Here is a 72,089-nt window from a genome sequence, read left to right on the forward strand (position 1 = left end):
AACACTTTAGCTGTACTGAGTTGCATTATAGCTTTTCTTTTTAATATACAGACATGCATTACTGCTGTCCATAATTGTCTGCATTGTGCTAGGCATGTTATGGTTACTGATGGTCATCTGACCATCTGATGCTGTTGGCATTGTCTCGAGCAGCATTTCTTAACCTTGGCAACTTTCAGATGGGTGGACTTGAACTCCCAGAATTCCCCAGCCAGCATGGCTGGCTGGGGAATTCTGGGAGTTGAAGTCCGCCCGTCTGAAAGTTGCCAAGATTGAGAAAAACTGATCTTGAGCAAAGCAAATCAACCAATGACAGGTTCCTAAGAACAAACAGCCCCCGTAATCTATAATGATGAGGCCAAGAAATCCTCAGCGATCCTTAGAGAAGCCATTTGAAGGAATGTCCAGCTCAAGTTCCCTTTCAGGAAGGAAAGGAAGCCACGGCTGAAGACAAGGGGCTTGGAAAGTGCTTGTTAATTGTTAGGCTATAGCAAAAGTGTAAGCAGCACATTTAAACAACAGTCCTTATTTCTGGATGTGTTGACTGTAGAGAAAAATTATCTTGCCTATTTTTCTCATTGAAATGGATGGGTTGGGGTTTTTTTTCTTCTTTTCAAATTTTATTTCAGAGTAGAAAAGATTTCCAAGGTATCCAGATGAGTACAGTAGTGGTTTTTTGGATTTCGTTATTAGGTGGCCGTGAAGCATTTGTGAACGTCCTGTCTTTCATTCTACATTCATTATACTCATCAGTAGCCCATGGCCTCTCTGGCTTCAGTTATACACTAAGAAAAGACATTAAGAAATAACTCTGTTAGTTCCCCCTACCCCCCCCCCAAAAAAATAATAATGGGAAATTCAGGCAGCCAGAGAGGCTTCAGCGTGATGGAAAGACGTGTAACAGAAAATGCCATCAATAGTGATAGCATGCTCTTTGTCACCTGCCACAATAAAGTGAGTTCAAAGACACCATCAAATGGAGTATTTGACATGTATCTTGTAACATTTAATAGAAATTCTTCTGAGGAGAACAGAGGCCTCTTTTGCAGAAGAAAAGTTTGAAAAATTAGATGGTGGATATTGCCACAGCATTATATTCGGTGATGGTGTGAATATGGAACACGGGATCAGAAGCTTTCAAGTTCCAAAGACTGCAGGGATCAAACTGAAAAAGCACATTTAAGCAATTGCTCCTTTCCTGTCTCCTCTCTTTGCTCCCCCCCACCACCCCCACCACATACAAGCCAACAAGTGTTTTTTATTCCTTCCTGTGGGATATAAACTACTACTTTGTCCTTGGGAAACCTGTTGGAGACCCACGTTTGCCCCCCTCACTCATGCCACAGAGTCCTCATTAGCCATCTGCAATATACAAGTCATTTTCCTGCACACATCCCACCCATCATCTTAACAGATATTTTGCTAGTTCGCCATATTTCATAAATGAATTCACATAATACAACAAGATAAATAATCCAAATGAAAATGCCCACAAAACATCAATTTATGGAACTTCAGTCTGATTTTCTTCTCCTGACTAACCTGAGCTTGAAATTTAAATTGAAGTGCACGGGCATACAGCGCTTGATCTGATTCCTTTTGTATACTTAACCTACGAATGATTTTCCACTTCCCTTTAAATCAGTATGCAGGCAAGTTTCATAAAAAGGACTGATTTGTATCCTGCTTGTGGTACACCCATTTATACAATTGCTCTCTTAGGAGAGTTACAAACCAGAAGGCCAGTCGATGTTTTGTTCATAGCATTTTGATCCTTCGGCAGATTGGCTCGTATTTCTAATGACTTTTTCTCATACAAATTGCTGTTTGGCAATGTGCTGATTGGCTGACAAGGTTGGATGACATGGAATGTTTATCTGAGCAAAATATAAACTTGACATACATTCTTATGCAAATGAAAGAGAACAAATTTGCCTTAAAAGAACAAAAAAGTCTGCTCTGCAACTACTGTAATAGCTGGACTGGAGACATAGCGGTAAACAGATTGCATTATTCTGTTCTTTCTTGACTTCAGAGTCTAGCCCAACCTGTCCAAATGCTTAGGGTTGCTCACAGTGCTTTGCACTAAAGATGGATGATTCAGCTTGGCACGCGTAGAGTGCTTCCTTTAAGCATTTCACCTATGTTGTTTAATAAGGTAATCCTTAATATTTTTATTCAGAAGGACATTCTCTTGTGTCCATAGGTCTTACTCCCAAGAAAGTATGGACAGGATTAGGACCACCAGTTGCAAACATCTCTAATCTTGAGGACTGCTAAGTTCTTACCTCACTAGCCTGGAAATTAAAACAGACCACACTATCTTTATTAAGGTTGGAATTACTTGGCAAGATAAGGGCTTCACAGATCATATGAGGTCATGGACTGGGCACATAATGGCTTAGTAAAAATTCAGCCTTTGGACTTACTATTCCAGAAAGATAATTGAGAGCATTTTTAAGCCACACCTTGTTTGCATTTTAATGGCATGAAGGAACTTCAGGGGCTTACCCTGACCTGGACTGGCAGTTGGCACTGCTGATCTGAGTGGGCTTATTTTATGTCAACTTGGCATTAGCAACTGAGCAAGATGTCTGGAGCTGAGATAAATTAGCTTGTCTGAACTGAGCTGGAATTTGAATTAGGGATGCTCTTAAATATGCATCACATATCTTGTCTAGAATAAAAGGAATAGAAAAGGCACATGATTAAACGACATTTTTACAAGGACGTAGATTTAAAAGAAACAACCTTACCCAAGCCAGTTCAAAATATTCAGCAGGAGTATATGATAAAGATTGCACCATCTTATGGCAGCAGGTCCTAACTTTCTACTAGCAGATTCCTTGCAAGTTGAAAGCTGGATCATAGATGTAAGCAAGCTAAGGACTTTTTTTTGACATCCTGGCTTTATACAGAGGATTTCCACATGGAGCTTTAATGCAGGATTCTGCTCTTGAATTCCCACCATGGCTGCTGAGCTACCAACCCAATTTTCTTCCCAAAGGAGTCCCTGGAGCTTGGGAGATTATGAGTTCCATAAGCAGGAACTTCATCAATCCCCATCTCCTGATTCCTTGACACTCCACTCAGTCATTCGGTCAATAAATCAACTTTATTACAGGTATTGATCAATTAAAGAAAGAAGAGAGAAGAGAAATTCTGAGACAGCAAATGAAAATTGGAATAAAACTGAATATTTATAAAACTGATATGGTCAAAGTACAATGTATTTTACAAAAAATGAAACAAAACTTAACAAAACTTTATTCAGGGAAATAAAATCACATTGGTTGGACAGTAACAACTGTAACCAGAATGAAATTGGATGGCCTGGAAATCTGGCTAGATGGGAAATTATTAGCTGGGCATTTTTGTAATAAGGGCAATATGACAAAGCATGGTTTAATGTTTCCATAACTTCTTCATCAGAGTCCTTGTTCAAATGGGATATTCCCAGTTTCCCCTCAAGAATAGTTGTCAGAAAGCCATTAAATCTTGACAAAGTTAGGATTCCTCTGAATTTAGGAACTGTTATTTGGCTTAAATAACTTGCTGGCTTGGAAAAGGGGCAGTGATTATCTAGGAACGCATCTTTCGGTAGAGCAGGGACACTCAACCCCCCAAAAATAAAAGATTCAGTCTCCTGAACCACCTTTCCCCCATTTCTGGCTCTGCCCACTACCATTATTTACACATGGATCTGGTTGGTGGATGTCAATATTCTATAACATTTGCAGAGACTTGCAAGTTGAAGAGGGTTGTTAATGCTGTTCCCTATTCTTCTAGTCATCCCTTCCCTTCCATGTGCTTTCCTTTCAGCCAGATTTCGAGATACATGCTTGCCGCATTGTAAGAAAAGCAGCTGTAGAGGAAGAGGGAGTATCAAAACTCACATGACTGAACAGGCTTAGCCTAAAACATTTCAGTGGCAGACCAAGATGACAGGCAGAAAGGCCAATGGCAACCTCAAATTAATCTGTAAGGTAACAGAGGATTCTGGCAAACAGAAATAAAGAAACCCTTGGTCCATCTACTTCAGGCAGCCAAGAAGTACATCTAACATTTGCCGAAGATAAGGACTATAAAGTGAGCTGCATCATATATGCAATTTGGGCTGAATGAGGGGGAATTTGGGATTGTTTTTTTGGATATGCCTACTTCAGAGCTTACACTGCAATTCTCATGTATTCACCAGCAGAAAACAGCAGTAAATTGTGTTACTTGTTTTCAGCAATCAGGATTAGAGGTAGATCTGGGCTGCAACCCTCCAGAAAACCACTGGATGACAGCAAAGCAATTTAGCTTCCATCTAGAGGTTATCTGGATTTTTGCAGCCCAAATCTGGTAGCCCTACCTCTGATCCTGATTGCCTGGAAGCCCTAATCAGAGGTGTATCAGAGCTCCCCAAAGGAAAATTGGGGAGGTCAGGTTGCTCATTCCTGATCCAGCTCAATAACACTTGTTCCAAGTGGCAGCTGCCTTCCAGGGCTACAGCTGGAAGTCTTTCCCAGCCTTACCTGGAGATGCCATGAACGTCATCTTCTGCATGCACAGAATGTGTTTTCCATGCAGCAGATTCCCACGTTTATTGCAGGTCATCCCATGAAAATCATGAAAAAACCCATGCCATGCTAGGTATCTTTCTGTTGTACTTATACGGTCAGATCGACTTCTAATGCACCCAAGTAAATCAGGGCAATTATTTGTACAATAATATAAATTCTTCATATCATAGGTAGTCTGGTTTGGGCTTCAGTACAAAACATTTCAAAAAATGTTTGGCGTCTGAATATGGGTTTATTTTTAAAGCGCCATCTTAATACTAAACTGGACCATATATTTACAGTGTTCTTAACTGATAGGCTGCAGATGAGGAGAATCAGGAGAGCTCCGTAAACGTTTCAGGTTAATTCCCACCATATCTTACTCTTTATCACAGCCAGTGACCCGTCTCACATTATCTGTATGGGCCTGCTAAGTTTAACACTTTTCAAACAACACCTAGTATTTGTGACAAATCAAAATAAACAGCAAGTTTTACCCATGAGAAAAGAAGGGGGGGAGGAAATGTGTAGGACAGGAGGTACCATTAAGGAAATTTTCTTTGGGGGGAAAAACAGGGTTAGGGAAGCAAAAAGGTATCTATATTATCTCCTGGAATACGGATACAGCTTCATACTGTACTGAGAGAAGAAATCATACAAGTAGGCTTTAGAAGTACGGTCTGTTACAATGGCTGTACATGTGAGTTAATATAAATATTTTATATCTATAAAAAGAAGGACACAGGGAACTACAAAACATTTGCAAAACCAGGGATCCGTTACTACCCAGGCTTCATAATTTTACACTAGTGAGTGGAAAGGCTTGAAATACATCCTGAGAAAATACTACAAAAAAACAGGATTAGATGGCTTTAGGTTTACACAGCTAAGTATTTTGGAAGAGAGAATATTATGCATGCAAAAAAGGGATCATAATCTAGCCAAAGTTAAGTGCTCCCACTGTAATCAGCAGCTTAAAATGGTTAAATTTGGATTGCACTCTAGATTTTTGCAGGTGCAAGAAAAGGGCACATGCAAGTCATAAAGAACAAAAACATTGTCATCTTCTCCACATACATACATATCCCTGTTAAAGGTAAGTCTCCTTCACATATTTTTCTATTTAGGAAATGATCAAATAATAAATACTTAAACTCCATCTCTGATGATGTTTGAAAAGTACCAAAGTCCGCAGCTTGTCAAAATAAACCAAAATAAGAAGAGTTGGAAACAAGGATACGGTCCACTACTGTGCTCTTATATAACACATTCTCACTCATTTGGATGGGCAAGAAAACGTAAGTTCCCGTCAATGATTCAGATCCAACATCTGCCAAGAAACACCAGATTTAGTCTGAAATCTTCTATTGCTTATTCGAGATAGAAAATGAGGGGCAATTAAACCCACTCAAAGTTCATGAACAAAACATACTCCACCCAAACTCAGGATAGCACATTTGGGAACAATTTGTAGCCTTGAAAATCTTTTGGGGCATTCAGCTTTTGTGTTCCAAACACGGATGACTGCAGTGAATCATGGCATCAATGTATTGCTATACGTCTGTCTATAACTATATATCTTGTGTGTTTTCATTTCTTTTTTTCAGCTTTCCCCCTTTTCATTTATAATTCGGTGTATTCTTTTTCTTTGTTTTTATTCAGTTAATTAAAAAAAACCATTAACAACTGTTTGTTGTTTGTTAACAACAAAAAGAAAGTGACTATCAAAATTCAACTGGGAGTAAACCCCAATAATTATAGAGAATGTTCCTCATAGCTCTGCTTAGAAAGAAAACTTGTTTTTGTTTTAAAGATTTTTCTCTAATACTTTCGCGTGATTTACTTTATTAGGTAGTTAAGAAGTATATACTTATCTGAAAGCAAATACAATTATTTCCTGACAAAACTCCTTGCTTAACCCAGCCTGCTCATGTCCGAATTCAAAGCTTAATTGTATTTTATTGTTTTTTTCCTTTCTTTCTTCTAAAAACAGCTTCAGCAATATTTAACATTAGATTAATTTTGTAATCCACTAAAGAACTTCAGTTATTGGGCTAACTAGAAGAAAAATAAATATGTAAGTAGTCAAAGAGAGACACTTTGGTGTGGTGATTGAGGCACCAGGCTAAAAACCAGGAGACTGTGAATACTAATCCCACCTTCGACATGCAGCCAGCTGGATGATTTGGGGCCAGTCACTCTGTCTCAGCCCTAGGAAGCAGGCAATGGCAAACTACTTCTGAAAATGCTGCCAAAAAGCAAGGATTGGTCCAGGCAATTGCTAGGAACCAACACTGACTTGAAGGCACAAAAGGGGGGGGGGAATAGTAGTCCAAAGCTATGCTTCATTTGGGTGGACTGAGGACCAGAGAAAGCAAAGCAACAATGGAATTGGTGGGACTATATGTCACCTATGGGTAAGTCACTATTCTCCTACTTTTTCCCAGTTTTGTGGGGAGAGGTATGCTTGAGAGCTTTTTTTGTTTTATGTCTATTTTACAGTTTACACTAGAGACATTCCCTGTTTGAAAACAGCAGGGAACTGTGTTGTCAGTTTTGAATCATGGTTATCAAAGGGTTCTCCAAGGGAGAAAAAAATAACCTGTGTGTTGTCCTCTATGGAGTGCTTCACACAGCTATTGAGGTATGGAAGACCTTAATTGTTTGGTGTCACACAGTGGTCTCCTCTGGTATGTTCAGCAGCCTGAGGAGACTTTAGATTATATGTAGGATTCTCTTCCAGCCTTTGAGCCAGAAAGGGCCATCAGGGAAGGCAGAAAGCCACTTAGCTTCATGAAGCATATTTGGAGCAAGAAGGCCTTTCATGGCCCCTGCAGAGCTGTACAAAAGTGTGGCCTTAGAACAGCATGCAAATCTGGAGCCACAGGTTGCTTCTATTGTCTTACCTGCTACCTTCTCTAGCTTGTAACTGTTACATCCACGGCCATATTAAATTGCAGTATATGAGAAGGTAACCACCATTTAGGGTTTAGGGAAGAAGTCAAATTCTCAAGTGGACAAAGGTGTACTTCAAGCCTCCACAGCTCACTGCTCTCTTTGTTCAAATTTAAAACATTTACAAATGGCAGGGATGGGTTTGGAGGGGGTTTTTTAGTAGCTTTTTTAAAAGGCGAAAGATTTATACAATCTGAAGAGAAACCAGAGTATTTTTTATACTTCCTAACAACTACGTAACTTCAACAATATTCACACGCAAAATGTAAAACGAGAAACCAACATAAAATTATCACGGATGGGACATACTTACCTTATTTACAAGACGTCCAAGAGGTGTGTGAGAGTTTCCTGTCTATTATTGTACAACACTCTCTTCGTGATCTGCTGTCTTTGTGACATCACTCACTTCAGTTAAAGCCCACGGGATTTTTGTAGGATTTATCATGCCACCCGTGGAGTTTTTTCAGATCAGGAAGCAGAAACAGCCAGGGAGGCTGCAAAGTAATGGAGAGAACAAAGTAACAGGAAAACAACAGCTGCAGCTACATCTTTTACCATTGAACGGCGCAAATATAGGTTAAAACATTGGGCTATGCAAAACTTTGGATTCAAAAGCGAAAAGGTGTTTTGGAGCATGTCAAGAAAGATACGGGTGTTTTAAAGAGTTGCAGGCAGCTGCATCCTCAACAAGCGAAGATTTTGTCAAAATATGTCATGGCACAAGCTTCACCTCCTAGGTTTTTCTATGCAGGCCACAATGGGAAGATGAAGGGGCGGAGTTTCTCTTGTGACATCTCAATGCTATTGGTCATTGCTTCCCCTTAGATGCCCAGAACTGCAGGTGCTGTGGGAGCATTCCCACAAGCTCTGAAGCACATTTTTGCTTTTGAATTCAAAACACTGCATAGCCTTCCCCTGGATGAAATTAGAATAGAGATTTCATGACAATATTCCTTTTATTATCCAGAAGCTTCTGGTGCTTTAAAAATTGGCCCTAGCACACTAATCACATAAACTGTTGTAGAAGCTGTGGAACAGCTTTCCACCAGAAATCACTCTGACTCCTGCATCCCTGGGAATTTATTTTTCACCCCTGATCACCCAATGTCAAACCAAAGGCCCATTTAATAAACCATCAGGCTTTCCACAGAAGCCAGATAAATGCATCAGAGAAATCCACTAGCAATACCTGAAGGCTGTAATCTTCCTCCAACAATAGCTATTCAGTGTGAAACTAAACCTTCTGATTCGACTTAGGGATAACCCAGATGATCCCTAGATGGCATCAATGGCATACAAGAAAGTCCTCTTTGCTGCCATCTAATGGCCATCTCAGACTTTGCAGCCCAACTCTGGTAGCTCCAGTTGAGACCTCATGAATCATCTGCCATGATCATTCTTTTTTGTGATTGACTGTACAGGAAGAGAAACACACTGCCCTTTTCTCTTAGTGGTTGCTGTATTTGAGAACTGATCTTTTTCTGTAGGATCAAGATCACTTTTCACCAGGGAGGATCAATATGGTGTTGTTTTAAAGAATGCTAATATGCATTTTAAAATGCTATCAGCATTCTTCTTTACAGGACAGATAAAGTTGTCAAGTGCAATTTCACTCAGTTTCTCCTTTTCTCCCATATTTTGTTCAGTCAAATTTGGGGATTAACTTTGAAATGTTTTTGTTTCCTTTTGAGCCTATAAGAATAGCCATGTGCAGACTTGTGGACATTTCTCCTAAACTATACATAAAATGCATTGTTTTCATTATATGCCATCACAGTTAAACACAACCAATTTTGCATGCTATATTCACCAATAATATACAGTTATATTTTTTTTGGTTATTCATATTTTCATATTTATTTTTGGTTCAGAAAACCACAGTGGAAGATAAGGACTTTCTGTTTTACATACTGACTGAGGAACTGTAAATTAAATGCCAATTAAAGTGTCAACTCCATTTCTACATATCCCTACAGTATAGTCAGTGATTTTTAATGGAAGGAAAATACCAGTCATCAGCTTCAACACCTCCTCTTATAGCTCAGCGTGGCTCTTTCTTGTATTTCCTTTATTTCTTTAGTACATTTATATCCTGACTCTATTCCACCATGTTCAAGGCATGATGTCAGTGCACTGAGAGAATGTACTCAGGCCATCAAGATAGTGTAACAAACCTCTCAAACAGTTTAACACATAAGTAGTGACCAGTTCCAAACTGCTTTGCTTCCAAAAAAAAAAAAAGTGTTTTATCATATTCCTCGGATGAACATGCTCTATTTTGAAATGGTTTGTCAGTTTTACAAGCATCAGTTTAATTTTCTCTTGCTTCATTAGTCTTTGTCAGCAAATCGCCAGCCATCAGTTCAGAAGAGTTCTCTAGATGGCTGCAAAGAAACTTAATATGCAGAGTCAAGCCAACCGTTGAACCTCTGGTGGGAATTAGAACAAGTCTTCGCCGTTAACAAGGCAGTTCTACTGACTTGAACATTTGTTTTAATTAGTTCTGACAGCCGATTATAGTGTCATAGCACTGCCTTCCTAATCTGGATGCTCTTAAAATGTATGGATTTCAACCCCCAGAATTCCCCAGTAACCATGGCCTTTGCTGAGACTGGTGGAAGCTGCACTCCACACATGTAGAGGGCCCTTAGGTGGCAAGTGTAGTGCATTAATTCACTTGTAGTGAAGTGGACAACATCACACCTAAAATGTTTTAGGCATAGAAAAGCTTAAACTAGACCTGCCAATCTAGAGAGTGGGTAGAAACCATCAAAGGCCCCAAAACTCAAATTCTAAGCAGCCAATTAAGAGCAGGAAGGTCTCCCTGGTGATATTTTAAAAGGGGAGGTTCAGCTTCACTTCCTTTGTTCTTTTGTCCTCCAAAATAGGAGTAGAGGGCATCTTTTCTCAGACTGGCACTAACCAGGCAAAAAACCTACCCCAAGGTGGAGAAGATTCGAAGAATCAGAAGAAAAATAGCAATAGGGAATAATGGAGTGAGATATGAATTTGTATCTTCTTGTTTCTTTTATGGATTGAGCTTTTCTAGAATTCTTTTGTGGTCTATCTGTATTGTACAGTATGCATGTGTGCATATGTATTTCCACCTGGAAGAGCAGCCAAGGAGTTAAAGCTTGCAGGTCGTGATATTTTCATTCCCCCCTTTTCCCATTATCTTCAACGCTCTTTCACCTTAATCTACATAATAAAAGACTTGTATCTTCTTCTGGAATCAGTATGCCTATTCTAACTTTCTAGGTGCTCTGCTAAGCTACAGAAAAGTGTGGCGGGGAGCCAAGACAGATTTTTTTTTCACTTTCTTCCTCCTGATAAGCAGGGCATAGATTGATTTTCTGTGGAACGAAGTAAAAGGAGGCAGCATAAGAAACAGGCCCTCCCCAAGAATATGAGAAGGTGCAGGAGGATCTAAAGACCCCCTTAGGGAGACAAGGGGTCAAATCCATGACATTCCCAGGCAGGTGTGCTCTTGCATGTGGCATGCCCCTGTACATGGTGGCCAGCAGGGGGAAAGAACTCTAACATGACTTTTTGTTTAATGAGCACTAAACATTTAGTGAACTCAAGGATTCTTGAGTTCTTTGAACCAAGTGTTCATTTGTTTGGGAGAAGTTTTGTTTTGTTTTGCTCCGTTTTGTTTTCTTGCTTGGCATGCCTCTTTGAATTAAATATTCCTTCTTTAAGGGCAGATTTGTTTTTCCTCCCTATCTTATCTTGTAAACAGCAGACTTGGTATTGCTAAGTCAGGAGAGAAGGCACATGTTCCTAAGCAGAAGCGAAATCATACAGAATGCCAATCCTGCAGAGGAGAAACAAGAGATCAGGATGTTGATTTCCAGGGAAAGCACCAATGAAGTCCAGCAATAGTTGCCTGAGGGTATGGAAGCTGACAAGTGAGACACAGAGTATTGTATCAGTTGTGTGAATGGACAGCAAAGCTAGAATTAAAGGAAAAATATGCTGCTTGAGAGGTTGAATTTTATCTTTCTCTAGAAGAGAAAAGGATAGCAACTAAGACCAGGATGGCACAGAGAAGTAGATTTCTTCAGTGCAGACCCTTCCCATTCCCAGTGCACAGGAGTGAAGCACAAATACTGAGTATAAAGAGAGGAGAGATGTGGAAACCTATTTGGCCAATTTTGAATGGAAATGTGTGGGATATGACATTCCCAAAGAGCAATGATTCCATTGTACAACAGTGGAATGGTCTATCTATGGAGATTGTGGGTCGTCCATCTCTGGAGGCTTTTAAAAAATGTATAGCTACCTCTTATGGATTTAATTGGTTTTCCTGCACATTGCAGATGGTTGGATTAGATGACCCTTGTGGGTCTTTACAATTCTGCAATTCCATGATCCAGTACATGAGTTGCCTGAAGCTAAACATTCCACTGACCATGGAAATTGAGGTCAGTGACAAAAATAACTATGCACTGCTCTGGGAAGGTTGAAGATGAGACTTATCATAGCAAATGACTGTAGGACATTTCACAACTCATGAAGTTCAGTGATACCAATACCTATCAGATCAAGTTTGTGGCTGCACTTTTTGCTTTCTCTTTGCTTTCTTTTTCTTTTTTCTTCTTTACTTTATGAGAGTTTGGATTAGTTTTTATCTTCTTTTTTAAAAGTTTCAACAAAAATAATATTTAAAAAAAAATAGAAACAGAAAACACCCCACCCAGCCAAGCCAAAGCCAAAGCCAGGATGAGATATGTGCCCAAATCAGCTCAGGGGAGAACCTTTGCCACTAGCAGGACGACTCAATGACAAATTTACACTGCAATGTTTCCTTTGTAAGCAAGTGGGAGATGTCAAAAAAGATAGTCCTAGGCAGGAACTTCTTTCAAGTACATAAATCGCCAATTCGCAAAAGTACCAGATCCAAGACCACCCAATATACTGAAGAGGCTATTCCCCCTGAGAGACTGCATGACTGTGAACAGCCAGTTGGTAATGGTCTGAAAAGACATGGGGGGGGGGCAGTTATTTTGGTAGGGCACAAAGTGCTTCTCAGAAATCACTCACTGGCAGATGCCCTGGTAACTTATGCAGAGGAGCCAGAATGGAAGAAAGGATACCCCTACTCAAAGTGCCCATCTGGATAGGAAACTGGAAGAGAGAATGGGAGTATGTCATCACTGTGCAGTCACTATGATGCTTGATGGTGATCTGGCTAAGCATGTATGGGAAATCCAGTGTGCAAAGACTGAGAAGCTGGGTGCAAGTCACAACTCAACCTTTCATCACCTGAAATGACCTCCTTCCCTTAACCACAAGAAAAGCAGGAAATGGATCCAGACATAGCTGATCTGAAAGAGAGTGGAAGTCCTCAAGCCCTATCACAGCATCCAGTGACAACTTTTCCTGACTTTGGAGAAAAGGAATGGAAGTCCTATTACAGTCCCTCTTTCTCTACAACCAGATCTGAGACCAGGCAGCAGGAGAGCCAGGATAATATTTCTGAGTTGGATGCCTACTAAGAAGTACAGAAAAGTGACACAAACCTAGCCATAATCTGGGAATTAGTGGTGAGTGACTCATCACCCCACAAAGGAGAACAAGAGTCATGATAAGCAATTAAAGATGGACTTCTCTTCATAGAGTACCTCCTGGTGGCCAGAAGGAATATGGGACAGTTCGTAGTGCTTATCCAGTTTCACCTGCTAAGCCTGTCTCATGACCACCCAAGTTGACATGTGGGAGTGAATAAAACCAGACTGATCCAAAACTTGTACTGAGGACATGGGAAAGATGTTAACTGCTTATGTGAAATCCTGTGACATATGTCAGTGCATGGGGAACTGCCATGATAAGACTAAAGCCCCTTTACATCCACTGCCAATAACAAAGATTCCTTTCCAGAGAATGGTGATATTGTGGGGCCAATCCATCCAGAGACAAGCAGCATGTCTTGATGTAAGTACATTATGACCTTGAGCCAGATTGATGCCAAGCCCATGAATCAGTCTTTAATGGATCTATTTGCTAGAACAAGCTGGCCAGTTGAGGTTCTCACAGATGCTGGCATGAACTTGCCAGAAGTAATAACAAACCTATGGGCTGCACAAGGCTTGAACATCTGGTGTTAGTCCATTATCATCATCAATTAAATGGCCTAGTTGAAAAGGTGAATTAAATTTTGGAAACCATGATTTGCAAGTATGTTAATGACCCCAGTTAGTGTATGCTTACCCGGTAGTACCACACCCAAGCCTTGGTTCTTCCCTTTTAAATTAATTCATCATCAGTAAAGAAGAAAACTTCCCACCCAAATACTCTGGACTTTTTCAACTAAAGCACTTGACAAGACCCTGTAGCTTGCCTCTGAGATCCAAACTGAACAGAAGGTTTATTACAATGAATACCAGGGACTGGGTGCAGGAGCCAGGGACTCATCTCCTGGTTCTGAGGTCCCCCATTACATACCTCTAGTGTTTACATTTCCTGATTAATCATGGATTAATTGTTAATTCCTTTGTGGATTATTTGCAGTCTCTTTTTAACAAAAATATTGAGGTATGTGTGAGACACTTTATAATCTAATTAAGAAAACTAAGAGTTATCTTCAATGGAAATGCCATCTGCCACCACATTTGATTTTTCATTACAGTAATGTACTAGAACCACCTTAAAAAACACGTGTTCCTTTAATTAGAGCCTGAAACTTTAGTCCTAATACTAATACTTTTACACCCATATAATTTGGGACTGAAATTTGTGTTCCCTTTCTGCTTATGCTTTGAACTTCCACCAGCTAAAATGCTTATGGAACATCATTTTTCATGACTCATCTTTTTGCTGTAAGTGCTTCTGAGCAATCCACCAGACAGCTATCTAGTTTTGGGGGTGCAAGGTGGTATATGTGGTACACAGTTTTATTTCTTTGTTTAGAAAATATATATGGTCGCACATCTAACATATGAACTCTGGGTGGCTAACAAAAGAAAACAAGTTAAAATTATCATAAATTAACCAAGGCACCATAGAATAAACTCAGTCACACAAATCATACCTATGTTGGGCTTATCTATCATCCTGACCCAATGCCTGTGGGAAAAGCCAGGTCTTCACAGCCTTCTGAAAGACCAAGAGAGTCAGGGCTCTCCAGATGGTTGGAGTTTTGTCCTCCAACACCTGATCACCAATGCCTGTCCAGCAACTTGAGGCAAAGTTTAAAGTTTAAGTGTGCTTAAAGGTAGAACCAATTCAGAAAGTTGTGCTGATTGTTTTTAGTTCAAATGGCTTAGCACAATCCTCAGAGGTGGACACGTGATATAAAACCTGTAAAAAAGACAAGTACACTATGAAATATTTTCTATTTTATCTGTTTATTACATTTATATCCCATCTATTGTCTTGGAGCTCAGGGCAGCTTACTTTTCACTTTTTTCCCACACCAACCCTGTGAGATAAGTTGGGAGAATAGAGAAGAATTGAGCCAAAGTCATCTAGTGGGTTTCTATGGCTGAAGGTGGGCCGGAATATGGGTCTCCCTGGCTCTAAGCCAACATCTTAGCCATTTTACCAGCTATCTTGTGGATCGCCTAGTAGCAATTTTTATTTTCTTTCTTTCCTTTTTCCTGTTTGGGGAAAGTAATTATATGAGTCCAGTTCTGCAACACAGTTCATCTATAGCTTTGGTAGAAGTACAGCTTTGTCATTTTGTAGATGGCTGAGCTGCATGTAGAAAATGTGATTTGGTTCAAATCATGATTTGGGAAATCAAAAATCAGACAGATTCTTCTCAGATGAACTTGCAAATGTTAAGCTTTGTATTTCCCACTGATAACAACTTGGAAATCAAGAAAAGACTGTAAATGTTTTTTCTACTTAACAAAATTGGATGAGATTTGAGACCTTTTTTTTAAGAAGATCAAGCCTGTCAAATTTAAGTGTGTGTGTGTGTGCGCGTGCGCGTGCGCACACACCCACATATACTAAACACTTTTAAAATTTTGTGGGGGTTTTTTCCAAAATGTTTGTGGTGACTGCCTACCTCTCCATATTTCTGAGCAAACTTGGATAAAATCTGCTAAGACTTTTTCTGAAGAGACTAAATCTGCCAAGTTCCACATGAATTGTTCACATTCACCATTTAGGTTTGTTTTTTTTTAAGGATATATTTATCTCACTATGAGCTTTCTTATGCATATGACGTTCAACCTACAAATGACCCCAGTTAAGAAACCTGCAGAATTTCAGAAGAGTTAAGTCAAAGGGCTAGGGAATTATGATGAATGAAGATCAGTTTTAAGTTTTTTTGTTTGTTTTCTCCTGTATTGGCACCAAAGTCACAGGAAGTGCAGTAGTCAAAGATGGACGATGGATGTAGAACGAACAGTTGAAATGAAGCATTTGTGTAATTCCCTCATTTGTACACTTGGCAGACTGTACACACTTCCAAGAACTCAGTTACAGTAGATGTGTTTTAAAGCCCCTTCTCAACCAGAAAGAAAAAGGGGGGGAGGGTTCTAACTAGACAGCTCCTTTTTTAAAAAAATGGACCCCTCCTATCTTTTTTTTCTTAATAGGAATTGGTGTTTCTGTGTCTGCAGTGTAGAAAAAAGAAACAAAAGCAATGAGGACACATAGGAAACTTACAAGTGGAAGATGTCATTAATAAGGATTTGAGCTGAATGTCTTCTCCTGGATATTCTATTCCTGTTCCCAACATTATGTCCCCTCCAGTCTTCCTACTTGTTCCCTCCCTCACATATACTTCTATGGATCCATATGCCATTCCATGAATGAGGCAGAACAGGGGTTAGGCAAGATGATTTCAAAGATCTCTTCCACCTCTTATGTTTTATAGTCCCATCTCCTGATGAAAAACCTTGACTGAAATCACCCAATGATGGCAACTCTGACAATACTTCCAGAAAAGTGAGTCTCTGGTGCCAAAGTAAACGTAAACATAAAATCTCCTTCAAGTAGAGTTTGATTTCTGAAGCTTACATGGGTGATTACTAGTCTTACATTTCAAGGACACAGAAGTATCCTTGGAGTCTGAGGCACCTTTTATCTAACTCAACCTTCCCCAACCTGGCAGCCACCCAGATGTCATGGGACTGCAGCTCCCAAAATTCAGAGCTGGGGTGGCCAATGATGCTGCTCTGCCAAGCTAGCCAGTAACTTATTTCTCCAAGTCCTCTCCGTTTTTTTTGCCCAAAGGTTGTGCTATTACCACTGAAGACAAAAACAAAACAAAAAGACAACCCAAATATATTGTTATTGATCCAACCCACTCAGCAGTCTGCAATCTCCTCCAGGATAAAGAGGTCCATCCAAAGAAATGCAATTTCCAGTTACCAAAGATCTCTTGTCTAACCAGACATGTCTCCCCCACTCTTAATTGAATTGTTTCGATTGCCATTTAGATGATGCAAAAGGAGGACCTGAAATTTCTTTCCCCCAGCAAAAGCGGGGAGGAAGGAGAGCCAGGGATTGATTTGGAGTTTGTGCTGGGGGGGGGGGGAGGTTGCAACTACTGGATCCGAGGAACAGTTAAGATGAGAAATGGAATACAATATATATAATCATCATAAAGCACTTCCAGTTGCCTTCTTGCCCTCCATACGGTAGGGAACAAACACACACAGCTTAATAAAAATGCTTTCAAGGAAGCCAACTCATGCAATGAAAGCATTGTTTTCTCTGAGTCTTCTCAGAACTACATCCTACGGAGTTCAATTACATTTACTCCAAGTCTACTATGTTCCTTGACTTCCCTGCACTCGATTCATCCTGTCACTGTGATCCAGAGATTTTTTTAGCCCAGTCTCTGGTGATCCAGGGCTCCTCAGCTGTGTTGACGAAATCCTCGATCTCATGCCAGCTGTGAATTATGGTGCTGGCATCAAATGCAGGTGGAAGTCTCCAGACTGTAGAAGACTGCTTCAGCCATATCTAAAAGTCCCACCCCTGCCCTCTCCCAGTTGCAGGGCACCCACTTGGGAGTGATTATTGTGGGGCCATTCAATGCCTTATCCAAGGGACTTTTTAAGCTGCTTGATTTGGGAGCTATTTTTGACAGGTGAGACTTGATGCCAAATGAACAACACACCTTAGATTTCATCTAAGCAGCGAAAGGGGTCTCTTCCTAACTGAGCCAAGATTTATTTTCTTTCTTTCCTTTCCCCAAGGTATACTGCACCACAAACTAACCACGGCCGTTCTTTCCCACAATTCTCTTAACCAGGTTGGTTAAAGATTTAGTGGTTGTTTATACAAGCTAAACTTGGTTAGCAGTACCATGTGTCTGGAGGTATGAATTTATGGTTTGCACATAGGCGTTGGAAGAGAGCCACGACAGTCTATGCTGGCAAAAAATCTGAATGAGTCGGGTAGCACCTTTTCGGATTAACAGAATTTATTAAAAGTAACCAGCTTTTGGGAGCAACTTATGGCTTTTAATAACATTTGGTAGTTAGGAAAGGTGGTACCACACTCATTCAGATTTTTTTCCCCCAGGATTTGCGCATGCTGCGATCCCAGCCGTCTGGTTAGTTTATGATTCTCAACCTATAACACGGGTTAATTCGGTGCGCGACTTAAGCCTATTGCGGATACTCACAATTAGTTCTGCCGCTTCCCCCCCCCCCCAGGAAGGACCAATAAAAACGTATCTGCAAGGGAGGGGATCTGTTCCCCTCCCTGAAAGCAGCCCAGCCAGGCCTTCAAGCCTCCAGGTGGTGCGTCTGTTGTCGCCCCGTCTGCGAGGTGTGGCGGCTCCCGGCCTGGCAGGTCCGAGAGCCGCCAAGGGACCCGGGGGAGGGCGGCGAGAGCCTCTCGAAGAGCTGATCCCAAGGCGAGATAAGGAGCCGCCGAGCCACCGGCCCTGTCTAGACTTTGGACCTCACACCAGTCAAACCGGAGCTGTTTGGATTAGCCTGGAGATCGACCAACCTGAGCGAGCCCCTCCCCCGTGCCCCGGCGGACTCGGGAGGGAGAGGGCGATCGCGCTGGGTCTGCAAACGCCGGCTTCTCCCCTCCAGCCTCGCCTCCCTTTTCCTTCCTCCCTTCTCCTCGGCCCAGGCCAGGCACCTCTGCTGGGAAGCAGCCGATCGGCAGGGAAGAGCAGAGTGCGGGGCTCCTTCCGCCCAGCAGAGACGGGGGACCCTGGCAGCCAAGGGCTGGGGAAGAGGAGGCGGAGGAAAGGGAGAGGGAGGCATTTATAAGGAATTTAAGTATCCAAAATCCAAGCGGGGGTATGGGGGACGTAGCCAGATGGGTTGCAAACGTTTCGGGACAAACTCGCCTTTCATTCCTGAATTCGTAAAGCAGGACAAGCTTGCCGGAGGAAGAGCGTGGAAGCTCAACAGGTCGCGCCCTGGATAGCAAGCCCTCTTTCACACTGAGAAAACGGTTGCCTTGAAAGGAAGCTTGTTCTCCCCTCGTCCCCCATAATCAACGAGGCCGATTCTGTTTCTGGTATAATTCTAACAAATATGCGGAGGAAATCAGCCAAACTGAAGAGCCCCGCTGGGAGAAGACAATCATTGAAACATCCATCTTAGGGTGCTGGTAAAAATACCTACAGCATGAAGAGAGGCGCTGCTTGAATTCCTTCGGGTTGTTTTCGTGTCCTTTAAGGCAGTGTTCCTCAACCTTGGCAGCTTGAAGATATGTGGACTTCAACTCCCAGAATTCCCCAGCCAGCCGGCTGGGGAATTCTGGGAGTTGAAGTCCACATATCTTCAAGCTGCCAAGGTTGAGGAACACTGCTTTAAGGTAAATTAGGCCGAAAAATGAACCTCGCGTCAGCTAAAAAGGGAAAGAATTAAAGGCCAAATCTACGCAGAGACTGAACAGAAGTCCGCTGAACTCAGTGACTGCAAGTACACATAGCTACTAAGCCGTTATTTGCTTTACGGAGTTACTCTCGGCTGGCTGCGTTCCTACATGAGAAATCATGATTTCTAAGCTGCAATGACTGGGTTCACACAATACCGAGCCAAAGCCGTGTGAACCCGACCACTGGGCCTAAGCTTGCTTTTCCATACGCGGGCGTCGGATTGTGTCACCTTAACACCCCAGGGCTAAAACTAAACCCAAAGACGTCAAGCAGAGATGTAGCTGTTCGGGTTTACACTGGATGCCCGGGGATAGGTGGGGACGATGGGAATTGAAATCCAGGGCTTTGGAGGGTCACTGTCTTTAGGAAAACGGCAGAGCGCCTGTTGGTACAATAATCTCCCCGGGCTAGGGAGCGGATTCAGGGGAGGCCCGGGCTATTTTTAGAAGGATTTATCTTCGCGTTTAAAGCCGGGGTCACCACGGGGTAGAGCACCGCGCCAGCCCTCGGCCCCGGATGGTGGGGGCGGAAGACCGCCTGCCGATCCCGCCCGATCCCCTCCCCGCCCCCTTCTTCCGTCTCACCCGCCTCCCGAGCTCCCCCGCCGCTGGTGAAGCGAGAGATCCTCCTCCGTCCGCGCCTGCGATGCTGCTCGGGCTGGGGACGACGTTTGTGGCGCCTAGACTCCTTCAGTCGGTCGCTCTGTTATCAAGATAACGACGCGAAGGAAAACAAGCGGAGCTGAGGCGGATCTCCTCCTAGCACCTCGCACTCATGCCTCGGCGTCCAGCCCCGCGTCCAGCCCCTCCCTCCCGAGCAGATTGGCCTGGTCTCTTGGAAATGCGTCCAGGCAGCCCTGAAGGAAGAGGGTTGAGCCCCCTCCCCCCGTTTTCATTTTGACCGGGTGGGCAAATGGCTCCCCGAAAGCAAGTCGGGGAGGCAAGGCTTTAGGATCGATCGCGCTTCCTTGCGTTGGACGAGACCAATTCGGCTAGCGATGGCATTCTTCAAACCGTTTTCTTAACATCTGAAAAATAGTTCTTTCTTGCTTATATAAATCAAATACTGTTTGTTAGGCATTGGTCCGAAACATCAATGGATTACGGGTTTAAACGCGCGGGGGGGGGGGGGCTTTTGATCCTTTTTGAAAAAGGGCGGGGGAAAGAAACCTGCGCATAATCTAGCAAGGTTTGGGAGTTGCCGTATTGCATTTGGATAAATGTCCGGCCAAAATGTCATCCTATTGATTTTAATGGGGCTGTAGAGTGATGAAAATCCCACGCATTGAAATTAAAACAGAAACAACCTCATCGTTTAGAACGGATTGTTCTCTGAGGTTTCTAAAGGGGGGGGGGATCTGTTGATTAAAATAACACAATGCCAAGGACTCCAATACCTTGCAGCCATCCAAGGCTGAAATCCATCCCTATAGAAATCTCCTATACAGCACACATGATGTTCATCAGATCCCCCTGCTCTCTTAAATCAAACTTGGATTATTTATCCAATTTATGCCAAGATCAAGACCCACTACAGTAAGAACAACAACAAAGCAAACAGGAGTTCCCCTACAATTAAAGCAGGCAGAAGTTAGAGCAGAAAAATTGAGGTCCTTTAAATCGAGATAAAAAGAAAGTTTGCTACAACAAGGACCAAACAGGAGGACTCCGCAGGAGAGCTGGTCTCTTCCAAACTGCTCCTTGTTACAGGAGCTGTAACATAGGAGTCATTGGTTTGGGCAGCAGCAGGCTATTTGGTCCATCTAACCCAGACTTCTCCATCCTTGCCTTTCCCCAGCACGCCAGCTCACCCTGACTGACACTAGCAAGGTACAATGGGAACAGTAACCCAACACATCAAAGCAAGCTGGTTTGGGACAGGTTGGGCTAACCCAAACCATCTTTCTCCAGAAGTAGCCACACTACTGGCAGAAAGAAGGAACTGACCTCAAAGCTTTTTTGAAATCAGGTATTCCATTCAATTAGAACTCTTTCATGCTCCCCCCCCCAGGCATTCTTGGATTGCAGAGGTAAACCCCAATGTTTCTAATCCTGTTGCTTTATTTGGAGGGAAGATACATCTTCAAGAAACCGTAATTCTAAATGGCTGAACAACCAAATATTTTCTCATTGGGACTATTTTGCCACCCATTGCTTGGCTTAGGTTGGTCTTGGATAAATTTGTACTATGATTCTTGTTGCTATTTTTCAGGATTTTTTTTTCCCAGGGGTATCTTACAGCATTTGACTTGATTCAGAAGACACCAAGTCTGGAGTAGATTCCTTAGAGTTAATTACCAAGCAAGGCTATTGCTGTGAGTATACTTCTTTGGGAGTACATGCTGTTGCACACAATGAAACATTGTCAAGAATAGAGAAGGATTGGTAGTTTGTGAATGCTAGTCTCTTTACATCTCTATCCTGAACTTAAATCCATTCAGGGCTTACTTCCACTAAGGTGAGCACAGCACTGCAGCTTTCAACAACTTAAATCAGCATTGAAACCTTACTCTTAGATGACATTGATCTTGACTAATCAGTGGTTGAAATGCTTGAAATGAAATATTTTCTAGCAAACAGTGTGAAGCTACACTAGGAGAAAAAAGCAGTTGAAGAATCCAATTAAATTCAATCTGGATCTGGAATAAATAGTTGCCCTCCAACACAAATACTGTAAAGTGGGTCCAGCTTTAGAAGATGATTTCATTCAAGGCCAACTTTGTGGGACCTCTCTCCACCTTTAATTTCTGTCTTTTTTCCTTGAACTATTCCTATGACCATCTATATATTCACAACAGTCTTCATTATTTCATGGCATTGCCATTCTAGAGTTCTTGCAAGAAGTTCCTAGGGAATTCACAGAGCTCCCTTTGGAGAAAGCAGGCCTATTTAGCCCAAAAACAATAAGGGATCAAAGGAAAAAAAAAGATGAATAAAAACACTCAAAAGGTCCTTTGCTTTTTATTTTCTCCCTAATGTTTTAGGGCAAAAAATGATACTAAAAAAAATAAAGATACTTTCAGACTGAATTCAAGTCCAGTGATTTCTTATAGCTAATGTAGCTTTGGTAGCAATAATTTGGAAGTGGCTCGCTACTACTTTCACCTGGGATGAGTTTTCAACTTCTCCATCTAGCCTTTAGGCCAGGGGTTTCCAAATGATCAAACTATTAACTAGGCCTGATCCTGTATCAGGTACATAAGGGTCTCCAGGGGTCAGACTGATGCACTCCCAAAAGACACCAGAGCTTGATCTTCCAACTAAACATCCCAACCAGGTAAGCTAATGCTTCCTTTCTGGAAAACAGAATAACATTCCCTCATCAAACCCTCAACATTTAGCAGCTACCATCCGTGTTGTCCAAATTTGGCCATTTTAAGATGAGTGGACTTCAACTCCCAGAATTCCCCAGCCAGCATGGCTGGCTAGGGAATTCTGGGAGTTGAAGTCCACTCATCTTAAAGTGGCCAAATTTGGACAACACTGAGCTACCTGAACCAAAAAAGGAAGTGTCCCTGAAAGCAGTCCCCCCAGGAAATCAACCAAGGAAGTGCAGATGGAAAAGGAGGCCCTTCCTGGCCACCACACCAAAATGTGCTTCACCTTACAGACCAGACTTCTAGCACCAAACCTCAGAGGCTGATCATGTGTCCAAAAGTAAAGCATTACCTAACATCACACCCATTCAAGATTAATCCTCGAGTACTGCATATACACCCCCCAAAAAAACAAAGGAAACCTCTTGAAAACAAAGTTACTGCTTTTTTTAAAGGAATCCACTCTGTTGGGCCAGAGAGGAATGGGAGAATCAAAGGGCCATGAAATATTTATTGCAAGAGAACCCAATACTGAAGCAGAAGCCCAAGGGCACAGCAACAATAATGCTGCAACCCAGCTTGGAGCTACTTGCTGCAAAACTGAGCCACTCAAGGAACCTGGAGTTCTGGAAGGTCACGACATGCAGCAGAAGGTCCCCTGTGTCAGATAAGATTCTCTGGGAGCGTGTTGGTTCATCAGGATGCTCATGAGATAATAGTTTCTTTGATGCTTTACTTGGAAGAAAGTCTTTCTTGTAGTCCCCTTGTTTCAGAGCTATGCTAGAAGGATGCTTGAGGCATTTCTCTTTCAAAGAACTCCCTGCACATTCCATACTCAGAAGTCCACCAGGATATGGGGGGGAAATGTTGAATGTTCACACAAGATGCTTAGCCTGGTCACTGAATTAACTCATTGAGCTGATGCAATATCTTGAATCATAAACTAATCAACTGGCCACAGATATCTGTACACTAAGTGTACCGGAAAAAAAACTAAACATGGTTAAAGCCAACTAGGTTTTCCATGCTCTGTTTGTACCTGACCTGGTTAAGCAACTTCTCTAAATGCAATGAGTCATGTCTCTTTTGCTCCTTGCACACCTAGAGGGCACAATTCCTCCCTGCAGGAGAAGTCTACAGTCAATAATATGCAAGACATAGAGGTCAACTGCAGCTCTGGAAATTGGTGGAGCTGGAAGATGTAGGACAAACAATTTCTGGAGAAAATAGCAAATTGGGCAGGTTACAGCCCTGAGACATTAGAACAAGGTTGTTGATTCAGTGCCAGGGAAAATATTTTAAAACAACTAAGCCAAATTATTCATTATAGTTACAAGGGGATAACCCTGTTTGGCTTCCAAGGGAAAGCCATCACTACTCCCATCTAAAGAAAACATGGAGAGAAAAATCAGGGTGTTTTCCTCTTAATGTAAAAGTTATGATCATCCCACAAGCTTAAGCATGGTAACTCAATTATCCCAACTATGTGTGTGTGTGTGCATGTGTGTGTATTTCTGTGGCTGGGTGTACTATGTGAATCCAGCCACAAGAGCAGTCAATTATCTCCCCTCCAGAGACTGAAAAGGGGTGTGCATGAGCACTTGAGAAGTTTTTTTTTTTTTTTATTGTCTAACGAACATTGTGCTAGACCCCAAGACCTTCTTCTGGCCATTGCCTGTAGGCAGCAAAGTTATCACCATTTACACACCAATATTTACATCCGTTCGTCAATTCTCCCTTTGCAATCCGCACTCGGTGCGATCTGCTCTAGTCCCTAAGCAAGTCGGCAGATCTTAACTGGCCATCCCGCCAATTAAACAGGGCAGCGCCTTTGTTCTCTGGCCGATCGCTCAAGTGGATCTCTCGGGAGGGCACAAGATCCTCTCAAAAGAAAGCCAGTGGAGGTTGCTCTGCTCTACCGGCGATGCTGAGAACGGCCGCCGTTGAAGTTTACGGGGCTGACGTGAGAGGACCAGACCCTTAGGTTTCCAGCCCTGCTCAACTTTCCCACTTTAATTCCCATTTATCAGGTTTACTCAGGAGACAGAAAGCGGACCCGAACCGCGCGATTCTTGGCGTCTCTGCTCAAAAGGGAGTTTTGTAACACTCACTGAGATTCACCCGCAGGGGGTCTATGATACGCTGAATAGAGCTGCAGCCTTAAAAAGCTCTGGATCGGCGGGGTCTGCAGCTACGCTGCCAGTCAAACTGGCAGGTAAAGCAGCAAAGAACGAACCTTTCGGCGTATCTGTCCCGGTATTTATCAAGATATTTGGAAAGCCCCGTTCCAATAATCTCTCTGTAAACTCTGCTAATTCGCTGTAATTTGGCCCGTCGAGAAACAGTACTCATCGGAGCTATCCGCAATAAAATGAGTGCGTTTTTACAACGAAAAGAATCGACTTGTGAATACAAAATACACGCAATTTCTAGTCGATGAAGAGAAGAAAGAAACACGTCTGGCGAACGCCCATGTCGCCAGGGGGTCTTTTGAAACCTTACTTAGAGCAAAATCTGATACATATGTTTGCTCGGAAATACATCTCGCTGTCTTCAACCAGTTGTGTCGAAGTGTTTGCTTGGTTTAAGACTGAAAGCGGAGCTCGCAAGGCGGAAACCTTTAGAGACCCAGCGGAGTAAGAATTATTTCATTCCGTAGGATTTGCTTCAGCCTAGGCACCAACCAAGATTGCAGTTCTTCCCGGGCAAAGTTGCAGGTCAGAAGCAGAGCCCATCGACCTAACCGCCCCCCACCCCCACCCCAAGCACACCAAAAGGAACTGGCATCAGATTGCTGAACACAGATCAACTTCTCCCTTGTTTTTCAAAAACGGCATTTTAAATGTTAAGGGCTTTTATTCCCCGATGCTTTGTTCCTTATACACCCCCCCCCCGGTGAACCCCTTTAATGCGCTCTGCACACCCCATTGGTCGAGGCCGTTTGCACTTACGCTTGTGGGATGAAAGCCCGCACAAATACCCCTGGGATCTGCAGCGCCCCTCCCATCCGGAGGCTACTGACCAGCGAACGCGAAAATACTTCGGAAATGCCATTTTCAACACTCCGACAAGCGAAGCCAGCCCCCTCGAGGCGGTCTTCAAAGACCCCCCTCGGGCTCAGGCCGAGGAAAGGCGGCCCAGATACCTGCAAGAAGCAAACAAATAATTTTCGCTCGCGAAGGAGCACCACCCACCACGAGACTCCAACGCCCTCCCCGCTCCAGCTGGGCAGAGTTTGGGAATCTCCGAGAGAAAAGGGAGTTGGGAGTGCCAGCCCTTCTCAAGCCACCTTCAACTCTGTGGTCAGGTTCACATATACATCTGACCAAGTCCAGCTGAAAACCCGGTGGTTGTCAGCTCGGTGGGTTTTAACCTGGCAGGTGTGAGAACCCAACTCTCAATTTAGTTTGGTCCAATAGCTTTGTGCCAATCCCCAACATGGATTAATTCAGAAACAAAGTAAGTGTATTGTTTGAACACTGCCGCAAAGTAGGGATTTGGGGGGAGTATCACTTGTTTTAAAAATGCTCTTTTTATCTCTTTTTTTGTTGTTCTTTCTTTAATTAAAGCTCTATCTATCGGTTCTCCCAATTGCTCCTCTTTTCTTCAGATTTCCATTTGGTGTTTATTACTATCAAACTGGTTTCCCATCTTGTTACTTTCCAGATGTGTTGGACCACAGGTCCGCTGAGACTGTAATCCTACACGTCTGAAAAGCACCAGGAAACGCGGCTGTAAACCCCCCTGTTCCGAGACTTAAAGAACTGGCCAAGTATCCCACTCCCAGGCAAATATCAGCAGGATAAGAAGTTTAGCCGCGTTCTCACGACGTGTTTCACCTAGTTACCGAAATAACCCTATGTTCTGTGTCCGCTCAATACAAGTGAACCACAAAACCAAACGGCATCGATTCGAACAAAAGCCGAAACAACAACGGCCCGCTCCCGCCACACACGCGGCTTAATTACTTCGGGGATCTCGGCCAACCAACGTGCCGAAATCGCTAGTCCCTCGGTGAGACGCCGGTTTCCCAAATTCACCTTCACTCCTTTCAGGGCGGGGACTGGAAAGTATTTCCAATCAAGGAGGGAGAGCAGGTTTACACCCAAGGCTGTGAACTAAAATTCGGGTGCCCCTACTCAGGAGTAAATCCCACTGAGTTCCACGGGGTTCATCCAGGCTGCAATTTCAGCGTAACCTCTATCCAGAAGTAACTCTAGGGAGTTCCGCAGAATTGGCGGATCCCCAGAGCACGCGGGCAAGCTTGCAACCGAAACCACGATTTTAACTGGGGCGGACGCCGAGGGCCGCTGGGCCCCGGGAACTCAGCCAGCCAGCTTTCAAGATGTGCAGAGCCCCGGCTATTCCGCCTCCCCCTTCTCGCCTTCCCAGTTTTCACCACCTCTCAGCCTCGGTCCCACCCACCCCCTCCCCCGCCAACCTGAAGGGAAAAATGGAAGCCGAAAGGAAAACAACAAACAAGGATCTTTGGAGTCCTCTCCAGCCAGAATCCCCCTGCAGCATTTCCAACTCTGTTGACAACAGACAGTGACAAATAACAGTCATTGTTCAGCTGCTGAACAAAAGCCAGCCCCCACTTCCCGAGCAGAGAGAGAGAGAGAGATCACGTAAACAAAAAATAATGATGAACTGGTAGTCCACGGTATTTCTTAAGATGTACACATATTTTAAAAACTCTACATTTTCCTTGAGTTGTGGGGGAGGGGAAGGAACATACAATCTCAGGTTCATATTTTCCTGGGGGTAGGGGGAGAAAGGGCCACTTCACACGTTGCCAGCAGCAAACCCGGATTTACTGAGTCCTGAACAAACATGGGTTTGTCACTTTTATGCTTTCATTTTCAGTTTAATTCTTGGCAGTGTTTGCGGGATGGTCCCCGCTTGTGAAACCAGTGCTAGGGATCTAGATGTAAGGCTGGTGCAAGGTGGCAGGGGGAAAGGTAACCATATTTAGTCCAAAGTAAAATTCTCTTGGTGAACCTTTCCAGCGCTTCAGTTCTTAAAGGGAAAAGGAGAACAGTACTGGATTTGTATCTCTGATTTAGAAATTAATAAGCTAGCTGTTGATGCACTTCATAAAATATTACACTGATTTTCTTCCAAGCTTAGAATGTAATATTTTGTATTCAGTATTTAGCAGCTAACTTGTAAATACCTCCAGTGCATTTATATATAAATATATAATAATAGCTCTTTATAATATATATATATAAAAGAGGGTACTTTGGTAATTCTTAATTAGTTTATTGTTTCTCTATACCAAATGTGTATGGAGTGAAATAGTTCCTGAAGGTATCATTCTACATACGGCGCATTTATTTCACAGAATACTTGAGAACTCAAAACAAAAAAACCCCAAACCAATAGAAAGTATAAAAGCCCCACAAACCTGACATAAACACTCAAAGATCACAGTGAAAAGAAATAAAGGGAAAAAAAAAACCCTTTCCCCACCCTTCATACTTCCTTTGGGTGAGATCCACTGATAGTTTCTCCTGCACAGGAGGTACCCCACCTCCCTTATGTTAGCATTTTATTTTTGTACCGGTCATGTGGAAGAGAACTATCTCACATGAATCTTACCCTTTCTTAAAAAAACACAAAAATCAGCCAAACTAATCAACACAAATCAAGACAATAAAAAAGTGGCAAGTCTTTGGATAATAAATAATAAATTACTTTATATATTTTTTGCAATGCAAGAGCAAACAAACAACAAAGTTTAAGAAAGGGGGGGGAGAGAGAGAGACAGGAGAGAGGGGGAGAGAGAGAGACAAAGCCCTGCTCTTTATTTCCAGCAAAGAAGATAGGGAGAGAGAGAAAAAAATCCTTAAAAAAATAATAAAATGAAGAACTATACACATCTTTGGGGGAAAGGAGGGGGAATGTTGTCGAACAGTCAGAAACAAAACCCCAACATACTTTTTTTTTAATAGCCAAAGAGAGGTATACCTTGTTGCAAGTGAAGTTTTTAACTGGGTTTTAAGAAATGAAACAAAACTTTTAAAGAAAAATCACTTGGGGAGAGAAAAAGGATCTCAGCAAAACTCCACTCCCAAGCAAATGAAAAATAAAATAAGAGGAGGGGAAGGAAGAAAAAGCTACAGTACATGCTAGGGGAGACCCCAAAAGTTGGGATACGTCTCTTGTTGAAAGAAAGAAAGAAAGAAAGAAAGAAAGAAAGAAAGAAAGAAAGAAAGAAAGAAAGAAAGAAAGAAAGAAAGAAAGAAAGAAAGACGCTCCCAGCTCCACACTTTCATAATGGCTCATGCTGTCATAAGAGGGGAGGGGAGACGCTACAGATGGTCCCTTCTTGATCTGGAAAAATGCAACCTATCAGGGCTCCTTCTGATTTTCTTTTTTAAACATTAATTTAATTTGGCAAAGGAAAGGCCAGTATAGAAAGAGCACCATTCACGTTAGGGTGGTTACTACTAATAGATTTTCTTTTTCTTTCTTTCTTTCTTTCTCTTTCTTTCTTTCTTTCTTTCTTTCTTTCTTTCTTTCTTTCTTTTTCTCTTTCTTTCTTTCTTTCTTTCTCTTTCCAATTTATTTATTTATTTATTTATTTATTTATTTACTCATTCCTCCAGGATGTGCAGTCACCGAAATATGCCATTTGGGGCAAAAATAGGAGATCCTTGTGGGTACAAATCCTCTCTGTTTCTCAAACATCTTTTTCTGATTTTCCTTGATCCGCCTATGATTCTTTTGCGTGGATATTCTGTCATCATCATCATCATCATCATCATCTAAAAGCATTTTCATTTGTTCTTGGAGTATTACTCTAGTAAGATCCCATGATTGTCTTCACAGTGTTGCTACCTTATCATTGCAAAACAAACAAACAAACAAAAAACTGAACAAGACTCCCCAGACAGTTCACGGAGTTTTCTTTGCTTTAGGTTCATGAACAAAGTTGTCTTAAATACTTTTTTCCTTCCTTCCTTTTCTACATTTTTGTCTCGAGTCCCCAAACTTGACAGCTTTCCCACTCTCTCCAGCAGGGGGCGAAAGGTTTCAAGGACCACAACAGCGCAAGGAAGTTCCTCATGCCTCAATTGGACTGGCTACCATGCTGTTAGGTGTATCCGGGAGTTGGGAGGACATAGATGCTACCTCACTTCCGGTGGAATTGGAACCTGGGCCTCCTTCTGAAAAATTAACCTGCCAAACATGTTTAAAGAGAGAGAGAAAGAAAGAAAGGTTTACAATGAAGAAAAGGAAAGGGGTTGGATCCAGATTTAGTTGTACTGGAGACTAACAGGATTTGAGTTATTGCTAACTTCCATGGATGTCAAGTATCTATGGCAAGAGTAAGAAAGCTTAGATCCAATCCAAAGTCTTTGTTTCTCTGGCTTTCAAAACATCATTGATTTAGTTTCTTCAGGGCAGATTCTTACTTAGAGATATCCACATTACATAAATGCTACCTAAAAATCATTTAAAATGCACCAATGCTAACCTTCTCATCTCACGCTAACCTCCTCTGTTTTGTGTTCTGCCTCTTTTAATGAGATACTACTTTTTTCCCCCCATCCAAAATCACAGCGTAAGAATAGGAAAATAAGGCGTATCTGAACAAACTAAAGGCATTTCATTTAAATTCTTTTTGGCTTTTCATTCCACAATGTTACTGTGAGTTAATAATGAACTATCACAGTAGGTTTGTGAACGTATTCCAAATGGAAAATTGGTCAGAGAGCGTAACGTAAAATCAGCAATTATGACTAAAATAAAAAAGAGATGGAAATGTAATACTAGGCAATTCCCGTATAGTAAAAGCCACTAAATTTCATATATAATTTTTTCAAACAACCTTGGATTACGTGGAATATTGAGCAGTCACAGATATTAATCAACATATCAGTTTTAATAGTCAAGGTCAATATTTTTCATATCCCTACTTCAAAGAGAACCTGAGACATATCTGTAGATTGATTGAGCACCTTCTCATAAGCTTATAACCTGAACTGAAATTTGAAGTACAATTTCCCCCATCATAGCACCCAGTTCTTACCACTATGTTATGCTAAATGTTTTCATATTCAGTTAGAGTGGTGTTAGTATTGCTCTCAGCAGCAGCAGCAACGCTCACATATGGAAGGAATTTTACTCTAAAGAAGAGTTCCCCAAAATGGTCAATATTGACCCCCAAGGGTTGATGGGACTATCCAAGGAGATGTTGTTACTGTTATTCATAGTACTATTAAAGTAGTATTTATTAAATTGTGTTCATATAATAAATGTTTGGGGGTCAATGAACAATCTGAAACTTCATGAAAGAGTTGATGAGCTGAAAAGTTTGGGGACTCTAAAGAAAGGCTACAGCCCTATGAATTCTCTCATTGAGTCAGCCTCCTTAAATGCAGTGAAACAGAATTCTGATTCAACAGTGCAGGTTTATATTGCACTGACAATATACAGATACCAGTATAGGAAAAAAAATATTCAGCATGAAGACATGCTCCCAGACAAAGGGAGAAAATTTTGAATTAGAGCAATTTAGCTGGGGGAGAGGGAGCATCAGAGAAGGGCAGAAAATGTTTGGGGCTATTAGTGACAGGGACAGGAAGAGGTTTTCTGCTTTTGGTGCCTGAAGAGTTTGAGCAGGATGGGGAAAGGTATGGGCTTCACCTCAGGCACAAAGTATTTTGGACCAATCCTGCAGATCTGTGCTATATCTGCTGGTCTCAGGCTGGATCCAGTTCTTTTAAAAAACTGCAAGGAGCATGCTTTAAAAGAAGTCTTCCCCCAAGATCCCACAGCGTAGACAAACATGGAATTACACTGACCAGTGGACAAATTCATCATAAATTCATCACATATCCAGTGCTATGAGAAATTTCTCAGTGAAGCCACTGGCAAAGCAACCAGCTGTTTAATTGCTCCAGGTACACTCATTGGTGGTTGAAACTATGCATGTCAAATCTGGAAAGGAGATCCTGGACCCACCCTTCTACTGTTCTAATTCTACTAGACTCAGGAGAGATTTGGACACCTAAACCATAGGTCATCTGTCCTTTCCATCCTTTAAGTCACCTTACCATCTAGCACATTTCCCATTAGTTTGGCAAAGAATGTGGAAGAATGACAACCACCATAGCATAGCGATTAAGGAGTTGCACTTGGACTAGGAAGACCAACTCAACCCCAGCAGATCATGGCCCTTGCTGTGTCATTCTAGAGCAACTACTCTCTCTCAGCCCAACCTACCTCACAGGGCTGTTTTTCTAGGATAAAAAAAGGAGACACATCTTCCCACACATGCCATTTTGAGCTCCCAGAGGAATAACAGGCTCCCCAAAATGATAAATTAAAATTATAGCCAATGGTGAAAATATTCTAATCTTAGTGGGAGTTTTTCCACTAAGACTAAATTACAAACATAATAGAAAAAATAATGAACAACCACATCATTACTCACAATTTTAAAGCTGCCTATTTAAGATCTCTCTCTCTCTCTCTCTCTCCCCACACACACACACACACACACACACACACACACAAGACAGTCCTGCACATGTCTATTTTTATTACTGTACATCCAAGGTACAATAGTTGGGCTGGAATCTATAGACCATCAGAACTTCCCCACATATGTACTGTATACCCTATAAATGCCATTGATTGATAATTTAACAAGTTAACAAATTACACAAAAAATCTTAAGGCCTCAATTCAAGTGGGAAGCAAGCATCATTAATTGAGTAAATATTGCATTTTAAAGATAAGAGTTGAGCTGTAAACCAGAGATCCCTAGCTTAAATGGGTCTTGGAACCAGCCCTGGAATTTATGCAATAGTCCTAGAGATCAGCCATTTCCTCCCCCCCTGGAAATTATACCACATGAAATGAATGAATGAATGAATGAATGAATGAACACACACACACAATGTGTGTGTGTGTGTTTCTATACTTCCAATCAAGTGCAAAATAGTGGGTGATGGCCCAGAATACAGTTATTCCAATATACAGAAATAGCAATTAGAATAGGAATACACCCTTCCTCCCATGTATTTCAAATAGGCAAGTACTGTGTATACAACTGGCATATATATCAATGTACATGTTATGTTTAGGTATCTGCAGATGAACAAATATGGAATGATAAGCCAGTATTTTAAAGACAAAATACATGCTAAGATTACTGAGCAACATTCAAAGTAACACCATGCTATAATTTTCTGAAATTTTTCTTCTCCTGGAAAAGAGCTTTACCTTTTCCTATCTCATTTTCCATCTCATTCTCAAGCTGCCCTAACATTTAAATTGGTGGTGTTTTGAGCAACTTTATGATTGCAAGGCAAACTGCTTCCATTATGTCCTTGTTATAAAACTCTTCCTTACTCTGGTTTCATCCTGTTATTGCCACCACACAACTTCCCATTTGAAAAAGCCAGTGAGATCTTCTTGAATATTTAACTGATGTGTTAGAAGCCTGGAGAGCTGCATTTCACTGGATTAATTATTGTACAATGAAAGACAGAAGGTTTACACGGGTCCCTGCACCACTTCCTCACTAAGGGAACTACGTACAAGAAACCTCACATACCAGCCATGAGAATGAGAGTCCTCATCCAAAAGTGTACTAACCTACCTCTCCCATAGAACTACTAGAGTTACGTTGCAAAGGGGAAAAAAATCCCCACCCCTTCTTCCCCTGAAAAGAAAAGAATCAATAGAAATTTATCTCATTTTTTAAGAAGATTTTAAAAATACAGTACTAACGTTAAAATGTATCAGCAGAGGCTCACTTCCATATGTAGAGCTGTCCTTTCTGAAGAAGCACAGCTCCCATTTATGGAGTACAATTTTAGAATCCTTAGGATCCTTCTGAGTCATTATGACCAAAATCAACCATCTACAATAAGGATTTTTCTAATTTAATGAAATTTAATCCTTCCAATATCAAGGTAATATATTACCAAGTTAAACACACTGGGATTTTAAATGAAAATTTAACAGGAGTTGCAATCCTATGCAAAGTTAGCTCAAATAAACTTTATTGGCCATGGTTAGACAAGTAAACCTGCAATACCACATAGATCTTTGGGATAAATGGGCAATGAATCACAGCCTGAGCCTAACTGAACTGCTGATGCCAGACTATTTCTAAAGTTCTGGGTGTCAGCAATATGTTCAATATGATTCCATCCACAGATTAACTTCCTTTATTGTTAGTAATTTATAGAGAATTATGAATTATTTTAGGTGGGTTGTGATGTATTACAATCATACACAGCAGTGATAAGTATGTTACCCAAAATGAGTCCTACTGAACACAGTAGCATTTAATTCTGCATACACACCCATCCTAGGATCCACAGTATAGCCCCTGGGATGTATAGAATGCTTGTAAGGAAGAGCTTCTTTATAACAGCTCTGTGCTAAAAATTATTTTGCCATTCTTCTTCAGTTTGATGAAAAAGGAAATGGTCCTCCCTTCTTCCCCCAAAGGAAAAAAAAATTAGTACAATTCTGATAGGTGGAGTACTAAGTTTTATATTTTCTTTAGTTATGAGGTGACAGAATGTGATATCACGTGTGAATGTCTTGTCTTTCATTGGACAAACTTTTCTCTAGTTGTCTGCAGCCTCCCTGGCTACCCATACATCAATTAAATCCCAAATGAAAGCATTATGAAGAAACTCATCCCATGAAGATTTTTCTGATCAGGAAACATGGATCACCAGAGAAGTTACAGAGAGATGGGGACATTTATAATAGAACACCACTATCTACTGTGCATAACAATAAAGTAAGCCCTAAAGCATCACAGATAGAAATTCTAAAGTTCTTGGGTATGAAACAGAAAATCAGGAGTCTCTTTTGGAAGGGAAAAATGTTCAAAAACTGAAAGTGAAATGCCAGTACAGTACTAATTTTAATATAGACTCTTCATAAATGTATCCTTATGCATCTCTCTACACCCAGTTAAATTGAAAGAAAATGAAGGAGCCACGTCTGAAACAGAGAGTGTGAGAGATGCCTTCTTTTGCTAACGAAAATTAGGTAAGCCAACATCTTTATGGGAATTCAGAATAAATAAATGTCATGTAATTACACCATGTGATCCAAAACCCCATGTCCCCCTAACACATCACAAAAAGCTAGAGAGCTGTACAGGATGAGATCAAAAGTCTTTGTAGCCAGAGATGCCAAGGCCCTCTTTCTCATATCCTATAGCAACTGGAACCATTGAGTGTGAGTTCCATCATGAACCATTCAAATTAGAAGCCATTGCTATGGTGGCAAACTCCAAAAGATTCATTTCCTGACAGTCAGATCACAGAATCTTCTGTAGTCTCACAAGGGATTCTGGAATTGCATTAAGTATACTGTTGCACCGAGAAGTTGCTTTTGCTGGGCATAGATCAATATGAATGCCAAGATGTTTCTTGGCCAGGCTCAGTGTCAGCAAGACCAAAAGGTTAGACCAATGTTTCTCAACTTGAGCAACTTGAAGATGGGTGGACTGCAACTCCCAGAATTCCCTAGCCAGCATGCTGGCTGGGGAATTCTGGGAGTTGCAGTCCACCCATCTTAACGTTGCCAAGGTTGAAAACCATTGGGTTAGACTCTCTTTCGAAGCACTGCATAGAAACACAAAGTGCCTCCTGACTCCGGTTCCTTTACCTGATTCTCATTATAAATCATTCCATATGTAATTTTCTCCCACCCAAGACTTCTTCCCCATCTTTGTCATGCTGACATAATTTTTTCACATTGCATCCTATCATGAAATCTTCCACTGTGTGTTGAGTCTCATTTCCTCCCATAAATGTCTATCAATCTCTTATATCTTTAAAAGCTGCACTGAAATTCTGTAGCGTTATAATCCTATCTGAGTACACACACTGGAATAAAATAGAAAAACTAAAAAAGCCCTCCCAGTAAAGGGGGTATGAGGTCTATTCCAGATGGGGGGTAACTAGTTGGGCCTTTTTTGAATTTATTATATTTTTACCATTCGTAGGGGTGCTCTTTATACTGCCTTTATATTTTACTTTTTTTTAAGCACATTCAGATTTCTCTGTGTATTTGCTCAGAAGTCAGTTTGTCAAAGTTAAATAGGACTTTGCGTGTCAAAATTTGGCAGTGCTACAGTATAAACTATGTCACAATAATTCTTAATAAAATTATTTTTATTACTCTTCTTGAAACAAACCAGTCTCTTTTTCATTAAAAAAAAAAAAAAACTTGTGTCCTTGTTATTTGGAAACCCTACTCTTGCCCATCATCAGATGTTCTATCATTCCTACTATGAATTTCAATCATAGTAGGAATGATAGATACTATAATAACATACCTTATTATTTTTAAGATCTGGTTTTAACACACCTATGCCAAGAAATTGGGTTAAGGTTGAACTTCTATCCTTAAATCACTTACTTAGGCCTAAGTGTTGCAGATAAGAAAGGGAGCTAAGAACAGAATGCAGTGATAAATTCCTGTTAGCTTTTTGGTGAAAACTGGTCCACTAATATTATGTAGCTCATACATGTTACCTATTATATATACAAAATGTAAATGTCATGTTTTTAAAAGAAAGAAATGGATCCGCTGGCAGCGGAAGGTAAGAAACATATCACTTAACAGTGCAATCCTATAAAACTTACCTGGGAGTAAGTCCTGTTGAAGAAAACAGGACTTACTTCTGAATAGGCATGTATACAATTGCACTGTACTGGTACACAAAAGAAAGATGTATACACTTCACAAAAAGTATACATTTGAACAAACTGTTATACAGGTTAATATGACAATATATAGAAAATAATCCTTATGAGTATTTGAAGTGAATAAAGGGGGTTAAATTGTGTAAAAAAATTATAGCAATGAACATCTTTAGGGATGTACTTAAAAAAATAGTATCACTACCATCAAAACAATGTGGAGAAAATAAGGTATATCTAATCTCACAGTTTATATTGAAGACTTGTTCTACAGATCACACACATAGCCTAGACTGTATCAACCTATATTCCATTATTAACATTTTATTTCGCCAGTGTACTCACTTGGTGGGTTCAAAAATAACTTGGCAACAATTCCACAATGTCCATACAAATGCCCATAATCTTAAGCAGTTTAAGATCTCAGGCAAAAACACTGACAGGTCGGAGCGTCTACCAGGCGTACTTTGTTGGAGTTGGTTATAGGAAATGCAGGTTCAATTCTTGGTCATAAAGACCTGTGGGGGATGGGAGAGGTATTCCTGTATCACCTGTGCTGAACACACTTGCGGTATCACTCCACCCTTCCGTCCCACCCTTGAGCCCTCTCCAGCTATAGTATGGAATGGAATTCCCATAATGCACGTGACTTCTGGAAATTTAAGTCCTAGACCCATACAGAAGGCACCAGACTGGAGAGATTATAGAAACAGGGTTTGGGTGGGTGGGGGATTATGTTGTTTTTAATGGGAAGTTATATACGAAAGCACTGTGTAAATCATCATCATCATCACCATCATCATCATCTGCCTATCCCAGGTCCTTGGGAAGGATTCAATAGGTGGATAAAAATGCCCAATCCAGTCTAAAGAGCTGGCTAACTGTGTGACTAACAAAAATACTTTATTAAATTATAAGATGAGAAAAGGCTGTAAAGCAGCACAAAGCTAGATTTCTTAAATCCCAAAGACATTAATGGAGTAAAAATATCCTAACTACATCCAAGACTGTCACTAAGTCTTATGAAGTAGTTTTAAGGTTGGAGAACCTCGGGTGATTTTTTAGAATAATAACAGCTATTGCCAAATTCCCCTTAGCTGCTCAGCCCTATTGATCAGTTAGATAATTGATCAAATCTTCAGCTAGGGGGATTTCCTTCAAGCCACCAAAAGAGCCTGTCGATTATGAACATAAATAAATTCTAATTTGGAAATGAGGCCAGGAGCATATTTTAGAATTGCAGCAGGCGTTCTCTTATGAGACAACTGTTGCTTGTAGCATTGGAGGGGCAATGCATGTATTCAAGAAAGTGAAGGAGAAAAGTTTCTTCTGTGATGTTGTCCGCTATCTATCATTTCTGAAAATTCATTTGCAAGAATGTTTTCACAATTAATGGAAACTGCCTTCTGTATCAATTAATTAAAAAAAAAAAACAGCCAATGGCCATGACCCAAGTATCAGCAACCAACAGTAACAAAACACAAATTCTATTTTTGCAATAGCACAACCAGATCTACGACTCCCGTGCCTCTTTGCTTCGGCACATGGGTGAGACATATTGCCAAGTGGCAGATAAGACACTCCTAACTGGGTGCATCCTACTCTGTGCATGTCTCCACACTCTTCACCCAGAGCAGCCTTCCCCACCAGGGTGCCCTTCCACATGGGTTGGACTCCATCTCCCAGGGTGCCTCGCAGTGGCAGGAACAAGTCCAATCAGGCTGGGAAAGGCTGAATGTGGAGATGAGGATAGTAAACCACCTGCTTCCTGTTACAGAAATGGGGAAACAGAGGGGAATTGGTATCCAGGCCTTGATGATGTAGCGGCAAGGTGGGTGGGAGAGGGTTAAACAAGGATACCAAAGTGTTTCAAAGGAATGAGCACCAGGACTCGCCTTTGTATACACAGCGGGCCATTCACGACTGCAGGGAATTGACACTTACGAGTTGCTGAAAAGCCGGCTGATCTATGTCACTCTGCAAGGCGAAATCACTGAGGACTTTCCAGGGTGGCTGGTAACTCTGCACCTCCACCGGGTTCGCCTGCAAGCCGCCGTCATGTCTCTCCGGACTGGCTGCCACCATGGGAGTGCCCGTCATCCCCTGGATGTTCTGCAAACAAGGCAGCAGAGTCAGTGAGCAGCCACGTTGCACCACACCGCAGACACCTGGCAGCGCCAAAGAAGCTATCAGCTATGTTGGCTTTAATGCACACCCTCCATGGATCACCTTAGTTCGACTGTCTTCCACAGCCTCTGGGCCAAGAGGGCTTTGTGTTTTACCCCCTTGATGAAAGTACACCATTTAGGGAGAGACCCATTTCCAGCCCCAAACAAGCCCAAAGAGGCTTGTGTGTGTGCAAAGTTCCCATTCCATTTAAGTTTTCAGTAGCACTTAGTGTCAGAAGGGTGCCCCTCTAGATCCGCACCCTATATATCCCCAGTGTCCTGCAAACACGTGGGACCATAACCCCCATCCCTCAACCAATGAACAGAAAGCTGTAGGTAGTGACCTAGTAAACCTCACTGAGATCTGTAGGACAATAAATTTGCTGGGGAAAAAAATGTCACCACTGAGTTTAAGATGATTGTTCCATTTCTAGAAAGGTGGAGAGAAATCCTCATTTATATTCTCGGAGAATCTAAAACCAGTCCCCAATTTAAAATATAAATTATTGGGGGGGGGGCTTTCATTTAAAAATACAATATTGAGTGTAAATGAACCTAGGCATTATAGGAGGAGAGCCATGGTAATCTATGGTGGCAAAAAATCAGGAGTGTGATAGCACCTTTTCCAACTAACTGATTTTATTAAAAGGCATACAGTAATCACAAAAGTTTATACCTTTTAATAAAACTTGCTAGTCGAAAAAGGAGCTAAAAGACTCCTCCTGATTTTGAACCCAGGAATGAGCGCTGTTGAAATCAGATTCTAGGATGTACCTTTACCTGGGAGTAAGTCCCAGTGACCTTAGTGAGGCTTACTTTTGAGTAAATTATTAGTAAGGAAGGCTTTACAGCAATCGTACGTTGAATGGCCAATAAAGCAATGGGAGCGGGGGACTCAGCGGGGACACAATGGCCTCTTCAGACCTGAAGATCCTTGTTTGTTGTTTTCCTTTCGGCTTCCATTTTTTCTTTGAGGTTGGCAGGGCAGTGGGGGGAGTGGGACTCAGGCTGAGGGATGGTGAATACTCCATCTCTACTACTCAAAAACACACACTACCTCTTTCTCCCCCAGACTCCTATTTTCTACTATATCCTCTCTCCATCCCTCTCCACTTTCTTTTGCTATCACTACTTAATAGTTTAATCAGAAGGAAGCATCCGATAACTATGGCATAGTACTGACTTGTTCACTTATTTGAGGTTCCCTTTTGAGCAAATGTGTCTCAACGTACTTCTTCACTGGGAAAACTCGTTTCATTGAGGGATCGTAGTGAGAGTTACATTAGTGCTACCAGTTCCGGCCTACAAACATCCAGATGATAGCAAAGGGGCATCATTTCTCTAACTCTTTGCTCCAATCTTATGATCATCTGGATTTCTGCGGTCAGGCCATGTTAACCCTTGGTTACATTCACATGTAAACTCAGAAAGAAACAAAGCCATAAACATTAAACCCTCAGAATCATGCAGGAAGTGTTATTCAGCTACTGGCACTGGTTTCTCCTGCACATGTGTAAGGCCCCAACCCGTGATGTGAAAGGGGGCACTGATAAACTGGATCTATAAATACGGTAGGAGTAAAATGCAAATAAGAAAAGTGCAAAGCTTTCTTAATTGCTTGGGAAATGGGGAGGGGGGTAGAGAGAGTGCAAAAGAGCAGGAAAGGAAACAGCATTGAGGTTTACTCTAGAAGTAAAGGTTGATCATAGAGTTTAAGTTTGAACTCAGTTGGAATCACCATGTTTGTCTACCCCCCCCCCCCATTTATTCTGGATGAAGCCAACAGATAGCTTTAGCTCACAGTCTTAATCCCTAAGCATTCTGAACATACAAATAAATGTAATTCAGGGAAGCCTTCTTAAGGCCACCCTAAGAGGAAAAGAGACTGGCTTTTGGTCATTCCTTGGCTGTGGGAAGAAGCAGTTGGATACAGTGGGACCACCGTTAAGCGAGTTAGGGGCAGAGTCCTTCATTCAGCACGAGCAACAGGAGGGTCTTCCAGGTTTAAAGGACTGCCTTATGACATTTGGAAACAGGAGAGTTGAAGGAGGCAGTACAATTCCAGTGGAATCTGCAGCTACAGTCCTTCAATCCTAAATCTAGGAATTGCTAATTGCACCACTGCAAAGCAATCCACGCCAGCCTAAATGTAAGCAGCACCTGATTCCTTATGCTGCAGCACCAACTCAGCACACTGGACTGCCCTCATTGGTGCCACTCAAAAGTCCAGAGTCATCCACTCTGTTTTGTGAGAGGCCAGGTCACCTTTTTATTTGTTTCTGTTTTGGCCGGGTGGGGAGTCCAAAATCCTAAAGGTGTTTTAAAGGACTTGTGTCCAAAATAGCATCCTAATTCTGACCAATTTAGAATCCTTTAAATTGTGGGTTTATGACATTCTGCAGTGGTGAAACACTGCTCTTGAAGTTCCACTTAATCATGGAGACAGCCTTTAAAACAAATTAATAGCTGCTTCTTGTCCCAGATTTGAATACTAAGGCGAGCAACAATTATGGTTTCCTCATGAAGGTCTAAAAGGGATAGTAGACGGGGGAGTGGGGCAAATAGTGTAATTCTCTAATTTGTATCCTATTCATAAGTAGTCCTTGATGATATTCACTTAAATACTGCAACTGTTGATTTAAACAAGGCCAAGCCCACAACTTTTTCCGTTAATAAATGCCACCCTGCTCAATGAGGAATGTTCCCTGTGCAAATGTGATCTAGGATTACAATTTTGGGCTTGAATTTGGTTCCACCTGGTTCCAATAAGGATGTATAATTGCCCAATGTGGGTGGGGCATAATTGGAAGTATGTCCCCAACTTACTCCTGGGTGAACATTCAGTCAGTTTTAGTTCTGTGGAACAAAACAGGAGTAAATACAGGTCTAATATGACCAAGTTAAGATTTCCTGAATTGATTCTTTCTTAAAAAAAAAAAAAAAACAGAAGAAGTAGGAAAATGCAGAAGGGTTAGAAGGCAAAAGCTCAACTCCTTTTATATTCAGGGAATGAGTAAAGAATCTACTCAAAGAAGCCTTATCCGGAACGGGTAACACACAATACACACTGATAATCACTGACATTTTTCTGCCTCCAAATTAAAATAATTATTAGGAACCTGTTGTAAACTCCTTTGGTCTCAACCAGAACTTATTTCACTTCGTGGCTAGCACGGGGCACCTTCTTTATTTATCTCAGTCTATGCTCTTTCTCATTGTTGTGCATTCTGCTCTGCCCAACACAAACCAGAGGCTCTAGGAATGAGCCTGAAATAGAGAGAGATGCACCCGAAAAGTTGTGAGGCCTCCTACCATCAAAACAGGCCCCCTCCCCAAGATTACTGCTCTGTTACCTGGGGAAAAGGCCCTCTTCCTAGGGATCTGACCAGCGTAGCCTTCCTTTCTGGCTCTGTTTCCTTGCCACTGGAGCTATTATTAAAGGCACAGGACTGCCTTCCAGAAAAAAAATTGGTGGCAACCTTTTCTCTCCCCCCCCACCGCGCCCCCCCCCCAGAGCCTAGTTAATTGGCACTCAGATTGTTACCAGCAAAACAAAACACCCATTGGAGCAACATCTCACACACTCACTAGCAATATCTGGCCCTAAATCTCAAGGGGCATTCAAGCAAAAAAAAAAAAAGTGGGGGTCCAGAGGAGAATGAGAAACTAAGAGCATTCATACGACACATAGGAAGACAGACACATAGGAAGACAGCATTTACGCATCACCCTAAGCCAGTGTTTTTCAATTCCCCTGCTGGCTGGGGAATTCTGGGAGTTGAAGTCCACACCTCTTAGAGTCTCCAAGGTTCAGAAACACTGCCCTAGGCCATGGTTTAGCCATGCCAAAGCCACAATTGGTTCAGTTCTTACCACAGGCTACGCCTAAACCCACACCAAACCATAGGCTAAATCAAAACTGGACAAGCCATCTTGTAACTGAACATAAGGTGGGTGATCCTAGTTTACAGCTGTGTTCACCTACATATTTATCTTGGTTAGATCAATCTTACTGTAACCAGTTGCCCATTGCAACTTAACGAACTGTAACTAACCACACCGGCAGGTTAGGCTAAAATATGGAGAAGTTCATTCGTGGTTCAGTGGGTTGAGGGAACAGGTCCTCTTCGACCAGAATGCACAGCCATTTAATTGAGGCGGGCTGGGTACAAACCCGGGGCGCTGAACGGCAGAAGAGACGCGTTCCCATGACCCCCCGAACCGGAGCCGGCCGCTCGGGTTGAAAAGGCACGCCTCGCTCGAGGAGGGGCGCCCCCTAGAGGCCGGGAGGAGAAGGCGCCGCGCTCGCTTACCGTCTTGTCGTTGGGCTGCTGCTGCTGCAGCTGCTTCATCATGATGCTCCGTTTTTTGTCCTTGCAGCGCTTGTTCTGAAACCAGACCCGGATCACTCTGGGGCTGAGGCCGGTCATTTCCACCAGCTGCTCCTTCATGAGGGCGTCGGGCCGGGGATTGGCGGCGTAGCAGGTCCTCAAAGTGTGGAGTTGCTTTTCGTTGAGGACGGTCCGGACGCGGGTGGTCTTTTCCGGCTGCTTATGGACGTGGGGCCGGAGGGCCGGCTGCCTGGCGGAGATAGGTTCTGCTGTAAGGGAGGGAGAGGCGCCTGGTCAGTGGCGGGGGAGGACAGACGGACAGAGCGACCCTGCAGCCCTTGGGAGGCCTCCTGCCCACCGCGCGGGAGGACTGGACCCCTGCCCTGCCGGGGAGAGCTGAGCGCCTGCCTTCGGGCTCCAGCGATCCACGGAGGAGGATTCCGCCAAGGCCTCGCTCCTTCTCCTTCTCCTTCAAGGAGTCTGTAGCTCCAGCCCTGGGTCTTCGTTCAGGGCTTCGCCTGCTTCCCGGAACGAATCCGGCTGCCCGTTCCGAAGCGACCCGCTTCGCCCAGCGCCTTGGGCCGCTCGCAAAGTAGCCGGCCAGCTTCAGCCTCGTGCGTCGCGCGGGCTACAGAGCCTGTTCCGTCGGCAGCTGGAGGCACCCTGCAGACGGGAGGCTTCTAATGCCTAGAGTGCTTACAAGCGGGTCTGGTCACAAAAGTCAAGATGGCGGACACGACGGTGCGACCGGAGCGCCGTCGCGGCCGCCATCTTGATTTTTTTGACCAGACCCTCCGGACCCACCTACTTACAAGCAAACGGAGTCCCTGGCTTTTTGGAAAGGACTGCTTCCTGATTACACGCATTGTCCTTAGTGAGCTCATCCTCCATTAGGCATTTAGCGGGCATCTCCTCAAAGTAACATTCAGGCCTCCCAGCCCTCACCCCCGTGTCCAAAGGAACACTTAAACCTCATCACTTGAGAAAATAGAGCACGTCGATGTCTACTGCCAAGTGTTTACAAGGCTGTGGGAATCAGAAAGGCAAGTGCTGGAAACTTCCTTTGTCTGTGACAGACGGATTTGAAAAACTGCAGGGAAGGGGAAATATCGCTCCGCCTCCATCTCTTGGTGGGGCCGTTAAACCTTAGTCCTAAGACTCAAAGACATTTGTTTTTCCCAGGTACAGTGCAGGCCAAGGCTGAGTTCACACAGCACCCTCTACTAATTGTGGTTGGCTAGTTTATGCTCCAGTGCCTTGTGTGAAGCTGGATAGGTGGATTCTGTTATGGTTCAGTGTTTTTTGCAGGCCTGGGCAATTGGGTTAAATCAGTAAACAAGGAATTAGTGTGTTGAATGCAACCATGAGGGCTACCAAGACAGTGATCCAGCTGCTTTGTTACAAAATTTCATGCTCCTTCCACTATTATGATGGCTCTTCCCCACCCAGTTATACATCCCGGATGTTCCATACACAAACTGTTGAAAATGAGATTTTTATACCAATTGTTGTCCCTTGCTAAAAAAAAAGCTTAAGAAAACTGGGTTCATTTAAGTTCTTTACAAAAAGCTACTTCACCAACCCAATCAACCCAACTAAAAATCCTGCATAGGTCTGTAAAATTTTTAAAAGATAGTATTTTAAAGTGACATCCTTCTTAAGACTGCAGTAGTATATACACTTCATGAACATCCTGGCTTGTTATTTCTAACTGAATGCAGATAGATACATTTTGAGAACAATCCCATTCATTGGACAGTAAGTCACACTCCTATGCATCATTACTCAGAAACAGTTTCTCCCTGGTCGGTTGGTTAGTTCCTAGAAAAGCATCCTTTTGAGGAAGAAAAGTCCTAGCCTTGAACTCTTCTCACTTGGCAGAAAATGCTACAGAAAGGTGTAGGACTTCTTCCAATTTTCTTGAAGTAATTTTGGCTCCCGCTCGGGCACTCAAGTTAACTAGGTTACCAAGAGACTAAAAACAACCATACCTACCTACCAGTAAACAAACTGATATAGATGAATATCAAATAAACTGTCTATTATAGGTTTAGGACTGGCCTATGCGGGGGTTCTTCTTTCAAATATTCACTTCTTTTCTCTGACTTTGTCTACCCATCAAAGCAGCCAGTCTGATACAGAAACAAAGAAAATAGCCCAAATGTACAGATTTGGAGAAGCCTCTGCTGTTAAGCAGCTTACTTGGTTCTGTGTTTTGTCCACACCTTTATCTGGAAGGAAATCGTACTGCAATCAGGGAGGCTTACTTCCAGGTAAGCCTATGAAAGCAGTTAGGGCTGCTTCTTCCTTTCACATTTAAAGAAGCTGGGCTGATTGATGGCTTGAGAATGTGTTACATCACGTTGGCATGTAACCTGTTTGGATGGGCATATAAAAGGAAAGCAACAGTAAGGCCTTAAAATTAGAACCACCTTTTTTACCTACCAATTTCCTCCCCCCTCAAAAAAGTATGTTGCCCTCTAGATGCAGACTAATTTTCATTGGCACTCAGCACAGCCACCCTCCACTGGCAACAGACGGAAAAGGATTGGCTCGGAGGTTTTATTTACTCTGATCGGAGGGGAAATGCCTTCTTTAAAGAAATAAATAAATACATCTGAAGTGAAGGGTGAAGGCAAAGGGGCTGGAAAGTTCTACTCAAAAATTGAAGCCGGGGGGGGGGGGGGGAGTCAAGCAAAGGAGGAAGAGAGGTGAAACAAAATAAGGCCAGCTCCTAAACTGACTCTAAATTTTTCAACTAAAATTCCTTCCCAAAGAGGCAGGATCCTTTGGAAAGCAATGACCAAAGATTAGCTTGTTGACAGTTGTAAATTACAGCTTGAAGAGCTTTCCTGTAGTTCTGGGTTTCCCCCTTTGCAGAATCCTTCCCCCCTCCCAAGGTTTCATTCAAAAGAAACATCCTTGGAAGAGCCCAGAGCATGGATGACATGTTGGCAGCATCCCATTGGGAATACACACACACTCTCTTCCCTCAATCTCCCCCACCCCCAACATTTTAAACTTCCCATTTCTCCTGTTCCATCTTATTTAGCAATGTATTGGGGATGCAGAAACAGATTTATTCAGAAAAACAAACTCTTTTTAGGCAGCTATTCTGGCAAGTCCTATTGAACTCAATGAAACTAAAGTTTGAATAGACATCTAAGGAACATGTAGAGGCCAATATAGTTTTCTTTGATAATGCCAATAGTGGTCTCTGTGTTTTCCCCTACTTTTATCTGCAATTAACTCTATTTGATTAACCTAGACCGTATACCTGACAGCACAAGATACATACCTCTATATGCACAGTCATGCTGACACACACACACACAGAGCACACATGCAGAGTATTTCTGTTTATCTATTTAAAATATACCTAGTAGCTTAATAATCAGTTGATAAGGTACCAAAGATAACACGCTATTTACCTCTGGACTATGGCAGACTTTTGATCCGTATCAGCTAACCAAAGTTTTCTATTGACTTCAACAGGAGATGAATTGAATCTCCTGTCTCTGCCAAGCAAACTATATCAATTCAGATTTGTCTCCTGAATACCTCCAGGTTCACAGGTTAACTTAATATAAACAATGTTTCATCTCTGAACCCTAAGTACACTTAGTGGAGGGAAGTCATATTTTCTCAGAAGGAAGGTCTACTGAACTCAAGGGAGTTACGGCTGCCATTTAGTTCATGTGGAAATAAATCCCGTGGAAATGTAGTAGAACTTACTTCTAAGTAAACAAGTGTAGAATTACACTGTTAATTTCACAGAAAAGGATTTGCAAACATACTGAATGATAAGTTGGATTTATGCATTAACTTCAACAGGTGCAGATACCGATTTCAGTGTTGGTATCTGCACCTGTTACCCCAAAACACAAGCCCTACTGATTGCCCTGAAACTTCTTTCTAAAACTATGTTCTTTTCTGTAGGAAATAAATTGCTTTGAAATCACGGGAACTTTTCTAAGCAAACATAAGTAGGCCTCGGTTGTGCAAAAACAATGTAGAATGTGAGTGTAATGTACTTCAGTAGGTATTTGCAAATGTTTGGGTCTATTTGTCAGGCAGAGTGCCTAATCACAAGGATAAGACAAATTAGATGGCAACTCTACATTTACTCTTCCTGGGAATAAATCCTACTCAACTTAACTTCCTGATGAAGTGATCCACAAAAGCTTATACAGTAATAAACATGTTAGTTTTGGAAGGTGCCACAAGACTCTTTCCTGTCCTTTCTGCATAAATACTATAGAATTGCATTACTGGTTTCACCAAAATCCTCACACCAAATTCCATGTTAACTGAAGCCTTGGGAGGTGTCTCTGGGAAGATAAGATTAAAAATCACAGTATGGTTATTGGAAAATGGTTGTCCAGTCTAATTAATCCGGTATATTAGACTGGAGTAAGATGAACTTGACAAGCTTGTGATTCAGTATTTCATGGGAACCAGATTGTCAGGTTAAGGACAATTTATTTGATCCAGGCATGTTATGTGAACATAGCAATGATGTTTAACCCTGATTTGGGATTTTGCCACTAATTTTCATTGGATTCCAAGAGACATATTATGGAGGGAAGACACTTATTTGGAAAGAACCTTTTACGCTATATATGGGGATTTAATGTGGAGAGAGCTAGTTTGGTGTAGTGATTAAGGCACTAGGCTAGAAACTGGGAGACAGTAAATTCTAGTCCCTCCTTAGGCACAAAGCGAGCTGGGCGATCTTGGACCAATCACACTCCTTCAGTTCTAAGAAGACCACTGTGGCACACCACTTCCAAAAATCTTGCCAAGAAAACTGCAAGGACTACACCAGGAGCTGACACTTAATTTTTCCTTAATTTTTGAATGCTGCCCAGAGTCACTGTTGTGAGATGGATGGCCATATAAATTATTTAAATTTGAAGGCACCAAAAAAAAATAATAATCAAAGAACTCTGCTGCACATCTCACTGATGTGAGTGGAAGAGAGTCCAGCAGTCACATACAGCTTATTTCTCTCCACCATACTTCAGGCACACCAGTCAAAACTAAGCAAACTTTCATGGCCTTTAGCGTACATCTACTGTGATTACAACTACTTAGAAATAGCTTCATCCTATTTATTTGTTCTGAAGTTAAAGCTTGGAGAGCAATGGAGTTTGCTCTGAACCTGTGGCTTTTCCCTCCTTTGATGGAGAAGTCTCAGGTCCTGTTTCCACCTCTAATTCCAGGCATTTGATAAATCAGACTGTGAATAATGAAAGCTTATGACACAATGAAATGCGTTAGTCTCTAAGGAGTCCCAAGGCTCTTTGTACCGTGAAGAGGGCGGTCGCTTTGCAGCCCCAGCCACGGGATCCCACCCTTCCTTGGGATCCATCCTTTGGTGCTCCTGCAGAAAACTCGTTTCTCTGCAAGAAGCTAAATATGGTACCATGCAGTGAAGGGTTAGGCTGGGCCTGGAGAGACAGAAGGTACGAAAGGAGCACAGCTTCCCTTCCCATCAACCCAGCTCCTCCCGGGGGGGCCCAAGAGTACCTGCCATCTGGAGCGGCCTGGCCGGGTGCAGGGGGCTGAGGGGGTCCCCGGTACCGAGGCTGGCTCTTTCCACCACGTCGTGGTCTGCCCGGCAAAACAGGCCGTCCTCTCGCAGCGCGAACTCGTCCCCTGGAATGAGCTGGCGGCTGCAGGCCACGCAGCGAAAGCACTCGATGTGGTACACTTTGGAGCGGGCGCGCATCACGAAGTCGTTCTTGCTGAAGCCGATGTTGCACTTGGCGCACTTGATGCCGTATAACCTGAGACCGGACCCCGCCGGGGAAAGGCAAGAAAAAAGAGGAGGGAAGAAGAACGAGGAGGAGGAGGAGAAAGAGAGAAGGGGAAAAAAAAAAAAAGATTTCACTTCGGGGCCCTGTTCGAATCAAGTCCTTTTTCGACCCGACCCGCTTTCTAACGCAGACCGCGCGTTTTTACGCGCCAGCCCAGAATAACCTTTTCCACTGAATCGGTCTAGCTGGCGCTCTCACCCGCTTAAATGGGGGGGACGGTGTCAGGTGAAGAACCCAAGCAGATTTGGAGCTGCTGTATTCGATGCTTTGGAAAAGAATCGCGGGCACCGGTGCACTGCCCGCAGGAAAGGAAAGGAAAGGAAAGGAAAGGAAAGGAAAGGAAAGGAAAGGAAAGGAAAGGAAAGGAAAGGAAAGGAAGATTGGGGGAGGGGTGCATTTTTAATTTTAAAAATATTTTGGTTTTTATTTGTTTTTGTGTGTGTGACTTTCTCCGTCTGCCTTGTAGCCAACAGTGGAGAACTGTTTTCCGCGAAGGTGCCAAAGCAATCTTTAAAAGCACAGTTGCCGGCTGGCTCGAATGGCAGAGAATGACAAGGAAGGGAGTCACCTACTGTTAACTCTGGACCAATTAAAACGAGGGAGATTAAAGATTGTAGTGTAGAGTCCTTTTTGGAAGGAAAAAACAACCACCCTTCATGCTTTAAACACACGCACGCACGCACGCAGTGGTTCAATCCGGGACCACTTCAATGCCAAACTCGGCTGAGCCTCATAGGCTCTTCTCGCTTGTAAGGATGTGCAGTAACCATATGCCTTTGCTTGCCAGCCTCGCCAAGATCCCCGAAAGGAGTCCAAGATCCCAAGAAATGTTCCTCTTATAGAGTGGGCCAGAAACAGGATTTTGGAGGCACATTTGGTGCCAGCACGTGTTCTGTTTTGGAGACTGAAGCTCAAAGGGCTAAAAACTGGTCTGAAGATGGTGATTAGTAAGAAAAGCTAGGGTTGAACTTCTCAAGTTTGTTTGATTTGTTGCTCATGGAAATCCTGAACTGAAGTCCATTGGTTAATTTGTAGATGGTGGCCGGTGGGGCTTCTTAGTTCTGCATTCGCAAAAGTAAGAGGCCAAGCCTACCTTTTCGCCCAATGCTGAGGCTTGCTTACTCAAGTGTAAGTCAAGTTCACAAGGGCGCCCTCCTAATTCGGGTTCTTTCGCAGATAGAGAGAGGCGCGGCCGCGAAAAAAACGGCGGTCTTGTTTTTACCCTCCCGACTCCCTTGTAAGTGCAAGGAATAATTTGAGTTAGCTCAGCCTTCTCTACCTCGGACTGTAAAGCTACCCTTTCGAAAGCAGGGGGAAATCCATACACCGAATCTTTCAGGCTTTCCTCCAAGACAGATCCGAAGCCTTTCCGGAGCAGAATCCCAGCTGCATGTAAGGGAACAGGCCAGCAACTTCTGGAGCAGAACTCAACCGAGGGGCGAAAGGAGGGCCGAGCCTGGGGTGGTTTGAAAAAGCAGATGGACAGCCTTGTCCTCGTTGTATCATCCTCTGGCTTCGCTGCGTTGCTCAGCAGTGAGCATACTTTCTTTATAGATCCAGGGCATATATATGAGACATATCTCCAAACACATGTTATCTCTGTGCAACCTCTCTTCTTAAAAATAAACCCGGAGGAGAAACAGAATGGGTAATAATAATTATAAAGCCCAAACCTACCGGCTTCCCTTAGTAAGGAAAGAAATGACAGGACTCGCTTCTGCCCTGGGCTAGGAAAGAAATAAAGGGCAAAGATGAAAATAGCCCCCATTGGAAAACGTTTCTTGGGAGCCGTCAAGACCCTCCAGGTCCACAAAGGAGACTTTCAAGCAAAAGCTGCATAAATCTAGCCCCTTGAACTTGACTTACACTCGAGTAAGCACGCTCAAAATAGCATTTTGCCTTGTAGCTGCAAAGGTATGGGGTTTGCTTTCAAGTAACTAGACATACAAAGGAGGCAGGCGGAGTTAAATGCCGCAATCCTGAGGAAAGAGACTAGGACAGAAATACCACAGGCGCCGGTGGCATTTACTTCCCAGTCAACCTGCAGCTAGAATCGAGCTACAGAGATGTTGGCGAGGGGACAGACAAATAAATGGATGGCCGGCAAATACGATGCCTTGTGCCTATTAAATTATTTGTTCCCGTTGCCCAGCCCCGTTTTTGTTTTTGATTTTTCCTCCCGACCATGGAAGCCCTGGGATTCTGAAAATGTGCCAAGCGGCCTTCGCCTTCCAAAAGGAGGCCGACCGAAGCCTTTGGACTAGCCGGCTTTCTGGAACCAAGGCGGGCAAAGAAGCGGGGAAAACTGGATCTCGTTCTCCAGCAGCCTTTCTGAGGGCGAAAACGAGTCCTCTCCACGCCAAATATCAGAGGAATTCTCCTCGGCGACCTTAGCCTTTCAGAATTGCGCCCCAAGTCGTAAACCGGGTTGGGGGGGTCCAAAAGGAACCCGAGAGAAGATTCCGATCCAGCGAAAAGTTGCTACCGAAACAAATACGCACACGCCAAGGACTGAGCACCGTTTAAAACACACGCACACACACACAACTCCTGCCATTACTTGTTAGGGGACCTTAGGCAGCGCCCACTCCGCCTGGATTGTGTCCTCGGCGCAAGCCCGCCTCAAGTCGCCAACCTTTGCCCCCTCCTCAAAGATCAAACCCACCAAGCGTCCACAGTAGCTCCGCATCTACTCAACCCTCCCCTGCCGCCACCGAAAAATCGCTGAAATAAGAAATAAAGGCTTCTTCCCCTTCTCGCTTTTTAAATATTTATTTGTCGGTTTAGCTGCCAGGTCAGCGGTGGCCAAAACAGCAGTGGTTGGGTGTGTGTGTGTGTGTGTGTGTGTTTTTAATCAGCTCCCAGATTTTCAGGCTAGGAAGGAAGCTGTTTCCATTATCTAAATGTACCGATTGTTCGCCAACAGCTGAGGGGCAATTTGATCTCCTCTGTCCAATTCATCAAGGCAGATAAGATAAGAAAGGAGACGCAGCCCACGAGCGCCCAAAGGGTTAATATTTAAAAAGATTAAGGCCTGTAATCCTACCCACACGCTTACCTGAGAGTAAACGGTGCCGAAAAGACTGACTCCTGAGTAGACCTACCTAAGGGGACCCTGAAAACAAAGTCTTTGTGTTGGTTTTGGACACCCCCCCCCCTTCTTCGAAGCAATTTGCTCTCTCGAGAAACTGAGCAGGCTTTTATTATTTAATTATCATTGTAGGTATCCTCTACCTTTCTCCCGAGGAGTCACCGCTGGTTTGCAAGGGAGAAACCCTCCTTTCCCATCCCTTGTTTATTTTCTAAAAGGCGAAAGGGCCTGCTAGAATGGACACCAAGGGGTGGTGTTGTTATTTTCATTTCCTAACGCACTTTCCCGAAAAATAGAAAATCACCCCTGCAGCCGCGTAGCAGCGAGGCCCCCGAACCTCCCACCTCCTTTCAATTATACACTTAATTAGCTAGAGTTCAGGGGAGGGGCGTTTATTATTTAAAGAAAGAGGGCTGGGTCCATCTGAATCGCAACAAATTGCAGCCGCCCCCTGCTCTACCCTAAATATCACGCAAGCCTCAAACTAGCTCTCACCAGAACAGCCCAAAAAGCCGAGCCAGGAGACACCTCCCCCCGCACCCGGATTCTCAAGGCATTTACTCGGGGTGCCTCGGATCTTCTTCCAAAGCTTTGGGGCCAGAGACCCCGACTGTCAGTGGCTCTCCTCTGATTGCCCTGCAGAGAGGTTCACACATTTCCTTCCAAGCCAGTTTACTGGCCATGGAGCATTTTTTAAAAAGTATTACTATTATTATTACTTCTATTTAGAATCACACCCGGATTAGACAGCTCTAGAACAATTTTGGTTGGAAGTGTGGCTTGTTCTATGTAGGAGACTTACTATTAAATTTTGCTTTTGGGGGTGAGGGGGCGGAAGAGGAAAAGTAAATTTATTTCCACTTGCATACATTTAGAACCCAGAAGTTAACGCTAACTATGGCAAAGCAGCTTTCTGCGAGACCTTCCTCAGCTACCCAGGAAGTAAATGCACACATAGAAAAGAATGTAGCAGAAGGAGGCCTTCAAGGAACCTCTGACTGATCCTCTAAATCCTGAAGATCTTTTCTCGGGAGTATGGAGAGAGTCACTTACTTCCAAACCATAATGTTTGTAGAGATGGAAGCTTATTTTTAAAAAGAGGAAGGGGAAAATATACACTATGCAACCCGCCTCCACCCCATATAGATTAAAAAAAACCCCTAAAAATCAAAGAAAAAGGGGGAGGAACCCATCACTCGATAATTATCACTGTCCGCACCTCCTTATTTCATTTTCCTCGGCCCTCGCTGTTCGCTGTTCTTTTTTCCCCCTTCTAACCACGGGGTCTGCGTCTGCCTCAGTATGTGTTTGAGTGTTCCTTTCTCAATATATTATTCCAGGCTTCTGACGAGGTGAGCTACAGCTCTCTAAAGATTCTGCCGTAACAAACAGGTTCGCCTGTAAGTACCAGAAGAATCTCGGCTGTTTGGTTTGCAGCGAACTAGCGCGGACGTCCTGCCCCCTTCCCCGGATCTACAGTCGCCATAACTCCTGCACGGTGGGGAGGGGGAAGGGAGATAATGCAAGAAAGAGACACTCCATACCTGATATAGTCTCGCTTACAGTAGGTTTTCCCATCCCTTACAAAGCACGTACAAGTCTCGTCCAAATACTGGTTACATTCCGCGCACTTCAAACACGCCGCGTGCCATTCCAAATCCGGGGAAACTCGCAGAATATACTGGTCATGGATTTGATTGCCGCAACCGACGCACAAGGAAATCAGCCGTTTTTCTGAAAGGCAAAGGAGGAGAAGAGACATAATTGACGAAGCGTTTGCTCTCCTACTGAGATAAACGCATTTTATTAGTCCCCGTCACCCCGCGTCTGAGGCTGGCTCGCTGCTCTTTGGGAAACGCTTTGCTGCCGTGGCGGTTGTGGTCGCGTTGCATTTTCGGGCGGGGGGGGGGGAGGGAGGAAAAAAGAGAAGGAGAGGAAGGGGGAGGGAGTGGGTGCAAGAGACAGAACGGCGTTTTAGGACAGCAATTGGGGTGAAGACGTGTCTGTGCTCCATCAAAGGCTTCCCTCGTTGGGAGAGAAGGCGGAACGCAAAGTTAAAGTACATTTGCGGGGTCGGAGAACCGTGCACATTTTGCACGCTTTCCAAGCAATCCAAATAACGCTCCGGGGTGATTTGGGGGGAGGGAGGAGTGGGTCTGAAAACACACAAGCGCGGGCAATAGGGTTCATTCTACATATCTAGGGAGCAGAATGCCCCTGTAGTCCCAGCCTGAGAGCTTTGATTTTTCGGCTTCACTCCTTTTCTCAATTTCTCCTTTTGCCAGAGGCTGGATTCAGCCGGCGCGGGAGGCATTCTGGCGGCCCCAGCGGGGGCGGACCACAGCACGGGTCTCGATCCGAATCGACATTGGCTGGGGAGAGAAATCTCCCGTTGTTCGAGAGAAAATTGCACCCTTCGGGTTTAGGGCGCTCCTGGACACCCGAAGGATTAATAGGAACGTCGCAGCTTGCCCAAAGTCACTGCCAAGACTCCGACGGGCCTCTGCACGGGACCCTTTCGCTCCCACCCCCCTCCAGGCAGGACATCAGATCCCTCTGCGTATTGGAGGGAAACACGATTTCCATTGATTTTCAACGGAACTGGCTTTCAGTACGTAAAAACAACGAGACGTCTCCCCACTCCGGTTTTGACGCTCCCTCGTCTATACCCCCGACTTTTTAAGCGGCGGCTTTTCCCTGAAGGAGAATCGACCCCGCTGGGGAGCCTCCAGCATCGTCCCCGAGGCGAACGGATCGCAACACGCACCGGGTCATCCTGTCTTTCTATTTAAGAACTGTTCACTGCTCCCACTTCGACTTAATAATAACGAGGAACAGCTAATAACCGACCGAAGCACTTAATCATCGCTTTCTTACTTTTCGGTGGGTCGCCCATATCTCCCATCTCTATCAAAGGGTATAGTGTCCACAGTGAAATGGTGCACGGTTGCACTGGAACTTTCCCGAGATGAAAAAATAAACCGGCGGCTGCTTTTGCCCCGTGGGGAGAAGATGCTGTCAAGGGATGGCGGTGATGCCGGTCGGTCTGCCGCCGCGCTGAGAATCAGCCTCCAGGAGGCGGGATGACCGGGCGCCCTTCCTCCCTTGGCGAGAACGGCTCCGCTCGAAGGAAACCACCCCGGGCTGCCGGTCCAGGCGAGCGAGAGAGCGGCGGAGGCGCTGCCCAGTGCGTGGAACTCCGCGCGCCTCGACCACGAGCCTCTTCCTTATCTCTTACTCAAACTTCTCTGCTCCAACTCAGCTCGCTCGTCATTGGCCGACGTAGGCCGCGGGGACGTCAAACCTGCTCCCTTCTGATTGGCCGGGGGGAACACAGAAGCAGCTGTTCTGATTATCATATTTCAGGGGCTGGAGATCTGGCGAGGCGGCGGCTGGAGAAATCCGCGACAGACGCAGAGAAATACGGGGGGAGGATGGAACCAGAGGCAACTTTTCCGCTCCCCATTTGATTTCTTTTCCCCCACTCTTAATCCGTTTTTACTCCCCCCCTCCTTTGCATCAACACGCCTCCCCTTTCATTGGCTTAAAGCAAGCAGCTGCCTTTTACCATCCTCTCTCCCCTACAGACGCGCAGGATTTTTTGAGAAAAAGAAAGAAACAAGACGTTTATTCTCTGAACGCCTCCCCTCCCTCAACTATGCAGGCTGGGGGAAAAAAATATGGATCAGGTGACCGATCAAATATTGTGGGAGGGAAAAAGGGGAGGGGGAGGAGGAGGAGCGGCGGATTAAAAGCCATGCAATCTGATTTATGCCACGAAAAGGGGGCAATAAAGGCTTAGCCGCTTAGATTTTCGCCCGCTATGTTCTTTTTTTTGGGGGGGGGTGTCATTTTTTGTTTTAATTATTATTTAAGGCGAAGGATGAAAGCGTTAGCGAGACTCCGGTTGACAGGACATTGACATCGGCTTGCTGCTGCCCGTAAAGATCCTTTTTCCCTCATTTCTCCAGAGCAACTCCGCGGTTTCCTCATCCCATATTGGCGACACAGACGCCAAGGGAAAGGTGGAAGCATCGCAGCTACTCGCAGGTGTTTAGCACTTGAGAGCGGTCCATTTCCCGCCGCCACCACCACCCCGGCCCCATCCTACCCATTTTTCCGCAGGTGAAAATTCTCCCTGGAATTTCAATGGGACTGACTCCCCAGTAAGCGGATAGACGAAGGCAAAAGCTAAATTGAAAGGTTTCCTCCAGAGGCTACACTATTTTGAAGGAAAAGTAGGAGGAAAATCTTATTACAACTACTGCTATTATGTACTGCCTGTACATTTTTACAGGAAGCTGGGAGATAGGTAGTTTCCCCAATCAACACGACTGATGCTCCTAGTACCCAATCTATTGCTTTCGCTATCACCAGGAGCCTGGAAGTACTTTGCCACTTCAGTTCTCCGACGATTAGGAAGTGTGAAAGTCTTGCAAGACCGTGTCTGTACCCGTGATTTATAGTGACTTCTAGACAACCTCCGTGCATGCGTGTGGAAACACCACTGGCGTCCTACAGTGAGACTCGAATCTAATCTTAATCACTGTATTAAGACTAAGGCCACCTGATCCTAAACACCCATAGAAATTACTGGTGGTAATATGCCGTTTCATGGCAAATGAAATACAGCGACGGGCAACCATCCTTTTGATGATATAAAGCATGTCTCCGTTACTGTTATATTGACACGATTATGGTTGGATGATGTAAAACATTATAAATCATTACTGGGAAGGTAGACATTGATTTCTCCGGACACGGCATAGAATTATTCTAATAGTGAGCAAAAAGTGAGGTTCAGTTGATAATCCCTTGGTAGAAAGTTTATTAGGTCATATTCTAACTTTCGACTCCTTCGCGCACATGCACACACACACACACACCATTTGTTCCCAGGCCCTCCCCCCCCCCGCAAAAAAAACCCGATGTCTTTTTGACATCTTTTTGACTGCTAAAAGTTTAGGGAAATTTTGTTTTTTAATGTTGCATGACTCTACCGAGCGGTTCGCAAAACTTCAAGGGCGGTGCTCTCAGCCTCGCTTACTTGTCTATATTTCAAAGGAGTTTTCTCAGAAGAGACAAAACTAACTAACAAAGAAGGAAAGTATATAGTCTGTATGTGAAGCTGGGTGTCTTTCTGGAAAGGTCCGGCTTGATTGACGGGAGTCGGTGTAACCCATCTCATGTCCAACATTAGTAAATAAAGTCACCCCATTTACCCGCTCCTCCCAAAGCCTTCCAGGAGCCTAAACGTCAAAATGCGTTCATGACGTCCAACTTTCGTTGTTACTGATGCACATGAATTTTAAACATGTTCTAAACCAAAACGAAAGGAGATAATCAAGCAGCTGTTATTGAGATTGGTAAGAAGCAGAATTAACTCTCTTTTCAGCTTCCTTCTACTAAAAAACAAAGAGGAGGAGGAATTTAGCATCCAGCAGAGCTTACTCTGTTGGCCGTCTTGAAAATGATCCTCAGAGAAGGTCAGAAGGCAAACTTGGGCTATAAACAAACATGGCTGGTATATTTCAGGATTCAGCATGCACAGTGGCAGATGGGGGCTAGGTGGTTGTGGTGAATTTCATCGCGTCCAGGAAAGGAGGCGGACAGGAACATAGTTGCTTTCTTTCTTTCTCTCCCCCCCCCCCCCCCCATTGCTAGGTTTAGTCTGTAAACCAACAGCAGTCAGCAATAAGCGATGACTAAGACTAATGACTTAGGCGCGGGGACCCAAATCCAGAGGGCTGGTACGCTGACACCGCCAGAGAAGGAGGGGCCTTTCATTCCAGATAATTTAACCAAAATAGATGCCAACTAACCCACCCACAAGCTTCAGCTCGACGTGCAGAAACGACTCCCCGGATTTCTTCTGACTAGGAAGCTGAACACCAGCAGGGACTCCGTAGGCAAGGATGGGAAGCGGGGCGAATCTGTAGGTCCCTGGAAGCTCTGCAGAATGAAAAGCGGGTGTGTGTGTGTATGTGTGTGTGTTGGGGGTGGTGGTCTTGCTCTACGCCCTCTCCTTTAAAGACACAATACGGGCACCCCCCTGTGGAGTCCAACCATTCAGGTTCTGGGAGGTGAAAGGGGGTGCACTCGTTTTAACTCAGCCTCTCCCAGCCTGGTTTAGAGGTGTGCTGAATGACTAGTCCCATATTCCCTGGCCACATTTCAACGTTACAACCAGATTGACTAACGACAATTGTTTTTTAAGAAGTCTGTCTGCCCATCAAGTGTCCAGCTCTAGTAGTGTGTTCAGTTTTTCGTTCCTTGAGTCCGTTCGGGGTAACAGTCCAAAGATGAAGGTTTGTTAGGAGCATCTCTACGGCCATGCAGAACGTTTCTGCATCCGTGCGCCTCGGAGATTACACATCTCTCCAAGGGGCTGTTTGAATTGTCCCTTATCGCGAGCCATTTTTTCTATTCTAGGCATCTGCACTGGATCTATCCCGTTTGGAGCACATACGAGGCTCATGTTTATTCCATGTGTATATTTGTGCTTTGAATTCTTCCACCACCACGCAGAGGGGAAAAAAGAGGTTTTGAGTTTGGCCTCCACACGATCGCAACAGCGACCCCTTGTGCCCGAAAGGAGAACGGTTCTCTTGATCCGAGAGCAGAAACCAGGGAAATTCTGATGGCCTTTCCTATTTCCACAAACAACATTAAACGCTCTGGAATAATGAGACACCTCATTCCAGGGTCGCAGGAATGAAAGGGTTTTATGAGTAGCAGAGAAGGGTGGGGGGTTCGAAGCACTTATTTCACGACGCTCGATCGTAATATAAAAATCGACGGGCGCTAAAATATTTTAATACATCTGCGAATTCTCTGTAAAGCCTTTGCGATTTTTTGTTTTGTTTTGTTTAAATTCCGCCTGCCCGAAACATTGCATTCTTTCCGGCTGAAGCGAGCTCGTTGGATAGGAGGCGATTTTTCAACTTCTCCCGGTTGTAGTTCTCTCCACCTTCCGATTGTCATTTCTGTACTTTGAAGGGCTTATTCTGGGAAAGGAGAAGAACCTTGGTGGAGGATCTTAGAGGATGAGCAAGAGCGGAGGAAAAGAGGACGGAGGACTCGGGTCTCGGCAGGACGATTGTCCCCCCCTCCCCCGCCTCCTCCCCCAATTGCTTGGCTACTGTTTTTTCCTTTTGCCGAAGGCGCCGAAAGAATTTTAGTGCAACGCAACGGAGCACGCTGGTCTTTTCGGGGAATAAAGTAAAAACATACATAAATAAATAAATAAAGGTTCAGAGCAAATGAAAATATATCTTGCTCGTGATGGAAGACTCCGGAACCAGACAGATAAGTACATAGAAATGCTGGATATTAAATTAAACGTTCTTTTCCTTTCTTTTCTCAGCGGCTGGGGGGAAAGATTTGCGCCAGAACGGAGGGAAGCATCTAAAAGCCATTCGCCCCAGAAAAGACCCCCTGAAGTCCCTTTGGCTCCTCCGGACTAAAAAGAAGACTTCATCTTGCTACAGAGATATAGAAAATCAAAACTAGCCAACCAACCGGATTTTTTTTTGTTTTTGTTTTCAATGACCATATACTTGCGAGTGAGGGGGGGGTGGGCATGAATGCGTGCTACTCGATGCGATTCTGTGCTGTGAAGGGGGAAATCTGGAGGTTAACTCTCCCTGTTCCACACAAATCATCTCCTTCCTTCTTCCTGGTAGAAGAATTTTCTTACAACGGTTTGGCTTAGGAGGAAGGACCGCAGTGAGAGCCCGGGTCAAAAACCGCATCCTCTCCGCATCTCGAATTTAAGGAGGAGCTGCAAGTTAGAGAGAAATCAGAAGGACAGCCGAAAACTTGGGGACGGGACAAAGCAGGTTGTTGGCTGTGACTGAAATGACACTCGGTTGTACTGATCGTGGACAGAGAAAGACCTCAAGCGGATAAATCTAAAGGAGAATTTCCTTTAAATCGAAGCTGATGTTTTCAGCCAGTTATTTGGACTTTCTTTCACACAAACTTCTTGTTAAGGATCCAACTGAAAAAACATGGTAGTGACAGTTTGTTACTAGTCCTGTTATCATCATCATCATCATCATCATCATCATCATCATCATCATCAGTTTTGTGTTATTGCTGTTAGATTTCAGTGGACGCAGCTTTTAGGTGAACAAAAGGCACACTTTCTTTGCCATCTGGTTCTAAATCAAATCTCAAAGTAAGCAGCTATTCAGTACTTAGTTGCAATTTCTTGCATGCGCTGTAGAGATTTGCAGGAAAGGATCTAGCCTGAGACTTGGACCAAGCAGGCTAGCATATGAACTTCTATTCAGAGATGGATCCCTCTGGACTTATTGCAGAGTAAATGGGAAAGGAAGGAGTGTAACCTTCAGGTCTAGTGAGGTGAGGGCTTTGGAGTCTTCTGCCAAGAAGGTTCCAGCTACGCAGTTCAATTTCTCTCCAGATTCACCATCAGTAGAAGCTGATTCTGGCTAAGAAATTGTAGAACTACTAGTAGTGATAATAAATAAAAACCAGAAGAGTACAGGAGAGGGGGGAAAGTACTCTGCAGATCTCTACAACTTTGAAATCAATGCATTTTCAAGATAGAAATTAACCAGAAAATGTATTTAATCTTTTGGGCCAGGACTGAAAGGTGAGAGCTGTCATCTCTTCACTTTTTAGATACCTAAACAAACTAACTGGCACTAGGTGTGTGTCTGTGAGATAAATACATCTACTGAGACCCCGCCATTCTCATGTCAGTTCTATACTCCATTGGGGGAGATGGGCGGCATACAAATTTGAAAAATAAATAAATAAATAAATACTGTTTTATCTGGGTCAGATTTACTCCTGAGTGAACATATATTGAAATAGCATCTGCTGCTGTTTGCTTTAAAATGTTAGGAGATACACCAGCACAAACCCAATTATTGCACACTCCCCCCAAAGAAAAGGCTGGCCAGTCCCTATTAACGCCCAGAAGTGATCCAAAGAGCCTTTGGGTATGGAATGGTGGGAATGATGCTCCCCCAAGAGTGTGGCCATGGTAGTGGGAGGTTGTGAGTTTCTGACCTACATTATCTTCTTGTTTTTAACCTGCTTATTGCATAGTGGAAAGCGTAAGCTGCTTAGAATTGGCCTAAGTCAGTGTTGTCCAAACTTGGCCACTTTAAGATGTGCGGACTTCAACTCCCAGAATTCCCCAGCCAGCCATATAAATAAATAAATAAAAAGCAAACTCCTGTAATTAACCATTGATATGAACATTCACATAAAATTCTATATTCAAGAGGCCAGAGTGTCCATTTCCTCCCACCCATCCTGTTTTTGGGCAGGATCCTAAGCTTTGCTTGAGGCTTGCATTCCTTCCCTTCTTTCATAGTGTAAGTCTCAGTTCACCCTACCTCTGCCACTTAAAAGTATCCTCCTAATCTGCTTTTCCCCCTATTTTTCAAAGCTCATCAGAAAAGCTAGGCAATTCTCAATTCACCTGGGTTTAATTCCATAGCAGTGTATGCAGTTAAGTGGGTGGTCAGACTTTAAGTTTGCAAGATATACTCTTTTTTTTTTTTTTTTAAATAGAGCTTAGGATCCAGTGACCTAGGACTGCATCTAAACCTGCTTAGGTCTAGTAGATCTTAGCATTTATCCTTACACTTCTCTGGTCAGCTCTACATATATAGTAAAATGAGCAACTAGAGTCTTGCTCTAATTCTTACTGTTCTTACAGAAAGCATAACCACTGGTTGGAATTCCCTGGTTTGTGGATGTCTAAATCAATAAATACATTTCTTAATCAATAAACTTCTTTAAAAAACACTTTCAGTTAGCAGTATGAAATAATATACAATAGTCTTCTGAATCTCTGGATCCCACCACATTATGCTACAAATTCACCTCTTTATTTCTCTCTCACACTCTTAAGTATCATTTTTTAAATGAAAAAATATGTCCCTGATGAACTGGACATTGTATTTTAAACATTACCTAAATACAATGATATGGCAAGAATTATTTTAAAGTGATACTGCTTCTTTTCTGTCATGGAGGAAAATATGTTAGCTGTGTCAATTAACTCGAATGTGAATATAATATGGTTTTTTCTTTGCTGGAAGGTCTGTGGATAAAGCTCTAAAAAATAACTCCAGTGAAAAGGGTGGTGTCTGTGGTGATACAAACTGATGTCACTGTTCTATCTGGGAGCTGAAGTCCACACATCTTAACATGAACCCTGATCTACACTGATCTTACAACACACCCACCCACCCACTTCTATTCAAAAGATTGCATAGGCTTGACTTTAGCATAGTGTGATCTTTGAGATTTAGCTTCTGCCAAAGTAAGACATTTGGTAAGTCTAATAATAAACAAGTTTTGCATAATAGCACATCTGCAGTGGAACAATATTTAGCATAATACTTAGCCTGGAGAGTGGAATGGTTAATTCCATTAAGAGCAGAATGATAATAAAAGCTAAATATCTTTAATAATTGAGTGGTAATACAAGTCAGTCCCACCTACCCAATATTGCTTCAAAAACACACTAAGTTCAGATATATGTATTTTTTTGTCTAGCTTTCTGTCCTCCTGAAAAGAGGATCCACTGAAGGAAGACAAAGCAAAGTGGGGTAGACGGGGCAGATGTTATCCAGGCCAATGATAGGAACATTCTGATTCATTCCCGCTGAGTGGACTTCCAGACTACTAGTCTTTCTGTCTTTGAACTCTTCTGATCCCATTTTAAAACACAGCCAGGATTGACCTGGGCTTTTTTGGTATTTGCTAACACAGAGATGCTGTGAGGATGGGGATTTTACATGTTTGCAAGTCTATACAACTTACAAAACAACAATGGTTAAGCTTGGTCTTTTTTGGCTAGCAGCTGAGCAGTGCAAAAAGTCAGCAAATCATGGTTTGAATGCTGGCCAGTTGCTGAATGCCTCGTCCCATTTCCTCAGTTTCATTCCTAAAAACACATCCCCCTCTTAAAAGAATAGAAGAGAGAAAATTGCTAGTGTTTCCATGGGAAAAACTCCACCTCCCAAGTTCCTTATGCTGACATAGTGGCTATTCTTTATCACATCACCACAGTGGGATTTCAGGAACTGGAAAATGGGTTGACCCAAGCACGCCACCCAATCAGAGCCCTGGATTTAAAATACAAGTAGTGAAATACTGTTGCAGCAGTGGTGATAGCTGCTTAACATAATGTCCTAATTGATGGCTACAAGGCCACTTATACAGGAACAACTTGGCAGTTGTTACAGTCACAGCTATCCACTCATGGATTCATCCCATCAAGGGCTATCTCATCTCACTGAATTATCAGCATTGCATCCCTGCCTGGAAGAACTCTGAGGTTTGCCCTGGCGAGGGAGGCTATGCTGAGATGAAATGACTCAAGGTACAGAGCAATGAATCAGGGTATGGGGCAACTTCGGTCCTGTAATGCCAGTCAAATCCTTATCTCTGCAGATTAATCAGGATAAACAGTGCTTGCTGGGACAAGAGAGAGTAGTTTTTCAAATTTATCTTTGAAACCAATCAAAAAGAATTGGGAAAAATGATCTGGGAGGGAGAGGGAGTCATAGGAGCTATGGAAGTGGCATAAATTGGACATAAATCAAACAGAAAGCCTTGGAAAGGAGTTGGGGAAGTGTCAGCCTTACCAGGTAGACCAGACAGGAAACACAACCAGATAAACTAATTCTACTTTATTGTAAAGCTACAGAAACTTGCAAGTCTGAAAGTACAATTCTCCCACCATCTCCTTTACAGCCTGAGAAACTAGGGAGGGTCCCTTTTGAGCTTCTTGCCCTGGCCATTATCCAGCAGTGGGTTATGCTATCTGTCATATGACTGTTCCCTAGGCAGCATCTCTTTGCTCCATCTCCCAAAGTCTTTCTCATATACCATTACAGGAAGTGGGGGACCAATGTAAGTCTATGTGGATAGTTAGGGTACTGAGGGAAGTGAGGCTAGCATAAACAACCTGAAGAGGTAAGAGAGAGGAAATCACATTCTGGATTACATCCCATACTTGGATTGACTCCAGAAAACAATTTAATGTCAACATATTTCCTGGAATTTAGAAATTTAGCCTCTTCAGGAGCTGGACATTTGCTCTCCACATCAGCTGAAGCTTAAGGACCATAGTTTTTCTGGATAGCTCTCTTATAAAACTCCATGGAATTGTGGCTTGGAGGTTGTGAAGCAGAAATGCATAAGGAGCACATCCACATCTTAGACCAAAGTGGAAAGAATTTTTTAAGATGTGAATCAAGTATTTATGGATATCTGAAATACCACTTGGAGTCTGAGTTCATGGTTAGAAATGATCCTATTCCCATGACCAGATCAAAGCATTCACTGGGGCAAATCCAGGTTCTTCAGTATGACTAGTTAATGAGTTGGGCTGGTTAGTTGGAAAGAAAACATCAGAGTAACCATTAAGAGCGTGAATCTTTGAGCATCCAGATGTTTCAGCTTAATTGGGCTACAAACAGATTTGGGTGTTCTGATGCAAAGTTGCCTGGGAGTAAGCATCAGTGAATAAGTGTATCTCTGAATAAGCATGTTTAGGATTGCCCTAAACAAAGGAATAAGAAAGATTCTAATATGCAAGGCTCCTTGATATACTTATTACTGTCTGTCTCAATGTACAGTGTAATTAATGCTTCAGTTTTGAGATACTGTGTGCAATTGTTAGTAGATTACACCAGTGAAGTTAATCAGTTCTTTAAATGATTAATTATAGGCTTTCACAAAGAGTCTTGTTTTAAAAAAGAAGAAGAAAAAAGAAAACATTGGTAGAGTCATTATGTAATGAGACAAAAGAATATACTACAATAACTTTTAAGGTGGTGAAAATTATGGAAATTCATTGTTGGCAAGGCAACTAAATACTGAAGACAATTCTTATTCTTACTCTCTCCCATACCCACTCTCTCTTCCAGAAGAACTTTTCACTCACATATATTCTGCTCTGCTGAACTGTTACACATCTAGAGACACATAGACAAATATAAGAATAAGATTTTAAACAGCAGTAATGTTATCTAGTGTTTATATAGCACTTCTGAGTGTTCAAAACCCTGCACATAAACTAACTACCTTTATCCTTATAACAACTAGGTAGAATAGGTCAGTATTATTATTCATCATATAGCAGATTATATATATTGAAGTTGGTGACACAGTGACTTCTAGAAACTAGGGAAAGAGATATTTATCAAAGGCCACTTGACAGACAAGTTTCAACTCAGTTGAAATTAATAGTATTGTCTATCTATCTACTCAGAAGTTAATATCATGAATTCAGTTTGCTTTATTCCTAGGCCTATGGATATGGGATTCATAATATAGTTGGCTTTAATTCTTACTTTTGAGTAAACCTAATAGGATTGTACTCTAAGACTCTCAAAGTTTACATCAAATGATACAGGTTTCAGTTCTGTAGGATTCCTTTCCTTCTTTTTTGCCTCCTTTATTTTTTTAACAAAATTTGCTAAATGTGTCATTGTGTATATCAGATCTACTTATACTCTGATGGCACAGATTTGATTGACTATGTGTCATTAAACTGTTGTCAACTCTTAGCAACCACATAGATTTTCTCCATGATGATCTGTCCCTAACCTGGTCTTTCAGGTCTTCCAGTGATAGACTCATCACCACTGTAACTGAGTCCATGCACCTTGCTGCTGGTTTTCCTCTTCTCTTCTTCCACCTTTCCCAGCGTTAGAGCCTTTTCTAGAGAGCTAGGTCTTTTCATAATCTATCCAATGTAGGATAATTTGAGCCTGGTCATTTGTGTTTCGAATGAGAACTCTGGGTTGATTTCTTTGATGATCCATTTTTTTGTTTTCTTGGCTATCCATGGTATTCTCAGGAGTTTTCTCCAACAACGAAATTCAAATGTGCCAATAGTCTTCCTATCTTGCTTCTTCAAAGTCTAGATTTCACTTCATTGAGTGTCACAGGGAATACAATGGCTTGCATGATCCTGATCTTTGTAGGGATAGACACATCGCTGTATTTGAATATCTTTTACACGGTCTTCATGACTGCTCTACCAAGTGCTAGTCTGTGGCATATTTCTTGACTGCTTGTTCCTTTACTGTTGATGGTTGATCATGAAAGGCAGAAGCTGTCCACCACTTCAATAATCTTCATTGCCAATTCTAAAGCTGGTTGTTCTGCTTGTTGCCATTAGTTTGATCTTCTTTATATTTAATTTTAGTCCCATTTTTTTCACTGTGCTCCTTGACTTTTAGTACTAGGGCTTGCAGATCCTTTGCATTTTCGGCTATCAGAGTAGTGTCATCAACATAGCGCAGGTTATTGATGTTTCTTCCTCCACTTGGTTGTTCTCCAGATTTGCTGGCATAGCTTGGTTAGAACCTTTACTGATTCTTCTTCTGTTGCTTGCCATATTTCATTGGGTATTCCATCCAGTCCTGTAGCCTTCTGACTCGGTAATTCCTGGAGTGTTGATCTAACTTCATTATCTAATACTAGAGGTTCTTGTAAGTAGGGAATATCTTCTAAGGTATCTTGGATGTTGAGATCTTTACTGTCCAATATTTCATCATACTCCTTCCACCTTTGTTTGATTTCCTTCTGAGTTTAGAGATCTTTGGAAATGTTTTCCTTGTTTTTCCATACCTGTTTCCATCTTCGGCGTCTTTGCAGATGTTGTAATACTGCTTCTTGTCTCTTTTACCAGCTCTCTTTTAACAACTGTTTGCTAAGTTCCTTTCTGAGATTTTTGTCTTTCTTGGCTTTGGCTTCTCTTCTCTTCTTGGCAATCTCCACAGTTCATTCTGACATCCAATTTGCTTTCTTCTGTTTCTTCATTTTTGGCAGTCTCTCTTTACATTCAGCCTTAATAACTTCTTTAAATTAATTCCCTAATTGCTCTGGTTCTCTCTATATTCCCAGGAAAGGGATGTACTATTGAAGCCTACATATCCTTATTTGAACTTTTCCAACTTTTGTTGATAGTTTACAAATATACAAATATATTTTATTAATTGTTTCCTCTTCGTGAGTAGTAACAGATAGAAAAAAGGAAGTTGCCTTATACTGAGGCAGACCATTGGTCATCCAGATGGCCAGACATAATTGCAGCCCATCAGAAGATGCCTGGGACTGAAGCTGGGAGCAGTAAAAAAGTTCTACTACTGAGCAATGACTTTATCCCTAGTAATAAAGTTAACACTTTCTTTTACAATAGTTAGTTATCCTTTGTGGAACATGGTAACTCCATTTATCTCAGATCCAAAGAGAAAGTAGACCAAAACATCACACTAAATATAGGCAGAGACATCCACTGAGAATATAGGAAGGAAGCTACTTGAGATGAATAGAATGGTAAGATAGAGACCTAAAGACGCCAAGGAGTGGAGTTCACCCAATGAGTAGCTAGTGCAGTGAACGTAATACTCCCTTCACATGAGCAGATGTATTGCAATAGCCAAGGTGGCAATGAGGAAACAAGGGAGCCTGAGTCACAGGAACCAGTGAAGTACTACACTTCCTTCACTTTCTTATGGACATTATTTAGCTAACCTATTTAGTCACCCTGTTTCGGTTTTCAACTTAGATATATAGCACCGTGTGTGTGTGTATGTGGGTGTGTGGTTTGTTTCTCTGGTTCCCAAGTAGTATTAGTAAGTTACCTCTCTGATGTATATTGTTCCATAGGCCACTATCTTTCCTGCCACATTTCTGGTCCGAACTAGGTGGCAATAAATTTGCATGTAAATGAAGTCTTTGGTTTTATCTTTTGATAGGTTCATAGACAGGGCTTGAGTCTATATTCTGTTGATTGCAGCTAGGTTGGAAAGCCGTGCTTCTGAGAATTGTCTTACATGTTTTGATCTGGCTTGTTCTAAAATGTCTGATGTTTCCCAGTTGATGTTATACTCTAGGCTAGTGTTTCTCAGCCTCAGCAACTTTAAGATGTATGGGACTTCAACTCCCAAAATTCCCCAGCCAGCATGCTGGCTGGGGAATTCTGGGAGTTGAAGTCCACACATTTTAAAGTTGCCAGGGTTGAGAAACACTGCCCTAGGCTGCCTGTAAAGAGGGAGGTTAATGCCACCCATGACATTCTCCTATCAAAGCATGTTCAAAACTGACATAATTGCTTGCTATTGACAATGCTACCTAGTATGCTACTGACAATGAAGCATTTGCAACCCAAAAAACTATCAAAGAACTCTAATAAAACTCTCTCTTGCTCTCTCTCTCTGTGTACACAACAAACTATATTCTGGTTTCTCTTCTGATCATGTAAATCTCATGCATTTAAAAAACAACAATATAAAAATAAACATTTTCAGCAAGGTACCAACCAAAGCAAGCAGTATTTGTTAAGGTTAACATAGAAAGTAATAGTAAGTTTTAGAAATAACGATGAGAAACTGACCCAAGTAAAAACTAGCAAACTAAACACAAATATGCCCTCTTGTCTTGGCACGGCCCCTCCTATTCAAAATTCCTGTCAGGTGTCTATAACCTTCCCAAGATAGTGAAGGTTACCTTTTGTCTGAGACCTTCCAAAGGGGTACTACAATTGTCCTCATTCCAGCTAGCATGAGGAATAAAGGGCACCAGGTTGGGGAAGAGGTCCAACCAACACTTCAAATAAAAAAAAGAAATGGAAGAGGTGGAATATAAATCATGTAAGTAACCTGAAAAGGAGAGCCCCCCCTCCAAACAAATAGATTTCCTCATGTTTCTAAAGTAAGCATTTTTTGATGGTTAAAGAAAAAAAGACATTATTGTATTTGTATATCACATTGTGGGATGATCGATTATATAAGGGCTTTGCAGATCAAAGGGAGGGATGTATTATAAAATGAAGGAGATGGTGGAGCTCTGGAGAACTAAGACCACCCAAAGAGACAGCAGCAATGCTGAGATTTTAAAACCTGGAGTTTATTGCTTCTAAGTCACTGCTTGTGTTCACTTGCTAGTATTTATGGATCTTATCAGTTGAAACTGGCAGAAAAAAAAAATATCCTTAAGTTGAGACTGAATGTAAAATGCAAGTTTTTTCACCAAACAACCCAAGGTCTCCCTGATATGGGAGAAAAGACAGAAGAATTCTTCTTCCTTGTATGTCCTTCCACATAATAACTGTAAGAAAAAGATCTCTAATTAAGATCTCAGCTGCCAGACAAGTACGTACATAACCCAGATGACTGTGGGTCATGTGCTGGAGGAGGACCTGTGATGGAAACTACTGCTGTGTAGGTAGCAGGAGAAATGGAGACAACACATTCAGCTCTAAAACTTAAATGAACTCTACCGTTACAAAAATATGAACCGCGGAAGCTACTGTCAGCCCCTACAGTTCTCAAAACATCACAAACTGCTGTGGATTCCAAAGCATTAACTAACTTAATAGCAGCCCCTGGCATATCTAACAATATCCACAGCCACCACAGATGTTTATATGGGACCAAGTATTTCTTCGGCACCTTCTCCCAGGGCTTGTAGAACGGTTTAGAAGAAAAATTGCCCTGTCAACTCATGCCTGGAAGTGGACTGGGAGCCAATGAAATCAAAGGCAACATGATGCATTTTGCTGCTCAGAGTGGATTTTAGGTTGAAATACCAATTCTGGATTTCATTTGTTTTCTTCCTGGAGCCTTCTGAGGCAGGTTGCTGCATTACTGGTCAAGCCCTGACTGAAGTTCTTTGTGCAATAGTTAACTATGGACTAATAGTTTTGGACATATTGCTCTGATGTGTGTGCATATATGTATGTGCCATCAAGTCGGTGTCGACTCTTAGCAACCATATAGATTTTCTCCATGGGAATATATATAAAAATAATAGGGAATTCTTTTGTGGATTTTTTGAGCACTGAACAAGCCTATGTGCTGCATCCATTGTTGAGAGTTGGGTAGCATACATGTTTAAAATCATCATCATCATCATCATCATCATCATCATCATCATCATCATCATCATCATCCCCCAGTGAGGCACTACTTTGACGTGATTGTGGGACTTGCATGCTCCGAGGAGGATGAGAGCTATACCATAGGTTCAACCATACTGGACAGGTCTTATCAGAGAAGCCAGATGAAGAGTATCTCTCCCATAAACAATATGAGACATAATTTACAGAAACCTATACTAGATCGGTTGTCTACTAGGTGTTCTAGTTCCTGGACAATTGGTGATGAGTGGACTACAGGACTCAGTAGCCCTGTAGAAGAAAGTTGTTTACCCGTTGCAAATATATGAAGACTGAAACCAAAGAAATAATGATCTGCTATTACAAATCAAGTCCAATGAGAAGAGGATATCTGAAAAGAATGCATCAGTTCTGGAAAGAATAACATCCAGAATCAGAAATAACAGAACAGAGACTAGCAGATCAACATCAATTTATAATACAAAATAAAGTATTCACAGAAGTAGAATGGGAAGAACTGCAAAGGTCTACCCTGGGCAAAGAAATCGAAGCCTTGCCAGAAGTAACTCAGTTTGTACAGGCAAACCAGGGGGAGTCAGCAGTAGAGGAAGCCAGCACAGCTATTGAATCATTTTCATTCCCAAACCAGGCACCCTCTCCTCTGCCTTCTCCTTAGGAAAAAAAAAAGCCTTCTAACTAAAAAACAAGAGGAATTGAAACAAAGAATAACTGAGCATCTAGAACAGCACAAAAAACAACAGAATAAAGTAGCCTGCATTGAAGCTAGTTACAAAGAAACAGCTAGCACAAGTATTAAAAGATGCCAATACTGTAATATCAAATATAAGCATCAGCTCACGGCAAGAAACAAACCAACTAATGTACAGTATGGCTGCAGTTATAACTGAATACCTTGCATGCAAAATCAACAAACAAGAAAAAAAGCCAAACCGTGCACCATCAAAATGGAAGATCAGGTTGGAAAATAAGGTCAGCATGCCAAGATCAGACGCAAGCAAGCTAGAATAGATGAAAGAAAAGAAGCTAAAGAACAAGAAGACCAAACAATACTTGATAAAGAAATATCACCTAGAAACAAGGAAGATCAAAGAAGCACTAGAAATAATAAAGCAGCAAATAACAGCCATAGCCAAGAAGATCAGCAGATATGAAGCTCGAATTGCACACTATAGGCGGAATCTCCAATTTCAGCCCAATCAGAAATGTTTCTACCAATTCTTCAATGGAAAGACTGAAATGAACCAGTCAACACTTGACAAAGAAGAAACAGTGCAGTTCTGGGTGCAGCTATGGGACAACCCAAAGAAATACAACAAGAATGCAACTTGGATAAAGGAGGTGGATAAGAATAAAAAAGAAGCTGAAATGAAAGAACTTGTAATAACAGCAGAAATGGTGCAGAAAAGACAAGGAAGAGCAAGATTTGGTCAGCATCAGGTGAAGATGAACTGAATGGTTTTTGGCTGAAACATCTGACTGGTCTGCACCCACTCATTGCTGAGCTGTTTAACAACATACTGCAAGGAGGTGAAATTGAAGACTGGTTAACATCTGGCAAAATGTACCTGATAATGAAAGATCCAACAAAAGAGGCAGCACCAGGCAACTACAGGCCAGTTACTTGCTATCAACAACTTTCAAATTGCTAACTGATGTTGTAGCTGATGCAGTCCAACAGCATCTAGTTGAAAACAAGCTCTTTCCATCTGATCAGAAAGGAAACCACCCAAACAGCAGAGGGACAAAAGATCAGCTGTCACCTAATTGACAAAATGATTTTGGAAAACTGTAAGAGAAGGAAGACCAATTTGAATGATTACAAGAAGGCATTCGACTCCCTGCCACATGACTGGATAATCAAGTGCCCAGAAATAACAGGAGTCAGTAGAAACATCAAAAGCTTTGTGCAAAGATCAGTGGCACAATGGAAGATACAGTTGCTGGTTAATGGTAATAGACTGGGAGAGGTTAATCAAGAGAGTAATCTTTCAAGAAGACTCACTATCACCACTACTGTTTGGCATTGCATTGATTCCTCTGTTAACAATACTGAACAAGTCAGGCCATGGCTATCAAACATCAAAAACTGTCAGGCCCAGCCCAAGAACAACAGTGAAGCAGTCCAGTTGAGTAAAATTCCTTTAATTGCTTACACCTTATAGACAGAATCTTGCCAAACTAAATCTATCCTACAGCAATTAGTGGATATATCCTAGGAGATTCTAGGGAGTGGCCACCCTGAATCTCTTACTCTTCCCACACTCCTGTTGCAGGCTGTATTGTCTTTTGTCTCCTTTCTCCTTCTGGCATGCACCCTCTCCCTCCTGATCTCCCAGATCACTTTCCTCCTCGTAGATACATTCCATCACAAAAACATCTGCCAGTCTATCCCACCTCCTTTACATGGATGAT

At 42.7% G+C, this 72,089-nt stretch overlaps 1 protein-coding gene across 3 annotated transcripts; it reads right to left on the bottom strand.

Moving 5' to 3' along the window:
- Positions 1-2,490: 2,490 nt before the first annotated feature.
- ISL1 (ISL LIM homeobox 1) lies at positions 2,491-54,968 on the bottom strand. Of its 3 annotated transcripts, XR_015798268.1 has the most exons (7): positions 54,626-54,968; positions 53,293-53,482; positions 48,368-48,627; positions 42,818-43,104; positions 38,281-38,448; positions 7,816-7,999; positions 2,491-5,877 (listed from the first exon to the last, which is right to left on the bottom strand). XR_015798268.1 is itself a non-coding variant. In XM_088152799.1 (6 exons), exons 1-6 carry the CDS (start codon positions 54,651-54,653, stop codon positions 7,913-7,915), a joined length of 1,020 nt encoding a protein of 339 aa, XP_088008925.1. In that variant the 5' UTR covers positions 54,654-54,968; the 3' UTR covers positions 6,386-7,912. The 3 variants fall into 3 exon arrangements, 2 of the variants coding, with proteins under 2 accessions (XP_088008925.1, XP_088008924.1); XM_088152799.1 differs by lacking the exon at positions 2,491-5,877 and having other exon boundaries at positions 6,386-7,999; XM_088152798.1 differs by lacking the exons at positions 2,491-5,877; positions 7,816-7,999 and adding an exon at positions 29,195-29,824.
- Between the last annotated feature and the right edge of the window lie 17,121 nt (positions 54,969-72,089).

Source organism: Python bivittatus, unplaced genomic scaffold, assembly GCF_059951505.1.
Source record: "Python bivittatus isolate LINGU-HERP-01145 unplaced genomic scaffold, Pbiv_v1 ctg000570_np1212, whole genome shotgun sequence".
Classification (NCBI taxonomy): Eukaryota; Metazoa; Chordata; class Lepidosauria; order Squamata; family Pythonidae; genus Python; species Python bivittatus.

Excerpts from the sequence above, each read along its gene's own strand:
- ISL1 (XM_088152798.1), bottom strand. The coding sequence starts at position 54,653 with ATGGGAGATATGGGCGACCCACCGAAAA. Across the intron at positions 48,628-53,292 it reads TGTAAGCGAGACTATATCAG|GTTATACGGCATCAAGTGCG; the intron begins GTATGGAGTGTC and ends GTCCGGTCTCAG. Across the intron at positions 29,825-38,280 it reads AGCCGGCTTTTCAGCAACTC|GTTAATTTTTCAGAAGGAGG; the intron begins GTAAGTGTCAAT and ends CATGTTTGGCAG.